This window comes from Tasmannia lanceolata, unplaced genomic scaffold, assembly GCF_043159265.1.
Source record: "Tasmannia lanceolata isolate RefF3 unplaced genomic scaffold, GAP_Taslan_0.1 ptg000012l, whole genome shotgun sequence".
In the NCBI taxonomy this organism is placed as follows: Eukaryota; Viridiplantae; Streptophyta; class Magnoliopsida; order Canellales; family Winteraceae; genus Tasmannia; species Tasmannia lanceolata.
Window position 1 is genome coordinate 32,828,901 of NW_027518689.1, and position 71,874 is coordinate 32,900,774.

A 71,874-nucleotide genomic window follows, 5' to 3' on the forward strand; every position below is an offset into this window, starting at 1 on the left:
CTGATACGCCGGACACTGGTACAGTATATCGAACATGGATTCGCGCTAAGGGGACTCTTGGCCTTACCCCTAGATTAACCCACACATGCATGCAGTATACGAACACATGTGCACCACATGTGTGAACCTAGTTTAGGATATCCTACCCATTTGTGTCTAGATTAGGCCGTAGTCCATCTTCCAATGGCTACGATCGGTCCTTAGATACACAAACAAAGTCATGAGTCGAGATCCTCTCTCCACTCCGCTAGATTAGGAGTAAGGTTGATGCCTTCAGGTAACACTGATAAAATGTGTGAAGATTAAAAATTTTCCCTTTGGGGTTAGGATATAAATCCCATCATTTTCAAAGATCTCATAGGATTAGTCATTCATGATCTATCTGTTGAAAGCAATCTTATACTATCTCATCTAATCTCTTGATCGTGCGTCTTTCATTCTCCTGTCATACGATTCGATCGTATCTTCATGCCATCCCCTAACTGGCAGGAGCAGAATCTCACAATCTTTCGATTATGCAATCTCATGATCTGATCATGCCTGGTCCAGATGATCCAATCTTGCTTGTACCTTTGGTCCTTTCTTACTCTAAGGGCAACCTTTTTCAAGAATATTTTGCTAAGTCCTTCAGAGTTCACTATCATAATCCTTGAACTAGGGGCATTCCCCTATGCGAATCAGTCATCATGGTCAGTACAATTGTTGAGTCCGGTCTTACATTTCAAGGTCAATGCCTAGTCCAGGCAACTCATCTCTCTTTTTTATTTAGAGTTGTGAATCCTGAGCATGTTCAGGATAGGTCGTGTCCAATAATTCACTTGTGTCTGTTTCTTAAGTTTGCTTCTGATCTTAAAGTAAGACTCCCTCCTCAAATGAGGACAAAATTAACGAAACTCCACTTGAGTCACAGCAATTACTTGAATAAGAGGAGGAGCGCCAATCCCAGCTTTTCAAAGATGAAATTGAAGTGGTAAACACTGGCACTGAAACTTTGATTCAGTGAATGCCGATTGAAAATACATTACCCTCTAAAGAGTGAAGAATTGATAAAATTATTTCAAGAATAAGAAGATTGTCTAGAAAAGCTACAACCGATACCAGGGGCAAGATATAGATGGAAAGCTCAAAGAAAATGAAGAAAGTGAGAAAATATATGCTATACAAGGGGCATAGAGTGGAAACAACTTTCATATTTCCAATCAATGACCTTGGTTCTCAAATTCATAACATAAAGCCAACAAATTCAAGATAAGAAGTTCAAGAGCAAGCATTGAAAAGTGATCATCAGATATCAAGAGTTACAAATCCATAGATGGAGGATGTCAAAGAACAAGTTTCGCTTTATGAAAGTCGAAAGTACGCATTGGAATCTTGGAAGAAGAAGATACATTATCTCTTACCTGGAAATGCCGTCAAACTCCATGAAAAAAAAAAAGAAAAATAAATAAATAATCAGTACCAGAGAAACTCTAGTAACCTAGATCGATTCTCAATCTGAACATCGGAAGGCCTCCTTTGGCCGAATAAATCCCAAAATCAGAACCCAAGGTCAAAAGAATACCGGTTTGCAAACCCTTCGAGCCTGAATAAAATTTTCTTGAAAACCCATCAAACTCGGGGCATTCGCCCCGAACTACGCGAGACCTGATCCCTACACTGGGGTACGTAGGCAGCTCGGTTAAACTGAGTTCGGTCAATTCAAAAAAGAAAAGCAATTCAATCAATCCAAAAAAAAAAAAGAAATTCAATCCTTTCAGAAAAAAAAAAGGGGACAAGTTCCTAAAGAAGAGAAGTCAATTATTCCAGAAAGAAGAAGAAAAAAAGAAAAATCAATAAACTTTCGAACAATTTATCTTCAAACTAGGGGCATTCGCCCTGAACTATACACGACCTGATTCCTACCTTGGGATATGTAGGCAACCTATTCACAGGTTCGGTCGAAATCTTTGTTGAACCTTAAGCCATTCTTTGAAAAGCCCTATCCTACCTATAAAGTCCTTCCGGTGTTCAGAACTAATGATCTAGGTCCCGAAACAAAAAAAAAATGATGATGAATAAAAAAAAATGGAGTTTGAAGATCTGCTAGACTGAAAACCTGAAAGGGCGGTTTAGGCAAAATTTAAGATCATTCCCCTGTTAAGTTGAAAACCCGAAAGGGCGGCTTAGGCAAAAGTTAAGGGGATAGCCTGCTGAATCGAAAACCTAGAAAGACGGTTCAGGCAAAAGTTAAGGCTACCACGGTCCGCCAAGTTAAAAACCCTGAAGAGGTGACTTGGTCACGGTAAGAGAATCATTATAAGAAGGCTACAGCCAGTATCAAGACTGAAGATCAACTGAAGTTCAAGCAAATTTATAAGAAGGTTACAGCCGGTATCAGGACTGAAGATCAATTGAAGTTCAAACAAATTCAAGTGACATCCTCAAAACTGGGGGCATTGGAGCTAAGCAATCCTAGGAGTTGTAATTAAATCATTGAGGCATTACTGTTTTAAGGAAAAAGTCCAGTGTTTACCAATTGAAAAAAATATTCCTTGAAAGGATAGACTTACCAAATAAAACGTTAACTAAGTCAGAAGCATTACTGTGTCTGTCAGTGTAGTTAATCAATCGTTGTTATTCTATGTTCACTCCTTTAGAGCTCCTCAATCCTTTGAGTAGTGCCTTTTATCTAAGTTTTCTATTTAAAAAGAGTCAATCGTCATCCATATGTCCAAATGATGCAACTGTCTCGGTGAAGGAGGCCCGGCCTCGTCAGCTCCCTGCGATTGTAACTGAAAAAGTTCGAGAATCTAGTCAAACAGCTATATTTCAAAGATGATCAACCCAGAAGAATTCAGAAGTAGAAACATCAGAAAGCCCAGCTTCCGTAAAAAGATCATACCCCAGGAAGGCATCTTAAGCTTGGAAGAGCCTCAGATGCAATGATGGTCGAGCCAATTTCTCAGAAAGATGAACCGTTAAAATTCAGAATTTCCTTCCAGTTAGTTAAATACTTTCCTGGTCAAGAAATGTTTATCTAAACACCTATCAAGAGGCAAGTCCCACTTTTCCATGATTATATCCAAGAGAGCCGTTGTTCTAGATTACCAATTTCAAGTGTCTTGTTCAAGGTTTCAGTCATCCAAATCCCCAAAGACAAGACCAGCAGTCTCTTTGAGAAAAATCTTGTTGAAGTTTCATAAAAGTGTTTCTAATCCATTCTTGTTAGTAATGGTTCTTCGGTTTGCCGTTTCATCATTCGTCAAAGTCCTAGTTTCCGATATCTTTGTCAGGAACGATCTATAACATCCTCGATTTCATTAAGTTCAAAAAAATCAAAAATTCATCAAATCCAATCCTATGTCAAATTCAAGTTCATGAAAAATCTCTAAATTCTTCGTTATTGAATTCATCAATCAAAGCTATCTTGTTTCTTTGAGCCCGTTTGTGAACGGTGCCTCGTTTCTCGAGTCCATTTGTGAATGGTCTCGTCTTCTCCTTAAGCCCGTTTGTGAACGGTACCTCATTTTCTGAGTCTATTTGTGAATGGTCTCATGTTTTCCTTGAGCCCGTTTGTGAACGGTGCCTCGTTTCTCGAATCCATTTGTGAATGGTCTCGTCTTCTCCTTGAGCCCGTTGGTGAACGGTACCTCATTTTCTGAGCCCATTTGTGAATGGTCTTTTTATTCTCCTTGAGCCCGTTTGTGAACGGTACCTCATTTTCTGAGTCTATTTGTGAATGGTCTCATGTTTTCCTTGAGCCCGTTTGTGAACGGTGCCTCGTTTCTCGAATCCATTTGTGAATGGTCTCGTCTTCTCCTTGAGCCCGTTGGTGAACGATACCTCATTTTCTGAGCCCATTTGTGAATGGTCTTTTATTCTCCTTGAGCCCGTTTGTGAATGGTACCTCATTTTCTGAGTCCATTTGTGAATGGTCTCATGTTCTCCTTGAGCCCGTTTGTGAACGGTGCCTCGTTTCTCGAGTCCATTTGTGAATGGTCATGTGTTCTCTTTAAGCCCGTTTGTAAACGGTACCTCATTTTCGAGTCCATTTGTGAATGGTCTCGTCTTCTCCTTGAGCCCGTTTGTGAACGGTACCTCATTTTCTGAATCCATTTGTGAATGGTCTCTTATCCTCCTTGAGCCCGCTTGTGAAAGATGTCTCATTTTCTTTTTAAAAAAAAAAAAAAAACCGCTTGAGAACGATCTTTGTTCTTTCTGTTCGGAATCCATTCGAAAGTGGTATCTCATTCTCTCGTTGCCCGTTTGTGAACGGCACCGCATCAGGATTTCTTATTATGTTCTAATTCTAGGATTTCATTTAGGGCCTTGCATTAGGTAGTAAATGTTTGCGTCTAAGTTCCGTTTGTGTAGAGTCTTTTGTCGATTAAAGCTACGCAAAATGGCTCTGTCATTTTGACTTTGGTATTCGATGACTACGTCATCTCTACCAAAGAGGGGCATCTGTAGACACCCCATTTTGCTCTACCTTAATCGATAAAGAAATTAGGGTTTGTTTTCCGTCGGTTTTCCAATGTCTTTCTTTCCCGCATCCGTTTGTTACATTTCTAAATATTTTTGGTCGTTTCCGTCGTGTTTCGTATTTTCCCGCTAAATGTTGAGAAGGATTATTCAGAAAAATCTAAACCAGAGAGAATTGGGACCCGTTTGGTGGGCCCGCATTGGGTGCTTCGATTAAATTTGGATCGAGAAAGTTGGACCCATTTGGTGGGGCCGCATGATGCATTTTGATTAAATTTGGACTCGTTTGGTGGGCCCGCATTGAACATTTGTTTAAAATCGAATCAACCGAGGGCCCACATTGTGGGGCCCGCGTTGTGGGGCCTCAGTGGGGCCTCTTGTGAGGCCTCTTATGAAGAGCAATAATGATGGACTCTCCACTAAGAAACATGATGGGCCCTCCACTAAGAGCAATAATGATGGACTCTCCACTAAGAAACATGATGGGCCCTCCACTAAGAGCAATAATGATGGACTCTCCACTAAGAAACATGATGGGCCCTCCACTAAGAGCAATAATGATGGACTCTCCACTAAGAAACATGATGGGCCCTCCACTAAGAGCAATAATGATGGACTCTCCACTAAGAAACATGATGGGCCCTCCACTAAGAACAATAATGATGGATTCTCCACTAAGAGGGACAACATGATGAGCTCTCCACCAACATATCTCTCTCTCTCTCTTTCTCTCCCTATATATATCTCCCTTCCCATCCATAAGAGGGAGGAAAAAAAAAAGAAATTTATCTTCCATTATCTCTTTCTCTTCCATTATCTCTTCTAATCACTCCCTCCAATCCCTTTCCTCAATATATTCTTCCATCCCTCTCCCTAATATTCTTCTTCCATTATCTCTTCACTCCCTCAATCACTCCCTCTAAACACTCCAGAGAAAGCGAAAGACGGCGGAGCGGATCGGCGGCGGCAGGATTTTTTATATTTTTTTGGATTGGGCGGAGATCTTCACCACAGGTAGGTGCATTGTTCTCAAAATATTTCTGTATTTTTCCGAATTTTTTTGATTTTTTCCGCAAATTGTGTTTTAAAAATGGAAAACTCTTCAAAAAACATCTTTTGACGAAGAAAAATTAAATTATATACCAAACAGATTCTAAAATTAATGAAATTTCGTGGGAAAATAATATGTTACTGATTCATTTTACCATGAATTTGTAAAGATTTTTGGAGTTTATTTGGTATATTATTTAATATTTTCTTTGAAACTTATCAGATTTTAGGAGAATTTTTACTAACATCAGATCATCATTAAAATTCATAAAATTTTTACAGTAGTCTTATCTTCCATATTACTTGTTACTGTAAAAGTTTCGTGTGATTTGGATCTGTTTTAATATGGGATGTAGTGTTAATTTATAATCTGGTCTGGAAATTGTAAAATCCGAAATTGGTAGTAAATAATTTCTAAAATTCATGAAAATCTCACTGCATGCTATTTTGATTCATATAGTATTTCTGTAGAAATTTCATAGAATTTAGAGTTATATTTCTACTAGTTTATGTGTTAATTGTGCAATCTGGACATTTAATGGTTTAATCAAGATTAAATGTGAATTTAATGTAAAAATATGCAAAACTCATCCTGTAAGCTACATACATTTTCATCTTGCTGCTGTAGAAATTTCAAATCATTTCGAATTTATTTGCAACAATTTCACTTGTAAAACCGCTCATATGCTTAAAATTGATAAAATCCATGGAAAATTCGAAATTAATTGAAAATCATATAAAAATTCCTAAAGAACTTTAAAATTCTGTCACATGTTCACTCCTTAATTCATTGAAACAGAAATTTTAGGATCTTTAGATTTTCCTGGAAAAATGGCCCGTGCATCCATAATCGTATCCCAATTGCAACTTGATCTTTGACAATTTGAATATTTAAGTTATAGCATGTTGTTGGCTCCGAGGTTGGTGTCCACGGAAATCCTGAGATTCTGCCAGGCAATAAGATGCTATAACCTAAGTATTAAATTGCACAAGGAAAGAGCGCACGATTCCCTCCTTTGGATGCCATTCAAGGCCGAAATTGGTGAACCCTAGAACCATTGGTAATCCTTAAATGTCTAGAAACTGAAAATCTTCGAAATCTGAAACTCATTAACCTCGAGAACTTAAATCGATTTATCTTGTGTCTTTCGGAACCATTGGATTATGGTTTCCAATCTAAGAACCATTAGAGCCCAATTTAGGAACACTGGTGTCGTGCCGTGTCCTAGGTTTTAGGGAGTCCTAGAGTTAGGATTCCAGCCTCATCACGGACGCTTGCTATGAATAGCAACCGTACCATAGGTCTAGTTACACTAGTCACCCGATCTTTCCCTAGGACAAGCCTAGTAAACTAGGATGTAGGCAAAACCTGCATTAGTCTAAGGGACAACTTGCATTCAGATAAGAATCATATAGCATCTTAGATGAAATCCTAAGATAATAAAATCCTCAACTTGAATTAAATAATTCCTCTTAAAACTGTTGAAACAGTCAAATCCGTCTAAGTCGGTGTCCTAGTTGAGTTAGGCATATGTAGCTTAGCTTAGGTGCACCGAACTACGTCGACTCTGATCCCAGTGAGGCTTGGGTACGTAGGCAGCTTGGATGTCTGATGGCATACCACCCGCGAGTCGGCACCACAACAAATTGTGGTGTTTTGTATATTAATTTTCTTGTAAATACTTAATCAAATCAGTTAGGGTTTTCCATGAAATTAGAATTCTAGGAGAACTTTCACTTAGAATGAATCCAGACAAATTAATAAATCAAGATACACATCTAGGATTCACATTGAAATTAGATTCTAGGATGCATGTCACTTAGTTCGCACATTAACATAGAGTTGAATGAGCCATTTAAAATAAATTTAAAAGAGTTAGCTTTTGGAATCGAAGACCGATTATCGGGCAGGAATGGTGCATGTGGTGGATAACTCCCCATACCTTCCATTCTTGTAACCAGGTAGCGAGTCTAGATTTCTGGTTAATTACGGGTCCTAGATCCCACATCTAGGTGGCGACTCTGTCAGTCTCTTTCGTGTGGAATTCGGATTGCCTTAGTGATCCCAAGTTTACAGGAAAGACAAAATTCAAATCAATAATTAAAATGCACACGCCAATCGCGTGGGTACGAGAGACCAAGAGAGAGCGCGCGGCGGCTCGCGCCCCACGCCCCTCTCGCGGGATCTGGCTCCCACACCTGCTCTTCATTATGTCCATGATTTTCGCCCTCCTCTCTCCCAGTGCCAGCCCCAATTGTGTACCTACGGCATTCGAAGGGACGATTCCATTCAAAATAGACCGCGCCCTAGACTGAGAAAGTAGAATTCTATAAGTATAATGAAAGGATCCAACAGATAAAGGCGGAATATTTTTCCTAGGATTTTTTTTTTCTTTCCATGTTTTAGAGGAATATGATATGATTATTGTTAATTTAGAGGAATATTATCATTAATTGAAGATACTTCTAAGTAAAAATTGAACAGGGTTAGTTCAACCTATCTTTTTTCTTGTGTAAAAAAGAAAGAAATTTAAGAAATATTTTTCCTTTCCAAACTTTTTCACAAAATTACTACAATCGAAACAGAGCATATGGCTTATGTGACATTAGACAGACCATCTGCGAAATGCCTTTTAATTGGCTACTGAGATTGGCACTACCTTGTTTTGATAATTGCAAAAACTCATCTTGTCTTTTATTATTTAAACGGTGGTCAAAGGTTATTACAGTTCCCAAAAAGCTCTCCGAAGCCGATCAAATAATAAAAGATAATATGAGTTCGTGCAATTATCAAAATATGGTAGTGCCAATATCTCCTTATGTTTTGTCCTTACCCAGGGCAACCGATTCCATTTCTACAGTATACCAATATGGATTAGATACGAGATTAATAGTAGATATTAGAGCAACTCGCCTTATGCCGATCATTATCTGTGCACGATAAATATGACGAACACTATCATGGACATGGATAATCACAAGTGAAACATATTTTTTCGAAGATTTTCTCAAGAGCACTGTCAATCTTGAGGTGCTTGCTTGCAGATGTAGGATGATGGGGGCTATTTGGTATGTGGGTAATGAAGTTCATTCGCAGCTTCTCTGCTCATCCGTTGTTTGGTTGTGCTGGGAAAGTGAAATTGTTTATATACCGCCCTTATAGTCACAAATATCTCTGATATTTAAAAAAATACTTTAAAAAAAAGGGCAGCCCAGTGCACGAGGATCCCGCCATTGCGGGGTCTGGAGAGGGCTAGATGTACAGAGAGGCTATTTCCCTGATTCGAACCCTTGACCACGGGGTTACAATGGAGCAACCTTACCGTTGCACCAAGATTTTGCAATTTTTTTTTAATAAAGCGATAAAATCCCAAAAAATCATCAATTGGGGAAATGATTTCAACACAACTATGTTTTGATACCTGAGCCCATGTATCTTGTCTTTTAGCATTTAATTGTCACGTAAGTGCTTTTTGGGGACTGTAAAAACCCTTTTACAGCTCTTTACATATAAAAGACAAGAAACAAGTGCCTCATGTATCAAAATATGTGTGTTAAAATCATTTCCCTTTATATTTTACTGTAAAAATATCACGATATTACTTGTTGTCCTAATTTTGTTCTTAAATTCTATATTTTAAATATTTTATTTTTCCAATTTTTTCCTAGCATAGGCTTGAAAATGAATCTACTATAATAAGCTGGAGGAAAAGCCCAGGCTTTTTTGAATTTTCTCAAAATTCTGTCGAATTTACATCTAAGCCAAAATACAGAAATGCCTCACATTCCCACCCCTCTAAGTTTCAAATACCCCCTCTACCCTCAAATCCTAATCATCTTTACACGTCACATTACTCTTTTACCATTAACCCCTTTGCTGCTTTATAACATCTATATCTGTGAGAAATTATTTGAAGGTAAATTCGTCAATTGCTTTGTCATTTAATACGAAAAGTACCAACAAAGGGTGCCTGTATATGACAATTACGGAACAAACTACCAAGAAGAGGCATAGACATATGACAATGGCGAAAAAGCTACATCATATTACGCATGCTGGACAACTTGCAAAATATTGACGGATTCAGAGCACCTGAAGAGGAACAACAATTATGGAAACCTCTATCGATTGGAGGGCTAGGATCAGCCTATGGAAATGATTTTACTGGCACAACCGATAGATGTTGTGTTCCATCACATGAACGGTTTGGATCAACCTATAATGTGGTCCGTACAGTTCTTTGTCGGCCTATGCATTGATTGGAGGGCTAGGATCAGCCTATGTAAATGATTTCACGGGCACAACCGATTGATATTGTGTTCCATCACTTCGACGGTTTGGATCAACCTATACTGTGGTCCGTACAGTTCTTTATCGGCCTAGAAAACTGTTTCTTTTGCATTTTTTTCATTACTTGATAAGTGGTTATGCATACATTTTTGCTTATTGTTTCTACACATTTTTAACTATTTTTTTTGTATCATATTCCTTTTTTTTGCCGTGTCGAGAATCGCACGTCAGGTCTTACTAGTAAGTATATATGTCACAAGATACAATCTTCCGAAGAAATATATCAGAAGATACAATCTTCCCAAGAAATTCCCAATACAAATATTTGTGACTATGCCGCTCACCCCAGTTTTCCTTAGACTAAAACATTCCCAATTCAGGGGGTTGAACGGTGAGGGGAATGACTCATTACCAATCTTATACACATGCGAAACAGGCCCCGCATTGTTTTGTCAGTATCCACAAATTGGTGTACGACATCCAAGGCAAGCCTACAATACAATGGCCAAGAGCAAAATGGTTTTGCTGGGCTCCACGTTTGTTTTGGACATCTTACTGGGGGTTTAGTACTTGCTATTCTAAGTAGTGAGAGAGGAACCAAGGAAAGGAAAATGCCGAAGTGGGGCGATGGCCATCCAACAAGACCAACTCAATTGGCCACTTAGGCAATAACAGCGAGTTAGTGAGAACAATGCAAGCTCGACCATTGCTGGTAGAGGAATGATAGAATGAAGGGAGCCCTTGAAGGTTGATTTTTTGCAAGGGTGCCCTTCATTTATCATTCCTCTTGCTGGTAATATAGTAGCAAATAGTCTTATGAGCTGTTCAGAATTGAAAACAGCCTGGGACATGCATGAACTGACTAATGATATGAACAACGAAAATGTCTCCTTACGGTCGAGAAGAGAAAGCTAGAAACTAGCTATACAAGTTAACTGGAATGAGCAGAATATTTCACATTTAGTTAAAATGAGCAATCCCATATTATGGGTTAAATTCTAGATTTCATCATAAGTCTTCTAAAATTCTTTCATGCATGCAGAATTATTTTTAAAATCTTCAAGGATGAAAAGAAGGGAAAGAAACAATCAAGGACGGTCGAACTAAGAAAACTCTAAAAATTTAAAATGATTCCATAGTAGACAAACAGAAACCACAATACATGGAGAAGGTCGATTCTCCCATTTCAACATAGTCAAAATTGAATGTTCTGCAAATTTGGAGAGGAATACAAATAAAAAAAACAAGGGGGTGAACAGGTTTCTCCTCACCTAATTGAGCCAACGGGAAACTCCATCTTCTTCACCCACAGCTGCTAGAATCTCAATGTGTACATCCAACACAGCCTGCATTTCAGTGAAACCAGGATAAAAATCAGAAATCCAGAGCACAGTTTCCCCAAACTTTTGGGCATGCCACGTAAATGAAAATGAACAAATGTGCGCTATTAAGTAGCATGAAGCAGAAGGTGCAACATATTTTATCTGGGGATTTGCTAGGGACCATTACAGAAGGCATTTCGCGGAATGTCTGTTGCATGAAAGAGCAGCCACATAGGATGAATTAAATGAATAAGACAAAAAGTGAGCCCACATGGCTGCTCTCTCATGCAACAGCCGGTCCGCAAAATGCCTTCTGCAATGGTCCGTAGCAAATCCCTTTAGCTGTTAATGCATACGATGGTCAAATGGAGTACCTACCATTGACATCAAGATTCGTAGACTCAAACAGCAATACGAGCAATGTTGGTCCGATACCCAATAACAAGTACGATAACATGAAGATATACAATGCTTTCAAGCCATCTTAGGGACAATGTTTTTAAGCCTACTTACGGCATTCCGGACCAGTGCATAGACAAAAGGTTATATTTCAAAACAGACTTGAGAAGGTGGCAGCCTAAACAATCATTGACCAACAGGTCTGTTCTAAAGATCACTTTCATTTGAGAAAGTTAATCCTTGGCTGAAATTGTCGCAAAAATGCAGTACTAGCTTTCATGGGGCTCTTCCTGGACACGAGTCAAGATTACCTTGACGGAAGATCATAAATGGAATTTTTCACTTAGGGCATGCTGAATATGTAGTCGTTAGGAGATCGGCCCTTCCTAATCACCTCAAGTTTAACCTTGATGACAGCTTCTTCGGATAATTGGAGCCCACGGATAACGGAGGTTGCCCTTCCTAATTACCTCAAGTTTAACCTTGATGACAGCTCCTTCGGATACTTGGAGCCCATGGATACTGGAGGTTCTAATGAAGTAAAGCCCGGGCTCGCCTAACTGGTCTCCAAATCTTATGAGAAATCTTGAGAAAAAGCTGTGTGAGACAATTCTTCCAATGAAACTGCCTGGGCTACATCATGCAGCTCTGAGCTTTAGAGAACTTCACTCATTGTGGATGAGATTCTAGATTTTTTAAGTAGCATAATTGATGTTTCCTTTGTAAATATTCACGGAGAAACTGATGAGTTGACAGACAAATATAGCCATACAAGGTGTTTCTAGAGTGGAGCTAGTTATTGGGCAAGCTTTGCCCCTCATATATCTTCTGTTTTTACATCAATATAAGTTATCCTTTATCCTTTTTTTTCCTGAGAGAGAGAGAGAGAGAGAGAGAGAGAGAGAGAGAGAGAGAGAGGGGAGGAGGAGGAGGAGGAGGAGGAGGAGTATCTGTTTCATGTAGCATGCGCACAAATGTCAACCCGTGACTCGACTCGTGATTCGATTTCTTAATATTATGACTCGTGAGAGTTTTTGACAAGAACAGAAATTTAGTTGAAAAACAATATAATTAAATATCAAAAGATGAAGCATGTAAAAAATAGCACTTAGATAAAGCACTAAGCCAAAAATATAAATAATTATATGCTTGTAACTACCATTCAAATATATATATATATATATATATATATATGAGGAAACTGCTGGTGAGCTTAAGCGCACCAAACCTATGGTGCGCTTAAGCTCCCCAATCACATGGCTCCCCAATCACATGTGGTGATCCAAACCATTCATTTGCAAGGCCTTATGATAGATAGAGGGTGTACCAAAAATCAGCTCCATAGGATCATCCTAACCCCTCCATTTGTGGAGGACAAAAAATGGGCAGATTTGTGTCTGTCCATTTTTGTCCTCCACAAATGGAGGGGTTAGGATGATCCTATGGAGCTGATTTTTGGTACACCCCCTATCTATGTAAGGGACTTTAAAATGAATGCTTTGGATTATCCTAACAAAGTGGGCCCCCATGTGATTGGGCGCTTAAGCTCACCAACAGTTTGGTGAGCTTAAGCGCACCAACAGTTTCCTCTCTCTCTCTCTCTCTCTCTCTCTCTCTCTCTCTCTCTCTCTCTCTCTCTCTCTCTATATATATATATATATATATATATATATATATATATATATGAGGAAAGTTTTTCTAGTCGGCCGTCCAGAGAAGCTTCTCTAGTCCGCCGACCAAAAAACACAGTGTGCCCACATTATTTGGATAATCCAAAACATTCATTTGATAGGCCCCGGCATAGATCGGGTGTGCCCAAAAAATCAGCTACATAGGATCATCATAAACCTTTGATTTTTGGAGGTAAAAAATGGACAGATTTGTGGAGTTTATACGCATCCATTTTAACCTCCATAAATCGAAGGGTTAGGATGATCCTATGGAGACGATTTTTTAGGCACATCCTATCTATGTCAGGCCCATCAAATGAATGCTTTGGATCATCAAAACAACGTGGGGTCACTGTGTTTTTAACCTCCTCTGTCCATTTTTAACCTCCACAAATCGAAGGGCTAGGATGATCCTATGTAGCTGATTTTTTGGGCACACCTTATCTATGATAGGGCCCATCAAATGAATGATTTGGATCATCCAAACAACATGGGCCCACTTTGTTTTTGGTCGGCGGACTAGAGAAGCTTCTCTAGACGGCCGACTAGAAAAACTTTCCTCATATATATATATATATATATATATATATATAGAGGAAACTGTTGGTGCGCTTAAGCTCACCAAACTTATGGTGAGCTTAAGCGCCCAATCACATGGGGGCCCACTTTGTTAGGATAATCCAAAGCATTCATTTTAAAGTCCCTTACATAGATAGGGGGTGTACCAAAAATCAGCTCCATAGGATCATCCTAACCCTCCTTTTGTGGAGGACAAAAAATGGACAGACACAAATCTGCCCATTTTTTGTCCTCCACAAATGGAGGGGTTAGGATGATCCTATGGAGCTGATTTTTGGTACACCCTCTATCTATCATAAGGCCTTGCAAATGAATGGTTTGGATCACCACATGTGATTGGGGAGCCATGTGATTGGGGAGCTTAAGCGCACCATAGGTTTGGTGCGCTTAAGCTCACCAGCAGTTTCCTCATATATATATATATATATATATATATATATGTGAACCAATCGGTGGCTTTTTAAGCCACTTCTGCTTAGGGAGCTCCCTAAGCACGTGCTTAGAAACACTTTTCTCTATATGTGTGTGTGTGTGTGTGTGTGTGTGTGAGATATATATTCTAGTAACTTGCATGCACAAAAATAATTAAGTTCTAAGTTCCAACTTCCCAGTTTTCAACAATCAAAACAAGAAAGCCCAGGCCAGTTACGCAACGCGATGCGACTCGACTCATAAGAGTCTTATTTTTCGACTCGACTCCCAGCGACTCATTCAAGTCAACAGACGACTCGGACGAGTCTTCAACAGAGTCGAGTCACCCATGCAACTCACCTCAAAAGCCCAGCGACTCGACTCAACTTGACTCGGGAGTTGACTCGTACGAGTCGTAAGAATTTGACAACTATGAGCATGCATAGGTCAGGTTCAAGAATTGGCAGCTTAGAGGCATGCAAAGCTACTAGACCAGAACTAGCTGTCACGACTTGTCCAGAGGTTGGGTAGCATATCAGACATTTCCAGCTGCAAATAGAAACATATTTTGCATGGGTACGAGTAAGAGTCTTGGAATCTGACATGGGTACCGAGTGTTGAATTTGGAAAATCACAAGAAAAAGGATTGGTGGATTCAGCAATATTTTTTTAAAAAGATGACGAATATTTTACGGCAAAACAAGATTACATGGGGGACAAGAGGTCCACAAAGATAGGGCCGTATAGGACCGCAAAATATGCATACAAAACAGAGAAAAACAGAAGTAAAAGCTCAATGGGTTATCCGACCCGAGTATCAGCCGCGATTGCGTACTCATTGACAGAGATAGAGTCCCGCAATATAAATATGTTTCAATCAATCCTAAAAATCAAATATTTTTAAATAATAATTAGGTTATCAAAGGTAATATATTGCAGCTTTTGATATATGTTATGTGTTCTTTCCATATAAAAGCTTTTGTACAAAACTCAGAGCCTGTGATAAATGTACAAGTGTTAGTAATATTCAGAAAATATTAAAAAGAACTAAATGTATCCCACTGAATCCATTAAGTGTTGGAATCCGACATATGTCTCACACGAGTACTTCACCCACTTGAAAGAACCATGTAACATCAACAGGAACCCATCAAGGGTAGTCGTCAATTTATCATATTTTATCCCTAAGAACACTGCAGCTCAGTTGAAATTCTGCTGTTAAATTATACAATTTTGTATAGCCATTTTAGATGTACAAAGGTCTGTGGCTAATTTCCTCCCACATAATAAATGGTTCGTCGATCTTCAAATATCACTGCTTGTTTATTATCACTGTTTGTGGCTAATTTCCTCCCACATATCACTGTTTGTTGATCGCCCAATGGTAATGTTACTTCTACCAACACTCGAGATCCAGGATGTTTGTGAATCATGTACACCCTGGAAAGTATGATTGTGCCCACGGTTACAGTTAAACTGAATGGACCAAATTATTTAAAAGTCAGCAGAATCGTTCAACTCAACTGAACAAAGCCTTTGTCCCAAACTAGTTGGGTCGGCTAAATGAATCCTTTAGAAAGATTTCATGAAGAAGGTGAAAGGAATCTACCCGGCTCTAATCCTAGCTCTAGTTGGGTTCATCTACGTGAATCATTTTCTTCCATTCTATCCTATCCAAGGTCATGTTCTCTGTTATGTTCCTAGCTGTTGGATATATGTAATAAGCCTGAGGGCATAGTTGTAATTGTGCATATTTCTCCTTTAATAAATATATTAGTGAGGGGGAGTTTTCTCTCTAACTCACTTATCTTTTTCTCTTTATTCTCTCTCACAACTTGGTATCAGAGCCAAAGGTCTCGAGTTCAAACCTCTCGGATAGCAAAAATCCACATGCGATGGTCGGCCCAAAGTGGGACCACATGTGCCACGTGTTTGCCAAGTGGGCCACACGTGCGGGGGAGTGGTATCAGAGGAATATGCCATCTCTATCATCATTACAGGTAGCAACTCAGGGGGAATTCAGAGATTGAAGAGTTTCTTACAGGCAGAGTTTGCTACAAAAGATTTGGGTTGGCTCAGATACTTTCTTGGGATAGAGGTGGCATATTTCTCTCAAGGGATATCTCTATCGCAGAGAAAGTATGTGTTGGACTTACTAGAGGAAACGGGAAACCTTGGTGTAAAACTTGTATCTGCGCCTATGGATCCCAATGTGAAGCTTATTCCAGAGGAAGGAAATTTGTTGGAAGACCCTGGCAGGTATAGGAGACTCGTTGGTAACCTCATATATCTCATGGTTACTCGCCCAGATATCTCCTATACAGTTGGAGTAGTTAGCCAGTTTATGAGTGATCTTCGTACCTCTCACTGGGCAGCAGTAGTTCAGATCCTCCGCTATTTGAAAGAGGCACCATGAACAGGACTACTATTCAAGAAAAATGGACATGTCAGGGTGAAAGGCTACTGTGGTGCAGGTTGGGCAGGATCTCCAGCAGATAGAAGATCAACTACGGGCTACTGCACCTTTGTTGGTGGCAATCTAGTGTCATGGAAAACTAAGAAACAAGAAGTTGTTTCGAAGTCTAGTGCCGAGGCAGAATACAGAGCTATGTCCCATACTAGTGGAGAGTTTCTTTAATTACGTTCCCTCATGACAAAGATTGGTTTTCCTCCTCCTTCAGCTCAGCTTTATTGTGATAATAAAGCTGCAATTCACATAGCCACTAATCTTGTCTTCCATGAAAGAACCAAGCATATAGAAGTTGATTGCCATTTTATTCGTCAGATGATTCATAAGGGCGAGATACATGTTTCTTTTACTCGGTCTGTAGACCAGTTAGCAAATATTTTCACAAAACCCTTGCCTAAGTCAAAATTGAATGATATTTGTAGCAAGCTAGGAATGTGTTATATCTACATTCCAGCTTGAGGGGGAGTGTTGGATATATGTATTAAGCCTGAGGGCATAGTTGTAATTGTGCATATTTCTCCTTTAATTAGTGAGGGGGAGTTTTCTCTCTAACTCACTTATCTTTTTCTCTTTATTCTCTCTCACAACACTAGCTATCAAGTCTTTCCTCACTGTGTCTACCCAAGCTGTTTTCGGTCTGCACCTACCTCCTTTTACTCCATCAACTTGGAACGAGTCACCTCTTCTCACTGGAGCATCCAAAGGCCTACGTTGGATGTGTCCAAACCATCTTAAGCGGTGCTCTGTCATCTTCTCCTCAATTGGTGCCACCCCCACTTTTTTACGAATGTCTTCATTTTTAATTCTATCTAGCACATCCATCTAAGCATTCGCATCTCCACTAGACTCATCTTATGCACATGCTACTTCTTGGTGGCCCAACATTCTGACCCGTACAGCATGGCTGGCCAGCAGAGTCGTTTGACTAATGCACAATATTATGACCCTCATATACAGAAGTTGGCTCTTGCTTCTACCAATAGTTTCCAAAAGGGTGATAAAGGAAGTGATACGAAATTCTCCAAGGATCGGGATAAATAGAATACGATTTTCTATGGAACGACAAGTCAAATCATGATAAGAGACGTTGTTGGGATCTTTTTTTTTTAATAGGTAAGCTGGGGTTAGGCAGGACCCCTACCGGTGTACTAAGGTAGAAAGATATTACAATTGATAGTACAAAGCACCAATCCTATCCCAAGATATAATCAAGGTTTTAAATTTCGTCCGAAATTTCAGATTTCGGTCAAGACCGAAACCGAAACATTCGAAATCCGAGATTGGCAAAACGTACCAAATTTTAGCCGAAATTTCGTAAATTTCGGCAATTTCAGAGAATTTATTTAAAAAATATTAATTTTTTATTCATTTCCAAAATTTCCGCCTTAATTACCGAAAAATTTCGGGCCAAAAATTCGAAATTTCAGGCGTCTTTAACGAATTTTGGCCGAAATTTCGGGATTTCGGCTAGGTTCGAAATTACCCCCGAAACCGAAATCTAAAACCTTGGATATAATATCTAAAAGATAAGGGGAATACAAGGGTATCAGATGATTCAACAATAACTAATAGATAGGGGGAAACAATGGGTTCCGAATGATCCAAATTCTCCAACTCTTGGTCTGGAAGAATTTAGCCTTGCTGTGGAGGTAACTCAACACTTATTTGATGAGTGCTGATTTACATAAAGGGCTTGCTTGTCTGCAAATTGGGATCTTAGGTAGCGTCTTCAGTAGGGAGCGCAAGGATATTTCTTCTTTGGAACCCCCCGCCATGGATCACCTTCGGAGTTGTGATCCGTCAACAATTTGTCTTCTGAGGCATCTTGGGCTTTGGTGGACTAGTCCTGGTCTCGTTTTTCATTTTATTAACAACCTTGTCGGGTTGTATAATTTCTTCTTTAGCCTCAGAATGTGGGATTCAATCGACCTCCGGTTCCAGGATTGGGTACCAAATATTATTCTCCTTGCTTGATGTATTACCTTTCGGATGTCCCTTTAATATGTTGCAAATTCTTGCCCTTTTGGTGCCTCGTAGTTTTTTGTCTTGTTGTCTAGTATAGTACAATTGACTTTCCTTGTTGCTGCTCCATCTTTGGAGGCTTTACATGGGCTGGGGGAGCATGTAGGCAGTTCCCAGTGGCATGGATATAGTCCTTGCAAACACTACCGAACTTGGATTTCTAGTCATATTCCACCATTTGCATTTGGAGCCCTAGTGGTGTGCATACTTGAATGCTGTCTAGCAAAGCTTTCCCCATAGTGATTCCAACACGGACTCTAACATGGCTTAATCATGAGGAATTCGATATTTGGGAGTCCATGTAAAGGGGCTTCCCTATGATGTTGGCAAGCTTGCTTAGGCCGTGGGTGGTCCAGTACTTCAAGTGAAGTGAGTCCTAGGAATCGTCCACCATAATTGTGATTTGAGGATTCAAGCGCTTGGATATAGTCACCTGGATTCGTAAACTTGAATAGAAAAAACACGTTCTCCAGGCCAAATAAGTGGTCTCCTAGCAGCTTCCATTTTCTTGAAAGATGACACCTCAGATATCTTCATCTTCGCTTGGTGGGGCAATATACTTGATCTTTGAGCATGTCGGGAGGGCTGTGTGTTTTACAAAGAAATGGCTCCACTTTCTTTGGTTTTCTCGTGAATGGATGGATTGTCTGCCTTCTTTGAGGGAATCTGCTTCTCTTTGTCATCGCCTGCAACGAGCTCTTTTCTTGCGCTCTTTATTCAAGAATCCTGTCTTTCTGTTTCAGATATTTTTCCTTGTTTTTTTTTTGGTTTTGCTTTCCCCCCAGCTCTGAATTCCTTTCTGCCTATGTCAAATGTCCCTTTTGGCGGTCAGTTCAATTTCCGCTTGTTTTTTCAAATTTTCCTGCTTTTGCAGGACAATGGTTGCTTGCAATCCAATTTCTAGGGGGCTAGGATTGATTTGTAATCCTTAGATTCCTACCAAAGCACAGCTAGCTAATGTCCTTACAAAACCTGTTACTACAAATCCATTATCTCAGATAGTAGGCAAGTTGGGCATGAGTGATATCTTTGCACCAACTTGAGGGTGAGTGTTGAGATACAAGGGTACATACTTATGGAGAAATTATATGGTGGCCAACCGTCAAAATCACAAGGACAGAGTGTCAGAACTCTGCCCCTTGATTTTTGATCTGGTCAAACCCCCTTTTTTGACTTCCCACTTAGATAAAAAATCAAGGGGCAAAGTTTTGACACTCTGCCCTTGCGATTTTCACGGTCGGCCACCATATAAATACTCCATACTTATGAATGGCAAGACGATGATTATTGATGTAGAATAATATAAGAGAGATTGAGAAGTCGACACAATTTCTCTCCCTTCCCACTATTCCCTCCTTCTCTTTCCTTACTTTCTCTCTTGCACTTCTCCTCTCCTGTCCCTTTCCAGAGATTAGATCTACATTTTCCACTCTGGGAAGTTTAAAATTTTTTGTCTTCAACATACCACATGTATTCAAACATGCAATCAGTGTCCAGCAAAATGCCTCCACTTGGCCCAACAACTCATCTCAAACTATAGGAAGAGAAGATGGAGCCAGAGAATCGACTAATGAGGCAGAAAGGACTTGAAAAATATGCATTTTGTGGATCTCGAAGAAAAATTGCGGATTCATAAACTAAAATTTATAATTCCTCTAAATAGAGTAGCACTCCATCTTTTTAATGAGAAACAATTCCCCGGTCAACTTGCCAAGTTGTTAGTCTAATTCTAAAGCACAAATATGTTCATGGTTTTTATCACCCATCATTTGTTGTTTTACTTCTGTGACAGTCCAATTTATTGCACGCCTTATGAAAGAATGGGATCATCGTTAAATCGACATTACTACTAATCCGGTGAAAAGAAAGCATGCTCCAAGTGAAATGGATCAAATCCATGAGAGATGAAGTCTAGCTAAATACAGATGGCACCTCTAAGGGTAAACCCGATATTTCTGGCAGTCATTAGACCACAGAGGTGACTTAATATTTGCTTTTGCCCATTAATATAAGGTTGGCACCAACTTGCAGGCAGAGACTAGAAGTAACACACAACTAGTAAAGAATAATGGCAAGAACTTCACTCTCTTATTTCAGAGCTAATGTCGAGATTGTCTCACCAATTTAGAGAGGCTAACCATGTAGCCGATTCTCTTGCTAATTTTGACCGCAAAGAAAGAGATATCCGTGCATACTGACAGCGGAAAGATCTAAACTAGAATGATTAGGGGTGCTACAAGATGTGATTTTTTTGGGTTTTCCAAGCATACGTTGTAAATAACTGCATTGTTTCATTGGGTTTTGAGGTAAGGTGGCATTTCCACTTCTTGTAATTCCTTTTCCTGTTAACAAAATTCCAGGTCTAACCAATTTTTGCTTTTTAGTAGATGAAAGGACTTAATGCATTGGGAATTGGAGGGAAAAAAAAGAAAGAGAAAAGAAGCAGATGCATATCATATTCACTCAAACTTTACATGATCACATTATGTTCGTTCTCACTACCATTTCTTTTAGAAAGGAATCATTACATCCAGTTCATGGCAAGAAATTTCACTAGTAGGGAACCGCATACCAAAAGAATAAGGTCAAACGCATGTTCATAAATAAATAAACAAAGATGTGAGATGGCAACATTTTTAGAATGATAAAACTTCTATAATAACACTCCACCATAAAAATATTATAAGACTAGCAAATTAATTGTGTGATCTTCTATTTTGAAGAAATTTGTGCACCAAATAAACTTACCAAGGGATTTCTACAGTTGACAAGCCTACATTCCTCTAGCAAAGAACCTTCCAACATCCAGCTCTCCCAAACATCAAAGCTATAACTTGCAAATACAAATTCCATTCTTCTATTTATCTGGAACAAAAAAAAAAGCTTGATTCATACATAAAGCATGAAAAGGAATCCATTCAAAGTCAAAAAAAAATTAACGTGGGCCATATAATATAATTTTTTTATATCAAATGTTCTTTTATTCTTTGCATCTTTGAATAAATGCAGTTTTCATTATATATATATAGAACATTTCCTACACACTTGTGTAGGTAAGTTACCTACACACTAGCTTAAAATACAGTGGGGGCCCACATTGTTTGGGTGATCCAAACAATTCATTTGAATGGTCCTCACATAGATAGGGTGTCCACAAAAAATCAGATCCATAGGATCATCCCAACCCTACGATTTGTGGAGGTAAAATGGACGTGTATAAACCTTCACAAATTAGTCCATTTTTTGCCTCCATAGTTTGAATGGTTAGGATAATCCTATGGATTTGATTTTTTGTGGACACCCTATCTATGTGAGGATCATTCAAATGAATGGTTTAGATCACCCAAACAATGTGTCCCCCACTCTATATATATATATATATATATGAGAAAACGGTTCCTACACATGTGTAGAGAGTTCTCTACACACTAGCTTAAAATACAGTGGGGGCCCACATTGTTTGGGTGATCCAAGCCATCCATTTTAAAGGCCCTCACATAGATAGGGTGTCTACAAAAAATCAGATCCATAGGATCATCCCAACACTACGATTTGTGGAGGTAAAATGGATGTCTTTAAACCTTCACAAATTAGTCCATTTTTTGCCTCCACAGTTCGAATGGTTAGGATGATCCAATGGATTTGATTTTTTGTGGACACCCTATCTATGTGAGGGCCTTAAAAATGAATGGTTTGGATCACCCAAATAATGTGCCCCCCACTCTATTTTAAGCTAGTGTGTAGATAACTTGTCTAAACATGTGTGTAGGAACCGTTTTCTCATATATATATATATATATATATATATATATATATATAATAGAGTTAAGTGAAGCTACACGTATGTGTAGCTAACTTAGCTACACCGACGGCTTAAAATACAGTGGGCCCACATTATTTGGGTGATCCAAACCATTCATTTGATAGGACCTCACATTGATAGGGTGTGCCCAAAAACTCAGCTCCATTGGATGATCTCAACCCTTCAAACTGTGGAGGCAAAAATGGACAGATTTGTGAAGGTTTTTACACGTCCATTTTTGCCTCCACAAATCGTAGGGTTGGGATGATCCTATGGAGCTGATTTTTTGGGCACACCCTATCTATGTGAGGGCCCATCAAATGAATGGTTTGCATCACCCAAACAATGTGGGGCCCACTGTATTTTAAGCCGTCGGTGTAGCTAAGTTAGCTACACGTATGTGTAGCTACACTTTTCTCATATATATATTATTAGTTGTATTGTGCTATATTGAGGATATGCGGGTCATTTCACCAATATACCCTAATCATGTACTCATACATTTGTGTGCTATATTGATGGTGTCGCTGGATTTGACCTCGAGGGTTATGGCCTTTCCCGTTAGGGTTTTCATGAAGATCTGCATCTTCTTCCGATACTTCCTAGCCAACGCCATCAGAGAGGGATCAATAATCCCACCACAAAGACTCAGAACAAGATGCAGGGTCGATTCCTTCTAGACAGAGGGTAGTCGGCGAGAATACGAACGTCTTCAAGCTGTTTGCCGGTGAAGATCAGGAGCTGCTGATCCGAAGGAATTCCTAGCTTGGCCTGAATCTTGGCTTTTATAATTATCGATGGTGTCGCTAGATTCGACCCCGAGGGTTATAGTCTTTCCCGTTAGGGTTTTCATGAAGATCTGCATCTTCTTCTACCTCTCTCCTGCTCTTTCCCCTCCCTCTATCTTATTTTCTGATATATTCGATATAAAAATAATTATTTTACCTATTTTGAAGGAGTTTCTAGAAAAATAATTAAACTAATTAATTTTTATTTTAAAAAAATAGATTCCATCCAGCAATAAATCAGGAAAGAATAATTCCCATGTAATAAAATAAAAAATAACATGCATGTTTGATTAGTTTATTTCTAGAAATATAATTTTTCTATTTTTAAAGAATTTTTAACAAAAATAAATAATTTTTTTGATAGGTAAAAAATAATAAAAATAAAAATAAATAATTTTGACATGAAAAATAAATATTGTCAATCACTAGATCGGGCAACAATAGCTAACACATAATAAAATTAGACGCTAACATGCATGTTTGATTAGCTTTATTTTGAAAACATATTTTCCTTATTTTGAAAATAAAAACACAATGATATCAACGTTGATTTGATGCATTTCCATGTTAATGGTAACTGTTAAATAACAAAAGAAGCAAAAAAAAAAAAACCCAAAAATCGCGTAGGGGGGAAATTGGTGCACTTTGATCAAAATGTCAACATTTCAACTAAAGTTCTAGGACTTTTATACATGGATTTGTAGTGTTTCAGTGGACAGACCGAAATACTACCGACATGATCCTCGACATCCTGTAACAATGTTTGTCCTGGGAAATTTTGTGTCAGTGGAGACTGACACAGACATACATCAGCTGAAACCGACATTTGTCGATCAAAATTCAAAACTATGCATTTTTGTTATGGTTGCAACAACAGGTCATGAACCATAACTGTGGCATTATGGCATTATCTACTCTAAAACTCAATTAACTTTTATAAATAGGCATTTAGATAAAAAAACTTTTTTAACCAATTATTTGCAGGCGGTTAGAATTGTCCAATCAAAGTTTTGCACCAAGCCCATCTATAGTTACACCGAGTAATCACTTCATATCAACAAAAGGAGACATATATGAAAGGAATCGACACTGTATTCCTTTAACGAAACACAGTTAATGCTCGAAAATAAAGTTTGGCCTGCAATATCAAATAAGATTTAATAGTCCAGTCTAAACCACTTTTAGCTTGAAATGAATATCAGTATATCATGCAGAAACTGCATAAAATAACTTAAAAATTAATTAAAAGAAAAGAATGATAGTGTCTATTAGTCACACACCCCTAATCTAAAACCATAGCCAAATACTAAGTCAACCAAGTCAAGAAACCGAAATTACCTGCAATAATTTCCCACCAGCAGCAAACGATCGCAATCCAATTGTGTCCTGGAGAAATCAATTCAAATGCCATATCAGTTATACATCACAATTATTACTTTATTGCTAGTCTGAACTGAACAGATAGTAGAGACTTGATCCATAATGAACAAAAATGGAGAAGAGTTCCCGACAATACACCTTGTTTCTAAAAACAACAAGGAACTGTGCAGCGGGATCTCTTTTTGTCACATTAGATGTGGTATCCAGGAACCACCCACCACCAGGGACTCTTTGTCTGGACACGTGAAACCCAGGTCGATCTCTTGCACGTAAAGCTATAACATACCCATCTTTCAGAAGTTCCCCACATTTTCTGCTGAGCCCCATGCTTAATTCCGCCTGCTTTTCAGATTTTCTACCATCCTCTGGGGAAGCAAACCGAGAACTGGAGCTTGCCACTTGATCTCTGCTGCTTATAGCTGTATCCTCTTCTCTCTGTGAGATAAAATTGCTGTCTCTTTCTAATGCAGACCGGTCATTTTTCTGTTGGGATTTACGGCGAGCGGGCCTCTTTTTACCCTTCTTACCCGATCGGCTAGCCCTTTCCTCGGATCGTGTAGGAGTATTTTGAGACAAAGCTGAACCTTGAGACTGAACAGGGGACTCCAATTTATAGATACCTTGTTTCTGGCTGTATTCTGGACTTAACTGACTTTCATCTGTCAGCTGCTCACCGTCACAAACTGGCAAAGCAGGTTGTTTCTCCAACAACTCATCCTCAAACCCAATTTCACTTTTTTCATCATCCTCATCTGAAATAGCATTATTTGGAAAAACCCCATCAAAGAAAAATGTTTGCAACATACTAACAGCTTTCTCCCTTATTTCCATCCATACTTCTTCACTATAATCTGCACTGCGAGGGAGTATCAATACATTTGGCATCTCCCTTACCTGACTTGACAAATGGAGATATCAGTGCCCTCCACCAATAAAACAAATGGAAGTATTGTTGCAAGACAGCTAAAATCCGTGCATCTTTAATGAAATACGTGTCAAATGTGACGTGCAAATATACAATAGATATGGTAAGAAAAAAAAAATAATGCATTTGAAAAAAGATCAAAATCAGTGCAGGCAACTGACATGCGACTAATGCGGTAGGCCATACTGTTTGTGCATTTGAAATTATGAATATAATTGTTTACATAAAAAAAGAAGGGAAAAAAACTCTTTTCCCAGTGCCTGAACAGAAAGAGTAGAACAATGCCAAGAACCTTAAACAACTGCAAGTATATCAATTACATGTACCAATTATGCTGTGTCTTGTTCTACTTGAGAGTTTGGCACGAGTTGCCTATCTTGTAGTCTTTTCTCTTTTGTTTCTTTCTTCTTTTCTCTCTCACTTTTTTTTTTTTTGCCTCCTCTTCTATTTAATGAATATATGAGGAAAGTTTTTCTAGTCGGCCGACTAGAGAAGCTTCTCTAGTCCGCCGACCAAAAACAAAGTGGCCCATGTTGTTTGGATGATCCAAATCATTCATTTGATGGGCCCTATCATAGATAGGGTGTGCCCAAAAAATCAGCTACATAGGATCATCCCAGCCCTTCGATTTGTGGATATTATACGCGTCCATTTTAACCTCCATAAATCGAAGGTTTGGATGATCCTATGGAGATGATTTTTTAGGCACATCAAATGAATGCTTTGGATCATCCAAACAACATGGGCCCACTGTGTTTTTGGTCAGCGGACTAGAGAAGCTTCTCATGGATTGGATGTCGGAAGAGCGAATGGATGTGGATGGGCCTGTAATGACTTGGGCACCCTCCTCTTAATGGCTAGCCTTTAAGGGTGAGTTCTACTTGTGTCCCAACAACTAAAATGAAAACTCAACAGAATCAGTTAATTAAGATGTTTCTTAATTATTTTTCTTTTAATTCATTATCTTTGAACTCTCACCAAGTTGTAAATCAAGAGCACGCTATCTGCTATGACAGATGTAATGAAACAGTTTTTTTTATTTTTTTATTCTTTTGTTTGTTTTGTAGGGATTTCCAGACCAACACACAAACTATGAGATTTCGAGGTTAGTTTTGGTGTTGCTTTCAAGTGTCAAGTGTACTTGCTTTGCATCGGGAAAAAAAAACTCAAAAATCAAGCTTTCTTGTGGAAAACCCAATTTTCATGGATTGGAGTTTATGGATTGGAACTCCTTGAAGACAAGCTCTGTTTTGGGGATCACACTCCCAACATAGTGATTAATGCATAGAGATAAAAAAAATTAACCCAGAATTTATCTTGACACCTATGGTGTGACCTGAAATTTTGTCAATCAACAAGGGAAAATACAAGAGGGGATATACCCCACGTTACCTATAAAGACAAACAGCTAAATTGATGTGCACTTTTGGATTAAACTCTAAGATTAAAGAACTAAGCTCTTGACCGTAGTATATGATGGACCAAGGAAAAAGAAGATCTTTTTCTTCTCAATGAGGATGTCAATCGACGCTTAACTATCTTATTCAAGCTAACTAATAGATTAACCCATATACTTTGAGTACCTTAGGCCATCTAATATGCTTCTTGCCTCCGTCTGCAAGTTAGCACCAGTGCCATAATAATGAGGAAAGGCAAATAAAATCTCACCTCTATGGTTTCTTATGACTCCACCCGATATACATGGATTTCCTTTAAGAGCGCCAACCGTATTCAATTTAAGTTTATTCCTCTTTAGCTTTATCCATTTAATTTGGATCTCTTTTGACATCTTCGTATGCATGAGACATACAACTATCAACAAGGGCCCTACTCTTCCCAGCAAGCAATCGCACGTCTGAATAAGTGATCTAGAGAGATACTTAACCTAAGTCACAATCGTTCTTATGAATTATGATAAGGTTTATTGGTTTGGCATTACCGTCCATCTGACAAGAGCAAAATTTCCTTCCACATATTTCCTACGTGATGAGGGAGGGAATAATTTTTAATGCATAAGCAAAAGATATCTTGATTTTCCTCGGGCTTAAATCAAATCATTGAATAAGCATGGCACTTATGGGTTGATTCTCAATCAAAGGCACCTATAGATAGATGGCAAAGTAGCCTCATATGGCTCTTGCGCCGAGCCGAGCCAGGCTCGAGCTTGGTTGTGTTTGAGGTGGGTTCTTTTAGTAAACACATCAAATAAATACCATTATGTAATATAATATAATATTATATTATATATATATATATATATATATATATATATATATATATATATAGAGAGAGAGAGAGAGGAAAGTTTTTCTAGTCGGCCGACTAGAGAAGCTTGTCTAGTCCGCCGACCAAAAACACAGTGGGCCCATGTTGTTTGGATGATCCAAAGCATTCACTTGATGGGCCCTATCATAGATAGGGTGTGCCCAAAAAATCAGCTCCATAGGATCATCCTAGCCCTTCGATTTGTGGAGGTTAAAAATGGAAGTGTATCAATTAAAACAACGTGCAAGTGTATCAATTAAATGTACCAATTACAGCCGGTACTTAACATCGTTCATCATTATAGGATCTAGCTGCAATTGCTGGATATTAATCAACTAGGTCTCTTCAGCTGATTATCTTTCTGAAGTTTTTCATCCAAATGTTGTAGGAGTTGTATCAATAGCCTTGCCCTTCGGGTAACTTTATAAGATTTTCATCATCTGAAGCAGACAGAAGATGGAGGAGAGAATAAGTCATTTTAGGTTGGCAGCACCTAATAGTAATCTTGGTATTAAATTTCAGCCGAAATCTGTGAATTTCGGATTTCGGGTTTGATTTTGTCTGAAATGACCTGAATTTAAAAAAAAAAAAAAAAAAAAAAAAACGGTTTGAGTGAAGTTTAAAACCTTGCTAGTAATTGTAAGATCAAAAGGTGGAACACTACCATAAGTAGTAGATTCCAAAAAGCATGATCGTAATGATTGATCTAAAAACTTGGTATCCAGGTTTGGATAATCAACTGAATATATGACAACAGCTAAACTTGTGATCAAGGAGTCAGCTTTGGGAATGTTTATGAGAGTATAGTGGGAGCTTCAACAGTAACACCTGTCACATCGATGTTTAAAGGGCAAAAAGGCTTTTGATAGGAATGCAGCAGTGCCTAGTATGGTCATAACATCTTTAGTCGTGTTTGGTGGCATACTCGTTTATTTCAGGTTAGCTGTATGTTAGTATAAAAAGATAAATAACGCCTTTCTCCAACAGCTTAAGCTTTTGGAGAAGTTGGTAAGTCAACATGGTATCAAAGCCAAAGGTCTCGAGTTCAAACCTCCCGAATAGCAAAATCCACATGCGATGGTCGGCCCAAAGTGGGACCACATATGCCACGTGTTTGCCAAGTGGGACACACGTGCGGGGGAGTGTTAGTATTAAAAGATAAATAACGCCTTTCTCCAACAGCTTAAGCTTTTGGAGAAGTTGGTAAGTTAACACTGTACAACAAATAGCATTTGTGTTTTTTTGGAGCTATTTGAAATGTTCATTTCATGTTAGCTGTACAACAAATGGCATTTATGGTATTTTGGAGCTTTTTGAAACTTTCCATTTTTTATTTTGCAAATAATGATTTTATGAATGCGGAACAATGGAATAGTTTCAAGAGGGAGATTGCTCTACACATAACTCCAATGGCCCCACCTAAGAAAATCATCCTACCAAGGGTTTCAGCGACCTCATTAGCTTCATGTAATGCATGCCTAAAAAGAATATATTGCCTCTAACCAAAACCCAAATCTCATCAATGATATCATTCACCAATGGCAGGGAAGCCCCAGAGACAGAATTAATCAAATTCCCCTCTCCACCAACTTTCTGCTAAAGTCCTCAAAAGATACAAAGCCCTTCTGGAAGTGCTTTAGCCGTGGCTACAACGAAGTCTTTTATTTCTTGGAAAAGCTATCTAATATTGTGTCTCGTTTCTAATAATGCTCCCATAGAAGTTGGCCCCAATCACCGATCGGAGCCCCCTCAAAATTGAGATTGATAGTGTTTTTTCAGTGGAGCAACCCATCCGGCCACTATCCCATGAACCTTTCATCCACCAACAACCATCTACTTACAGATACAATTAAGAATTTCGATCCCAGTGTCCACATATTATTCTTCCATATTGCCCATTAGATTATCATAATTTTGATGAGCCTCACCATTTTCCACTATCTCTACTTCATCTCCAAAAATACGATAATTTCTCTCTGCCTGGATTTTATGTCCAGCCGTTTTGCCATTGTAAGGATATTACAGGGATTATTTCATAAGTTGTTAGCTCATTTTTTGTCCCTTCAATTACATTATATAACATAACGCCATTTCAGCAATAAATTTGCATATGCTACTGCAAAATGAAACAGCCTCTCTGCAAAGCAGGGGTAAGGCTGCGTACATCTAGCCCTCCCCAGACCCCGCAATGGCGGGAGCCTCATGCACTGGGCCGCCCTTTTTTACTGCAAACTGAAAAGTGATGTCTTATTTGTCCCTAAAACTCTCTTCTCTTAATCAGGACTCATGACATGGAGCCATAACTAGATGGCCAACAGCTTTGTGTTATCAAAGGTTCTTTGAATCCGAAATCAAGTTCAAAGGTTTTCTATACATAAATCAAGTGTACTATATCTTGTATAATTAACACTTACAACTGCAAAGAAGGAACCCAAATCGGAATCTCTTCTTTGTGATGATAGTACCAAAATATCAAGTTGGCCCGTCCATCTTTATGTTGATCGTTACAGGCATCTTGAATCTTCTCTTCCCTTATTTTATTTATTTGTTATTTGCTTTCTTGTTTTTGTTTGTGCATAATGCAGACTTACTGTTGTTTTTTTAGATAGGAATCTGGAAAGTTTTGACATACGCAAGAGGTATTTGCAGATCTTCCATACGGAGAGCTCATAAGTAAACATGGTAGTAACAAAACCCCGCTTTAAATTTGCCCAAGATTGTTGGAATTCATTTATTTTTCACAGGGGTGGGGTTGCTTTGGGTTTGACGTATTTCATGTAACAGGCTTGTATGGTCCTTAGAATACCGGTGTTGATCCCTATGTCTAGCTGGAAAAGTACAAATATTGCAAAGCCCATTTGCCTTGTTTTCTTCATATTTGGTTAAACCTTTGAGATTATCTAAAAACTTAGCTTCAATGTTAGAACTCGCCAATCAGTCAACTGTTCTTTACCTCTTTTTTGGGTTGGTCTCAGGTAAACAATGTCTGTTTCATTATATGGTTAGGGTTTCTTGATTGATCAATTTTTAACTGATCAAATCAAGTTTGATAGGAATAGTTTTTGTCCTTTTTTATTTTATTTTATTGGAATACTAGAATTCATTTATTTCTTTGAATCATAGAAATCCTACAAATTTGTATGAATCATATTCCAAGTTTAAAACTGTTTTGCATTGATGCAGGAGATATTTAATAGTGGGGAGGTGGACCTTCTAGCGAATATGGAACCATATTAGCATTCAAGAAAGGAAATAAAAGAACCAGATGTAACAATATTGAGTAACTGCAACTCATATAACAGAATTTAACCCTATGAACTCATATCTTAAAGAATACAATCATACCCTAAGGCTAATGCTCATACCCATGCTTCCATCCATTGTGGCCCTTCAGCACCATCTAAAGCACAACCAGCAATAGTTCCATCGATAAGAAGCTGTTTCAGAGCGCAATCATCTAATAACTGACTGCTACCTGTATTCACAAGAAATGCCCCTGCAGACAAATATATTCATCCTTCTTTAGATGCAAAAAGAAGGGATAATCATGTATACAAGCGGTCAAATAATCGGATTTAAAGATCATAACGAATTCAGAACATCGATTCATAACAGTAACTTTAAAAGTACAATACCAGAATCACAAGGAAAATCAATAAATCGCCTGAAAATTACCAGGTTTTATATGTTGCAAGCATTCACCATTGATAATCTGAACTGTTTCATTTGACAGGGTACAATGGAGTGAAATAAGATCACTTGTTGCAAGTAAATCATTAAGTGTATCCATTCTTCGTGCGGCTGGAGGAAATGTAATAGAAGGTCGTCCTGATTTTCCTTTTCCCTGTACAAAATTGTGTTAATCACCGTAAAGTAAAGAGAGAATTCAAGATACAATTAGATATGCAACAGCAATAGAACCTAACACTAGTATATTAGAAAAATGTGCGCAGGACAGTATCATCAAGTTTGTATGAGATCAATAGAACTAGAAATATTCTGCCACAGTCAAGTACTAGGGAGAGAGTTCAAGATACAATTACATATGCACATGGATTTTAATTTCGATTTTGGTTTCAGTCCCTACCGAAACAGATTTTTTTTTCAAATTTCAGCCGAAATCCGAAATTTTCATATCCGAAGGCCGAAATTTAAAACAATGGATATGCAACAGCTATAGAACCTAGCACTAGCATACTAGAATATTGTGCACCACATGCTCTACTTAAATGCATAGGACAGTAACACCAAGTTTGGAAGAGGTCAATAGAACTTCTGCTTAAGAGCTCCAATCGAACTAGATATTGAGAGCAGCATGTTCCGGCAACCACTAATTACACGCACAATAAAGTCATTGAATTTATTGTAAGCCAATTCTGATTATATGCCTGCATCAAGAGGTCTTATAATGCATAATAGATTTAGCAGGTTAGAAATAACATGGCATTATAAAGACAGAGATGAATGCGGGCATGGGGCACAGACAATGACAATGTTTATGATGGTTAAAATTATTCAAGTTGGTTCTGTCCCAAGTCATGCATTATCAGTAGTAGTTGTGTTAAATTTCATACGATACTGGTCAAGGACATCTTCGCCTTTCTCATTTTCAATGTTTTAGTCTAATGCTATGTTGAGGGGACACTGACAAGGTGTTGGAGGGGCATTGAAATCTAGATGAATTTATGGAGGAGTTATTCTAACACCTTAAACTCAATCTTCCTTTAACTTTTAGTCCAGAAAAAGCTACATCTCGAAATGGAGTGAAGAGGAATGTAGAACTAACAATCTTCCTTCCTACTTGGATTTGAGCCTAGCTAAGTGGTGAAGAATTTGAGCTTCTTTTCAAGAATGATGGGATATATTTCTTATAATTGGAAAGCGAGGAGTGGAATTGAATATTTACTATTGGGTGGCGAAATAAAACTTGAAGGGAATTCATTATTGATGATTCCTTAGTTATACTTTGTCGATGCAACCTTGAGAAATTGGCAACATCATTGCTTAAGCTTTTCTTAAGGCAATAACCATGAATCGAGGACCAAACCATGGAAGAATAAACCTAGAATCAAAGGTCTGTGGTTTTTAAAAGAGGACTTGAGGAAGTGGGACTGCTATAAGTTATTTAAATCCTAAAACCGAAGAAAAATTGTCCACCCATATGTAATTCCTGACAAATGTCCAACTCATGCAAATTTGTAGGATGGGCAAATGTTCCAACCCCAGCAAATATGCCTACTCATGCAACATCTGCTGGGTAGTTCTGCTATAAGCAAAATGTACCAACCCATACAAATCTCCAAGTGCTGACACCATCTGGGCCGCCTCCTAAAAGGGCTATTTTCGCCGTTCTATCCCATTCTGCTTATGAGCTGATGTGAAAACATCCATCAGCCCCATTCTATAGGGTTTGAGGCTGCATCAACACTCAACAGTAATCTATACCCTTGTTCTCTCTATTAGCTGATATTCTCTCTGGGTAAGCTATTGTTTTGTTTTGGTTTTGGATTGCTAGTTCATGAGGTTGTAAATTTCCTACTAGATGCTACACAAATCTTATTCAATGTGGTTGCTGTACTTAATAGTTGTGGTGTCATTCTGTTTGGTATCTGTTGTTAATTGCACAAGCCTGATTGATCTTCATATGCAAGTTATAATTGTTACCCTGTTTCAAAAAAGGGGGGGCAAGAAGAAAGGGCATCTTTGCCAAATCAGCTTCGAGTATTCACGTCCAAATCATCTTTTCGAGTATTCAAGTACGAACTCTGTTTTTATGCTTTATTAATGTAACAAGTGCTGCTCACTATTGTGTTTAAGCTCGTTCATCAAGGTGATATGGGCTTTTGTGGGACCCAAGGGGAGGCGGATGCTACGGAGGCTGAGGTGCGTGCAGTTCATCAAGGTTTAAAGCTGATGGTAAGAGATCGAATGGATAATGTGGTGGTAGAAGGGGACTCCCTAAATGTAATTCGGTGGCTCCAAGGTTTGCAGAATCACTCTTGGAGATTGATAGGTTCTTCGATGAGATGTTAGATTGGGTGGGATCTTCTTCTGTTGTGTTTAAGCACGTTTGCCATTATGACAATAAGGTGGCGAATAGTCTAGCTAGAGAAGGAGTTTCTAAAGAAGCTTTTGCTCTGTTTGACTCTCTTCCGCCCTGCCTACTTTTTGTTGTACTAGATATTAGCTTTTCTCTCATATGTTCCTGACTTTTATGTATTTTGACCATCTTGGCTCCCATTGTTTGCAATAAAATTGGCAATCATTCAAAAAAAAAAGGTGCTGCTCAAAATTATAAGCCATATGCAAGAACGACAACAGGCTCGAGACGGAGAACAACGGGTTCGCAATGAAAAGTTTCAAACTCATATCAACACCCTTACTGAGCAAGTCAAGACGATGAATGATAGATTAGACCGGCATGTTGAAGAACATGGTTTGAAAGAGGCATTATCTTCAACCTTCATTGAAGATCCGCAGATGCCAGAAGAAGTTATTAGGATTTTAGCTGTGCAACCTAGATACCGTCGTGCCGGCCTTTTGCATGTGAGCCACTTAATTCCTCCCATATTAGCAATAGCATTAAAACGAACAATGTTGAAGAAGAAATTTTCCCTATACAAGTGCCACAGCCTAAGAGATGCATTGACAATTCAAGTTTGGAGGAAAATACTAGGAATTGTAAGACCACTGGACTAGAGGCAGATAGTGATAAACATAGCGTAGCACTAGACCCATAATGCAACGTGTGTAACGGCTATTGCCGATATTATTGCATTTCAGTACATTGGATTGCAACTGCTGGTCATAAAACCAGCAACAGCAACAATTACCGAACAGAATACCACTAGATCCGGAGGATTAAAACCCTCTGCCATTGTAGCCCCATTTAGATTTCTTATTGGAAGAAATCAGAGCCTTGCCTCACCTCAATCCCATTTTTTTGCAACAGTCACCATTTCTGTTTGGTTTTTCACATCAAATAGTGAGTAACAAGACCACCCACATACTTCACAATTAAGTATCCAAAGTGCAATTGCACCATATGTTCATCCATCAGCATTTGAAAACAGACCCATTTGAAACACCCAAGATTTACAACTAAAATCAATACTCATAAACTACATTCACTTCAATTAGACAGATGTGGCTGGAGACTAATTTAAAAACAGATGGGAAACAGGTAATTTTCCAAATCAACACAAAGTGATGTGAAACTATATAGGTCATTTGGATACAAGAATTTTATAATAGAGGATTGTAAAATCCTGGATTTTAAAATCCTCTCTTATAAAATCCATGTATCCAAACGGCCCCATGGAGGGTTTAGGTTCAGATAATGAATAAATCACACAGTTATAAGTTACCTCATGAACATCAAAATACAGCACACTAATCTTGAAAGCCAAGCTCTTAGTAGCCAGAGACCGCGCAGAAGCCGATCTCCCAACAATCCCGAGCACGAGCCCTCTACACCGGCGCATCCCTCTACATAACGGCTGAAGCGAGCCGAGCCAACCAGAAGCCGAGAAGGCGTGGCGAGAGAGAAGATGAGTCCGGCGGATCAAGCCAAGGAACAGCGCCATGACAGTGTCAGCCACCTCCTCGGCTCTGCTGGTGTCTACGTGGACGAGCCGGAGGCCGAGATCTGAAGCTAGGGCTGAGTCCACGGCTCGGTCCGGGGAGCCGAGGCAGAAGATGAGCTGCCATGGCTGGAGCCGGCGTTGGGCGGCTCTCGGGAGGAAGGAAAGAGAGTGGATTATGACGGCGCCGGCTGCTTCGATCCTGCCGTCGGCGATCCGGCTAAGGCTGATGTGTTCAACGGTGGCTACTCCGGCTAGGGTTTCTTGTTCGAGGGTGCAGTCTTCGAGGCAGTTTAGGGAGACTACGAGGGGGAGAATACGAGGTGTTTTGGTTGATTTTCCGGTGCCGGAGAGGGTTGATTTGGGGTGGTGATCGTGAGGGTGAGTCATTGCCCTTTTGTGACTCGAACTGGATTCACTCATCTTTGGTTCTCTGCTTCTTCTGCTTTACCTCCCATTTGGGGCTTCTCTGTGTTGTAACTTGTAAATCTCTTTTTATGTGTCGTTGTTTTGAATGAATTTTTGGGGAAATGATTTCAGCACAACCGTATTTTAATATTTGGACAGACTCGGCTTGTCCTTTCATTTTTTATTTTTTTTAATGGGCTTGGGACGGCTTTTTGGGAGCTGTAATAAACTTTAGCCGCTCTTTAAAAGACAAGAAGGAATGAAGAAATGATATAAGCACAACCATGTTTTGATTCTTGCACTAATTCTTCATTCCTTCTTGTCTTTTATATAAGCACAAACATGGCAGTGCCAATATTAGTAGACACAGCCAAAGAATAAAAGACAAGAAGGAATGAAGAATTAGTGGAAGAATCAAAACATGGTTTTGCTTATATCATTTCCCATTTCCGAGCCCCACCAAATAATTTGGCTGTGTCTACTAATATTGGCACTGCCATGTTTTGATAACTGCCCAAACCACAAACTCATCTTGTCTTTTGTTTTTTGTTTTTTGAACAGCTGTATTACATTTCCAAATTCCAAAAGCTCTTAGTAGCCTAATAAACAGGAAAGGACAAGCTAAGTTCGTGCAATTATCAAAACATGGTAGTGCCAATATCTGTAGCCAATAATTTTGGCCTATACAAATGAGATTCACAAAATCCCTTGCTTTGATGATGGTACTTTTCTTTTTGCTTTTTTAGGTGGACGTTATAAAGATGAGATCCAACGGCTCAGGATCATCCCACAATCCCAGTCCACTAACTGCAATCAGGTATGTTCCCTGCCTTTTTTTCTCATCCAAATGGAAGAATTATAGCTAAATCTATTAAAATATACATTTCTCCTTCTCTTGGAGGGAAACTCTCTTGGAAGGTGTGAAAATAGTCCGTCTAGCCTGATTTCTCTGTGGCTGTATGTTTAGTCGAATCTCTACGGTACACGTGTGCATGTGTGCCAATCAAGTGTTCAGAATCTATCATCACAGTGCCTCCACGTTGGACGTCCATGGTGCAATCTAAGCCGTCTAATCAGTCGCATGCAGATCCTATGTGCTTCTCCTTATCCTAAAACACCAGCATATGCCTCACGAATCTTGAATCAAAAGTCCAGGCATTGTTTGGATTGCAAGAATAGTTTGGAAAATTTTGGGAAGGAAAAATATTTCTGAATTTTCTCACTTTTTTTAGGGAAATGATTCCAGCACAATTATATTTTGATATATGCGCACATGTATCTTGTCTTTTAGTATTTAAAAAGGGTTTACGGTTCCCAGAAAGCACCTAAGAGACAATTAAATACTAAAAGACAAGAAACATGAGCGCATGTTATCAAAACATGTTTGTGCTGAAATCATTTCCCTTTGTTTATATACTCCTGTAATATGATAACTTCAACCAAACCTATTCAAATTTTCCTTGGGAGGACCTTTAGTTTGTGATAATATCGTTTTCCCCACTAAATCTTAGAGAGAGAATTTTCTCAAGAAAATTTTTCCCATCAAAATTGTTTTTCTTGCAAACCAAAAACTCAGCGAGTGAAATCTTGGGCCTTGATGACATGTTTTCCCTACAATTGGCTACACATTGAACTTAGCGAGTGAGGTCAGGGATCGTGGTTAGTACTTAGACCTGCTAAATGTACTTCCATGCTATTAGTAAAAGACACGTACAATCCATGTCTACTTTATGGTGGGTCCTGCTTATGTATTGATCCTAACCATTAATCTGCTCCAAAAACTTTTGTCATTAAACTCACTATTTAGTAGGGATTTTCAAACTCTATTCCCTATTTTTAAACTATTTATTAACAAGTGACGATTGGGTGACATCATCGCATAGGTGGGCTCCACCTATACATTTGTATGTCCATTTCCTTATTTTAGGTAGATAAGCTGAGATTGGGTTTTCATTCCCTGGACCCTTCACCAACCTCTTACAGTTCCTTGACGAAGAGAGGAAGGGGGGAGAAAAATAGTCATTTGAGCATGGTTTGGGGGCTTAATAATGGACGTAAATTCTTTTTTAGGTCGAAAGAAACGGAGCCTGAGGGTAAAAATAAGATGAGAAATATCTTTTTGTTGGAGACCTTGGGGTTATGTTCGGTGTAAAATGGGCGAAACAATTCACATTTTCACATGAATAAAACATTTTTAAAGCTCTGTTTCTTTTTTACAGCGTGAAACGAATTCATACATCCATTTCTGCACTTAAAAATGTTGTAATTAAAGTCTGTTTTATGTTTTTTAACGTCCAAAAAAACAGAGCGTAAAAGTAAATTTTTTTTTTGGGGTTAATCAGGGTTCTTACACTGACGGCCATAAGTGACTTAAGGCCTTTACAGGACCAAAAAAAATTTTAGCCTAAAATATCTGGTTGCTTGGGGGCTATAAGTGACTTGTCACCTTTCAAGAGTAAAAGTTTTTGGCCATAAAACACCTGGTTAACATTTTACCCCGTATAAATTTAAACGTTTTTGTTTTAGGTTGGAACAAATGGGACCTTGACAGTTGGGAGTGTACTTCCCAAATATTTAGGTGAGATCATGTTTCCATACATCAAGCCGGGCACACCCTCCCAAGTACTGGTTTCATTTTCCCTTTACTTTTCATAACTAATTTTTTCCGACAATCTCACCCTTTGAACCTTCGCTATCATTTTGTTGGAGAGTGTAAGGGCAGTTTAGTCATTACATGTGTGAGGGATATTATAGTCTTTGTACTTATGTTGCCCTAGATGGGCCTACATATACATCGTTTTCATGGGAGCTCCTTATTGGAGACTCTCCATTCCTCTTCTTCTTCCTCTCTCTATCTAAACTCCAACTTCTAACATGGTATCAGAGCCAAAGGGCTGAGAAAGAAGAAGAAGAGTCTATCCACCATTAGTGGAAATGATAGAAAGAATGTTGGAAACTTGGAAGAGAAATCTTATTTCTAAGGGGGGGAGACTCATCCTGGTTAAAGCAGTGTTAGCTAATATACTAGCGTATTACTTATCTTTGTTCAATTGCCCGGTTAGTGTAGTGTTGAGAATAGAACAGATTCAAAGAAGATTTTTTTTGGGAGGTGCCGATAGTAAGTGTGGCATACCCTTAGTGAAGTGGGAAAACGTTTGTATGCCGATAAAGAATGGTGGTCCGGGGATAAGAAAGTTGAGAGAGTTCAACCGTGCATTGTTGGGAAAGTAGCTTTCGCATTTTGGTATGGAACAGTCTCCCTTGTGGGTAGAGGTGATTGGTAGAAAATATGGCTTCTTAAATGGGAATTGGTGCTCGGACGATTCATAAAGTAAAAAAGGCGGGACTGTTTGGCGAAACATTTTGAGGTTCAAGCAAAGATTTGAGGGGGGTATTCAGTTTAAAGTTTACAAAGGGGATCGTATAAAATTTTGGGTGGATGCTTGGTGCTCTGAGGCACCCCTGAAGACTCTTTTTTCCGGATTTGTTCTCTGCGGCTTTGAAGAAAGATGTGTTGGTGTGGTGTGATTGTTTTGAGATGGTGGATACCAAGGTGGTTTGGAAGCCTAGCTTCAGAAGGAATTTTTTTGACAGGGAGTTAAATTCCGTTTCTCGGTTACTTCATTTGATTGAGAATTGCTATATAAAAAAAAGTGGGGTGGATAAAAGAATTTGGATCTGGGATCCATCCGGCTTCTTCTCTGTGAAGTCATTTTACTCTTGGTTGGTGCATACTTCAGGTTCCCCTCTCGCAGCTGACGTTTGGAAATTCCTTGGGCCTCCATCAGTATCCTTTTTTGGGTGGGCAGTCTGCTGGGGGATGATTCAGACCATTGAATTTCTTAGAAGAAAGGGAATGTGGCTGGTAGATTTATTGTTCGCTTTGTATGGAAGATGGTGAATCTATTGATCATCTGTTTATTCATTGCAAGGTTGCAAGGGAGATTTGGGGTCTCATTTTGGATAGGTTTGGTCTCTGCTGGATTTTTCCAAACTCTATACCAGAACTAGTGTTAAGTTAGGATTTTGTGCCTTGGAAGAAGAAAGGAAAATTGCTTTGGAAGCTGTGTTTGATAGCTTTGTGGTGGATTATTTGGAAAGAAAGAAATTCGCGAGTTTTTAAGGGAGTGGCTAAGTCATCTTACTGGTTATTTATGAAAATTATTGCCTTGGTGATTTTTTGGGCAAAGAGTCTTCCGCAGTTTTAATTTGTTTCAGCTTTTGATCTGTGGGAAGGTTGGAGAATTGTGTGTTGGGAAGGGGTGAGGAGAGGGAAGATAGTTCAAAGATGGGAGGCTCCTCCTGAAGGGTATTTGAAAATAAACTTTGATGGGTCTAGTTTGGGTAATCCAGGTCCGGTAGGTATTGGTGGTCTTGCTAGGAATTCTGCAGGGGTGGTGTCTTAGGCTTTTGCTGGCCCAATTAGTAGAAGCGACTCATATGAAGCGGAAGTTAAAGTGGCTTTCCGAGGAATAAAACGTCTGAGTAGGGATATGTTCGATAAGGTGATTGTGGAAGATGATTCTTCTAACGTAATCAGTTGCCTATCTGGGAAGAGTGTACCTCCGTGACGCTTTCTTAGCTTCTTTGAGGAGATCACTGACCTTGTTTCAGGTTCATCCATAGTGTTTAAATTTGTTAGAAGAACAGCCAATGGTGAAGCTGATTCCCTTACGAGATCGGGTGTCCATAAAGAGGGTTTGGAATGGTTTGATCATCTCCCTCCGTGAAATGTATTTTTAGTCTGTTTTTTATGTAATTTTTCTTTTCTTTGTATTTTTGTGGACCATCCCGGTTCCATTCTTTCAATATATTGCCATTTCAACAAAAAAAGAGAGAGTCTATCCACCATTCTACGTATCCTCTTTCTCTCGTCTGTGTGTTTCTGCAACCCTTTTCTTATCTGTGTTGTTATCCTTCCTCGGTTTATTAATCGCAAGCATACCACCCCACATTGTGATTATTTCCCATTCTCATGTTTCTCTCTCTCCCTTAATCGCAAGCTTCAGTTGAAACATATCCTGCGATTACCTAAGTTATCCTCATGCAATTATTAATCGCATAACCCACCTCCTACTTGCAATTATTTCTTTGGGTTTCCTTTACATGACAACATCAAGGTTGTTCTTTGCCTTTGTGTTGTTCTGTGTGCTATTACTCTTTGGGTTTCCCCATCGATGGTTTCCCCATGTTGTCTTCTCTCTGTTGTCTTTCTTGGCTTCCATGCCTTTGTGTTGTTCTTCAAGGCGCAACCAAGTGTTCGATGAAATGTCTGAGAGAGGTGTGGAGCCTTGATAGTCATATTTTCTTTGCAAGTTGAAGGCATTTTGCCTTCAACTCAAGGGGGAGTGTTTTCATGTAGTTCTTCTGGTCTTGGAGTGTTCTCTTTATTGTCTTCTCTTAAGGTGGAGTGTTGTTTAGTTGTTGTCTTGATGTTGTTGTTGCCTTGTTGGTCTTGTTGTTGGTGGTTGTCATGTTCCCTGTCGTTGGTTTTGTTGTTGTTGGTGGTTCCACATGGAGTTCCTTGGTAGTCTTTTGTTGGTTGGTTGGCCGTTGCCTTCTTGTCTCCTCTGTAGTTCCATGGATCGAGTATGGTCTCTTGTGGTTGTCTTCTTGTCATCTCTTTCTTTCCATTGTGTTGATGTCAAAGGCGCCCACCAAGTGTTTGGTAAAATGTCTATGAAGGATGTTGTGCCTTGAAGTTCTTCTTTTAGTTGGAAGTTGATAGCCTTCAGCATCAACTTGAGGGGGAGTGTTGTTGTCATGTAGTTCCAAGTATGGAGTGTTGTCTTGTTGTTGTCTTCTTGTGGTATTTGTAAGTAGTCTTTTAGTTGGTTATTTGCTTGTTGGTTTGTTGGTGGACTAGGGTTGGTTGGTGTCTTTTAGTTGGTTGTTGGTTTGTGTTCCTTGTTGGCTAGGTTGGTTGCGGTGGTGGTTGATTGTTAGTGGGTTGTTCGTTGGTTGGTTCTTTGGTTTGTTTGTTGGCCTGGTTGGTTTGTTGTTGGTGGACTCTCTTTGTGAGTCGTGTTGTTGGACTCACTTTGTGAGTCATGTTGTTGATGCTTCTACATGGTGAGTGTAGTTGCCTAGCGTAGTTTTACGCTCTTGTTGTGGTTGTAGTGGTTTGTGTTGCAATTCACTTTGTTAGGACTATATGTCCGGTCGTTAGCATTGCTTTCAGCCTTGTCATTGTTGGGGCTATATGTCTGGTCGTTAGCATTGCTTTCGGCCTTGTCGTTGTTGGTGACTATATATCTGGTCGTTGGCGTTGCTCTCAACCTTGTTGATGACCAGGCGACGTGATTGTGGGAGCAAGTTTTTTCCCACGCGCGCCGGGGTGGCGGGGGATCACCACATCGGGCACTCAGGGAGTGTTTGTTTATCTGCGTTTCTTGCGGACTCGGAACGGTTATCTGGACTCCGCAAGAAAGAGAAATTCAGAGTCGCCACCTAGGTTAGGACCTAGGACCTGTGCTTGTTCTTCCGATGAAAAGGGGATATGTATCCGAATTTCATTAGAAGATCAGTAACCAAAGGAGTTCTTTTGCTCTGGGCCTAGACCTGTTAATTTGCTCTATTTGTTAAGGCATGGTCCTTACAGATATCTGGGTAAGGGTTATGGTTTCAATCGGGGAAGGTGTTAGGCACCCCTCTTGCCCGGATGAATCCGGTCTCTTGACTTGATTTTGCATTTTTGAAAATTTTAATCATGATAACTTATCCTTTTATCCTTTATTTGGATTATGCTTAATTCCAGAATGTAAATAAAATGAATTTACAAAAGAACAAAAATAAGCGATAGTTATCCTGATTGAGATCGTATGCTGTGGTATGAGTCCCAAAAGATCTCGCAGCCGACCACAATCAGGTTAACTAAAATCAAACCGAAAAGACAGTACAAAAAGGGAAAGAAACTCTGGGTTTATGATTCCCTCCGTTTGTCCAACACCATGGAGCGTCAGGGCTCTCGTCTCTGTCTCATTTGTCTATGGTAGAACCAGAGACAGTGGTGGGATAAGGAGAGGGAACGTAGCCCTATTTACAGAGAGGAGAGGGATTTATGTTACATGATTTAGTACAAAAGGAGCCCTAAACCCCATAACTATCCTGCACCGATTTTTTAATAGAAGTGCAGAAAGCTGGGAAATAAATGTAAATTTACCAAAGGAGAGTGAGAGCTTGTCGAGAAACTGGCAGCGTAACGGCACTGATTAGACGAAAGGACTTTAAATTTGTCGAGATTTCAACAGAACAACAACGCTTCTTTGATGAGGGAGCTTCGGGTTTGCCAAGATTTCGGCAGAACAATGGCGCTATTTAGATAATAGGGCTAGGGCTAGGGCTGCAAATGAACCAAGCCGGATCATAAACATGTTTGGGTTCGGCTCATTAAAAGCTCGGCTCGGGCTTGTTCGTTTACTAAACGAGCCAAACCCGAGCCCAAAAATTAGGCTCCTCAAATAAACGAGCCGAACTCGAGCTTTGTATAGTTCGGCTTGGACAAGCTCGTGAACTTTTTAGGCTCGATTCATAAAGCCGAGCTTTAAAGCTTAGATTATGTTCGTTATATATATATATATATATATATATATATATATATATATATATATATATATAACGAGCATTTTTTGCCTCCATAGTTTGAATGGTTAGGATGATCCTATGGATCTGATTTTTTGTGGACACCCTATCTATGTGAGGACCATTCAAATGAATTGTTTGGATCACCCAAACAATGTGGGCCCCCACTGTATTTTAAGGTAGTGTGTAGGTAACTTACCTATACAAGTGTGTAGGAAATGTTCTCTCATATATATATATATATATATATTATATTAATGGTATTTATTTGTTTTGTTTACTAAACAAGTTGAACCTGAACCCAACCAAGCTCGAACGTGGCTTGGTTCGGCTCATTAAAAGCTTGGCTCGGGCCCCTTCGTTTACTAAACGAGCCGAGCCGAGCTCGAGCTTTGTTGAATTTTGGCGAGCCGAACACGAGCCTATAGAATAAAGCTCGTCACGAACACGAGTCGAACCTCAAACTAAGTGAGCCGAACACGAACATCCCAATGTTTGGTTCGTTTGAAGCCCTAAATAGGGTCCTGCGTTCCCCGAAATTCAGCAGCACAACGATGTTATTTGGACGAATGGACTTCGAGATTGCCCAGATTTTGGCAGAACAACGGCGCTATTATAGAAAAATAGCTCGTAGTTCTGTGAAATTCGACAGAATAACGGCGTTATGTGAAGGATTTCACCCCGAGTCTTTAGAAATTCGGCAGAATGCCGACGCCCAGTGTGAGCAACCTATGAATTTCTCTACTTTCTTCTGAAGCAAATAAACTAGGGTTTTCTGATATTCAGAAGGATTTTTGAACTGAAAAACTAAAAAAGGGTGAAAAATCAGAGGTTTTAAAACTATAAACCATAGAGAAGTTAAAAAACTAAAATCTTAAAATCTTTAATCTGATTTTTACTCTTACCCCCCTCCCCCTAAACTATTTACAGGGGGACGGATCCAAATTCGCAGAGTGCGAAATTTTCGCATTGCGGTTCCATCTGTTTATTTGTACAAGGGTTTGGAATCTCTCTCCCACTCTCTGGCAAAGGACAAGATAATGTCCATTTCAACACCCAATCCCTCCGCTCTTCTTCTTTTCTCCCCGTCCTCGCATCCTCTCAGCAAAGCCAAAACCTTCTCTTCCCACATCCATGGCCTCTCTTTCACTCCCCTTCTCAAAACAGGCAAGAAAATAGCCGTGAAATCTGCTACTCGTTTCTGCAATGCTCAACTCGCAGAGCTCGCCCCTGCAACATCAGCAGTCTACGGTACCCTGCTCCTCGGCGGTGGCCTCTATGCCTGTAAGCTTATTCTTTCCCAAACAAACCCTAATTAGGTATCGCCTTGCATCATTCACTTTGAGATTTCATTCTACTGCAGTTACGAGATCTGGAAGCAACGGATCGCTACTCGGAGGAGTATCAGGAGCCGTTCTGATGGCAACCGTAAGGAGGATCTGTTCTCTTGTTTATCCTTTTTTGCATTCCTGTTGAGTAATTGTCACTATATTAGCTTCTTGATTAAAATTTTCTCATCCTTTTCGGTGTCAGAGTTATTTCTTCGCAAATTCAAAATTCAAATTCTAAACTTGCACACATAGGGAACAGAAGATTGTATAGACAGAATAGAAACTGAATGAAATTTACAGATGGATCTATGTGGAAATTAGGGCTTGAGACTATATTGGCGCTTATTATAGACTTATGTTTTGAATGAATGTTAGGATATGAAGATCTTTACTGGAATACGATGATGGCAAACCTTTCTGATTAGTTTTCGAGTTTTCCATTACTCTTAATTTCTTGTCATTTCGTAGGTTTAATGCATAAACTTTTGAATTACAGTACCATCAATTCATCAATGTAAAACCCTCTTACATCAAAACCAAGAGTTGGAAAAGTTATTTTCTTGGAATCTTTAGTTTAATTAAACAAACCAGAGCCACATGATCGATTTCACCCAAGGTTTTCAAAAACAACTCAGATGTTTCGGCTCTTTTTAGCAACCTGAGAGTCTGTATTTTTGCAAGTTACTTTGATTGTTTAATGCATGCAACCCAGCCATGTATCTAAGCCAGAGCTCTGAACATTTCAATTGAGATTAGAGGGAGAGCGGTGTGGAAAGCTTGTCTTGGCTAGCATTTAAAAAAAAAAACACCAATTGGAATCAAAGTTTATGAATATTTTGACATTCTCAGTGATGTCAACTTCCACAGGCCATTTCGCTGCTCGAAACCTGTATCCTTGCCCTCTTACATTGAGCTCCTAACAACACCCCTGCATCAGGGGGTGAACCCATTCTCTTCATTAATAAAATCTCCCACCATTTAAAAAAAAAAATCATACATTGTTCCCTTGGTCAAGAGCAAAACCCAATCCAGTTCTTATTACATTCCAGCTTGTTTTATGAGTAGGTTACGATTTCTTAGCCTTGTAACCGTGGTTTTCAGTTGCTCCATTTAGGCTGTAACTTCAAATATGTTAAGCTTTAAACCATCATGAATAAATGCCCATATTGTAAAAGTACACACATAACTAACACATATATGTTCATACTTGGCACTGGGACATGTGCGATTATGAGTTAAGCACAATGCTCCCAAATCCAGCCAATGTGCTAATGTAAAGTGTCTACAACATCATTGTCATGACCCATGTATGCTATCCACAATATATATATATATATATATATATATATATTGACCAGTCAAGCCAAAGCCTATAACCATTCCATGGGCAATGCCGATATTTCAATGCCCTCACGGGTATACATTAGTGCCCTGGTCTAGACTTCACTTTGATGTCATGCAGTAATTCTACGCCATGAAGGCCCTGAGAACCGATTGTGAGTCATTTGAGTAGCTTGATCCTTGGTAAGCGACATCTTTGCTCACTTCATTTGATTTGTCATTCACTACTCTCACGGTCTCACCTAGTAACCTTCCATTAGCTTCCTCATTTTCATTCTATTCTTGTTTGTCAAACATTGCAAAAAATGTCTGCTTTTTTAAGGACGAAGTCAGATTCGTATTATCTAACCAGTTGTTTTTTATTGCTGCAATTAGTGTTTTTTATGCTCTGATGATGGTGATACTGTACTGATAGCCAGAAGTAGTTCTTTGTTCCAAGTTGTAACACATGTTTTTACACAGAACCAGCTTTTCTACTTATTTCAGTAATTTGTTTAAGATTGTTTTGCGACAAATTTCATTATTCTGATGGAACGGTCTTTGTGCTTCATATAGGCGTATTTTCTCATGCAAGTGCCAGAGACAAAAAATGCTGGTGATGCTCTTGGATTTGGATCTGCCTTTATCTTCTGTTCTGTATTTGGTATGTGTACTTAATTAAGATTAACTTTTCTTGACACAAATTAAACCCAGACTTAGCTCATTTCTTTCTTTTCCAGGTATACGGTTGGCTGCCACTCGTAAACTCATACCGTCTGGCCCTTTACTTGGCCTTTCTTTAGGTGCTTTGGCGGTGTTTATCTCAGCCTACCTGCAAGATAGCATCTGATCCAATCTCCTTTCGAGGACCAGGAAATCACCAATGTTTCCCTTGTTAAAATTAACAAGAGGATAGTTGTATGGACTTCTGATCTGATGGCTCTACCTTATGTTGATTAGGAAGCTGAGTAATTTAATTTAGAACTTTGCATTCTACAAACACTTCTTAGATGTGGTGGATTTTTACTATAGATGCATCGGAGTTTGCTGATTTTTGATGTTTATCTGGGAATGCAAAGGTTCAATTGCATCTAATGTCACATGAGTGGCATTTACTGACACAAATTTTTTTTTTTTTCTGGTTTTTAGAGTGAAAAAATTTCATCCTGCAGTCCTCTTAATTACATAAATCAATCAATATTGAATCATAAGATCAATCTTTATTCAGTATTGCTAGAGCTACAGACACATTATTTGTAAAGAACGATCGTAGCTGGGCAAGAATGTACCAATTACAAAAAGGAAAACAGATAAAAAAAATCACTCAATAAATCCCAAATGTAGAAGAACACAAACAAATCAAATACTCATGCCATGATACTGCTTGATGCCCAAGAAACTTGAATGATCACTGATAACACAGCAGCCAGCAATCCGTTCACCAAAGAAAACCTGCTCGCAGAATTTGGCACCGTGGATTGTGTCGTGGGAGAGCCAGTGGGCGTGCCAGTGGGAGTGCCGGTGGGATTGCCTGCACAAGAATATACAAGTACCATCATTTATGTTCCATCATCATATTACCAACAGTACTGCATATCAATCTTGAACTCCTGATTGTTTTCAACAAATATAGTTATTTAAGTCCTAGATTCAGCTATGAACACTTGTAAGCTTAAAAGTTAGATACCATTCCAAGAAAAAAAGCTTAAAGTTAGAGATAAAAAATATACAAGATTGATTAAACCTCACACCATGAGCTCTAAACCCTAAACCACAACTAGAAACCATGCCATTGGTGGTTGTTCTGTTGCGATGGGGCCTCGTTTTCACGGCCAGCAAGAGTTCTGGTTTTGTTTTACTTGACTAGTAGCACCCAAGATTTTGGTACCCTTTGTCCAGCTAGAAAAGAAAAGAAAAGATGACATGAAAATGAGATGCTTACTTGTACTGCAGGAGGCTGCGTTAACGTTTGCTCCACACTTAGAAGGTAACTGCAGAGCCTGAGTTGCATTAATGCCAGTCTGCCCACTTGCAGTATTGCTGCTCAGCAAGTTGCAAAGGCATTGTGGATTTGAACTGAGAACTGATTTCAGAGGGTCACAACAGCTGCTCGGTGGGGTCGATGTCGAATTGAGGTAGTTCAAGCAAGGGAGAAGCTGGGTTAGGCATGATGTATCTTGAGCGTGAGACTCAGGGGCTAAGACTGCTAAGGCGAGCAAGAAACACAGGGCCAAAACCTTTTCCATGGCCTCACAGATGAGCTTCAAAGTATATGCAATCTAAAAGTTTTGTTCTACTGAGTTATATATGCTCGAGCGACTGTTGTTTCTGTTTTCTTGGGATCCTGCAATATTTATAGATTGTTTCTAAGGTTTGACTGGTTATATGTTTGTGTTATTTTCCTATGTTTTCTTGTTATTGGGTAGGATTGGAGGTAGGTTGGTTATCTAACTCGTCGTGTTGACTTTCTTTGTGCTTTCTTTGTTATTTTGTAGGACTTGAGATGGGACGGTGGTTTGAGGTGGATTTGGTTGAGCAACTTCTTAGTTATGGGATTTGTACAGCTCTTCTATTTTTGGAGAATCTGGCACCACTCCAAGCACTGGTTCAAGGGCTCCGATTGGTTGAAACTTTCGGATACACACGGCAAGGAGATGGGTCCCATAATTTCGACCAATGAGAGCATGGGATCCACACGGCAAGGAGGTGGGTCCCATCATTTCGACCAATGAGAGCATGCCATTGTATGGTGATTGGAATTGGTCGAGATCTGAGATCTACTGTGGATGGGACACATGCCAAAAAGAACATCCATTGGATCATACTTGGGACACATCCCAAGAATCAACGCCCCTTTGTTTTAATCATCCTGTTTGGAGGCCACAATTTAACGGTTAGGATCATATGATCAGTGTGATTTCTGGTCCATATCTTACCTATAGTAGGGCCCACTTATAGACTAATTGGAAAGCTGTACATACACAGTGAGTGATTTGAGATCCTCAATTTGAGGTCCTATGAACCCCTAAACGAGTCCACTTAGGCACTGTTTGTTTTGGATTTTGAGGATGGGTTTTGGGTCCAAAACTGGTTATTTGACTCAAAATTTCATTTAATTCCGAGTCCAAAACTGATTACTGGACTCAAAATTTCCAATAATCAGTTTGGACTCGACAATCGGTTCTTAAAAACAAACAGGTCAAAACAAGTAGGGCCTCAGTGGTGGGATATTTTGTTCCTATATGATTATATTAAGGCTGATGACAAATTCACCCCATGATTTACACTACAATGCTACATAGATAATGGGAAAACTTGTGCCTCCCTGACGTTATTTAATACCTTACAAAAGCAAAGTCTCCTTAACTATTAAATGACTTATAAATGAATTTCTTTACAGCTATTATTTTAAGTCGTGATTAGACATTTAATATTTCAGTACGTATATGTATGTATATTTTTTTTGGGAGATGATTTTTTCGCCCGGCCGGTAACGTGAATTGTGGGCAAACTTTAACGCTTGTTGACTTCAAATCACCTTAAAAGGGCAGCGCATAATCCTACTAGGGGGTGTGTTGGAAAATTTTGCCAGGTCTTTAAAGTATAGAGGGAAAAATTCAAAATTTGCTTTCCCTCTTGTTTCAAAAGCTAGTGACTTTTGAGTACTTTTTTGGGGACTTAGAACCTAAAACCTTGGAGTGTGTACTTGTTGTGTTCTTTACATGGTTTTAAATTTCGACCGAAACGGAATTTTCACATACCCGAAACATGTTATTATTTCGGTCGAAAATTTGAAAATTCGAGGGGAATTTTGGGGATTTTGACCAATTTTTTTGATTTTTGATTTATATTATAATTATCCCGAAATTTCAATCGAAATGATCGAAATTACTGAAATTTCGACCGAAAATTCAAGAATTTCGAAATTTCAGGGATAACCATTAAAAAGTTCTTTTTTATTAGTCGTTGATTTCGAGTGAAATTTCGAAATTTCAATTTTAGTGGGGTCCGAAACCGATATCGAAACCGAAATTTAAAACCTTTCGTTCTCTAAACCAAAGACAAATTAATAGTCCCACATTGCTCTGTAGAAATCTGATCCGTCCATTTTATTCAACAATCTTAAGAACTATAATATTTGAGCTACTTAAGATATGGATTTTTTTCCCAACAGGGTGAAAAAATAATCGCCCATTTTTTGTTAATGATTTATGTATATGTATATTAGGTCGTCCTTTTTTGGAGTCTTGCAAAAAGAATCCCATATTTTTCAGTTATATCTCCTTCCGTAAGCAAGCGTTCAAGTTTAGTTAAATAGGATGTGGGTCCGCCCGTCAATTAGAATCAGTGAAAGAAATGTCACTTTACATGATGTGGGTTCCAGGCATTCATGATTAGGATGTGAATGAGCAGAATTGCTTTTCTCTCTGCCTATTCGTTTAGGGCCTGTTCAGTTAAGCATGGGATTTGGAAACGGAAAAGAAAAGGAGCCCATTTTCCGTGGATTCACTCAAAAAGCGACGTTTTGTTGGGCGGATTCGGAAAGCGCACGGAGAATATACGCATTACGTGGAATCCGTAATATCTACATGTCTAAGCCCTTTCCGAGAAAAAAAATCAGACCAAAACACACGGATTCGAGGCATTTTCCGCGACTAACGCATCCCCTTTTTTTTTCAAACGAAAAAAAGAGAAAAGGAAGCCCTAGAAGCTCGTATCAGCTGGTTCTCTCCCCTCTTCTTCGTCTCTGCTGGTTCTCTCCCCTCTCGCTCGTCGCCGGCAGCCGTCCCTCGCCGGTACTCTCTCCTCCCGCCTCCTCTCTTGGTCTCTCTACTCTCTTGCTCTCTCTCCCTCTTGCCATGTTTTCTTTTCTATTTTTTCAAAAACCCCCAATCTGTTTGTCTTCCATTGTTTTGCTTTTTTTTGTTTAGATTGGGGTTAGAGTTTCTGGTTGATGATGATTTGAGGATGGTGGAGAATGAAGTAACGAAATAATAAATCATTGGATGTTCCCTGCCTCAGGGATGGAAATCAAACATGATGCTTTATGGGGGATTCATTTGCAATATGAAGCATCTTGGCTAAGAGAAAACAGTTGTTGCTTACTATGATCTGCATCGTCCCATCTTTCTAATGCAGCATATATAGTGGATAAAAGCACCTATGGTGCTGAGTTTTGTGGGTCCAGGGTTGTAAAATAACATGGCATGGTGTATAGACTATGTCAGTTATATGGTTCAGCACAGCATCAGACGAGTTTCAAATATTGTGGAGATGTTGAAGTTTTGTCCTTGATATCCACCGTGTAAAGAATGATAGTATTTTATATGGAACTTTTTTTTTTATGTAGGAGCTTGTGTAGAAACATGTAGTAGGCATTTGGCTTTGTATAGGTTCTTCTCTGTCAGCAGTGGCCTTGTATAAGTTCATACAGATAAGATATGCTCCAGGGTTATGATATAGTTACACATTGTAAGGAGGGTTCTCCTCTTCATTTGTAATTGGAGGTGATAAGATCAATGAAAAGTACTGTTGTTATTGGGGTTTGTATTTGTTTTGATTGTATTGTCCTTTGATGTATCTTTGTTCTTAATGTTGATGGCGCTGCTATCTTTCACATTATATGTACATTTTTAAGCCATGTAATAGTGTTGAGGTGCATGTCCTTGTTGGTTTCTTTTTGGGTTTTCTGGATCTCTCTTATTATATGTTCTGAGGGTATTATGATCTGCTTTTGTTGTGCAATGGTTGCCTTCTTGAATGCATATGCATAGCCTTGTAGATAAATTTCAGCACTGTTTTGGTATTTTCCTGAATAAAATAGATATCATTGTCTAATATGTTGTACAGTGAGGGCATTGTCTAATATGTTGTACAGGTTTCCACACTTTAATGATCCTCGCATCATCTCGATCCCTACTCATACTTCTATCAGGCAACTAATGGAGGAAGGGTTATGGGAGGAAAGTACTAATAGTTCAGAGGTGGAAGCAATCAATCAGTTGATATCATCTGCCCTGATTGACACAGATGGCAACTTTCCAATGTGGAAACCTGAATCTCATGGCAAGCTTACTCTGAAATCTGCTTGGAATTCCATCCGGACTCAGAGACCAAAAGTGATCTGGACTTCTTCTATTTGGTTTAAAGGCCATATCCCTAAGCATAGTTTTACAGTTTGGCAGGCCATTCAAAATCGCCTTCCTACCAGAGATAGACTCATCTTTCTCGGGGCTTCAAGAGAGACCAGCTGTGCTTTATGTAATTCGGAGAGAGAAGATGTGCACCATTTATTCTTTAGGTGTTCCTTTTCGGCATGGATTTGGAGATCGATATTATGGCGTTTCAACTATAGAAGGCGTCCAAAGAAGCTGATTCTTGAAGAGGAGGAATGGATCAGATCGCATTTTCGAGGGAAGGGGCAGTGTGCTACTGCAATGAGAGTGGCCTTTGGGGCGGCAATATACTATATCTGGGGTGAACGTAATGGCTGCATTCATGGAGAACCTCACAACCACAAGCAATCAATTCTTAGGCGGATTCTTGCTCATATCAGAGACAGAGTTCGGTTTTTGAAGCTTCCGGATGAACTCTCCATTCGAAATTTGAGGTTTGCAAATTTATTTAAATGCTCTCTGTTTGATGTAGATAAGGTGCAGCAGGTGTGTTATTGGGAAAAACCAGAGGAGAATGTTACCAAATTAAACTCGGATGCCTCTATTGCTGATGGAAGTGCTGGTATTGGAGGAATTCTTCGTGATGATGGTGGAAAGCCGATTGGTTTATTTTCGCTAAGGGGGGAGATTAAACCAATTCACATGCTCGAAATGGAGGCCATTTTGCAGGGGTTAATGCTGGCTCTATCTAAAAGGATAAGTAATATTTGGGTTGAAGCAGATTCTCAAGTGGCGGTGGAGATTCTTAATGGTGGTTATGAATGTCCGTGGCGGGTTAAACCTCTAAGAAACAGAATTCTATCGTCTCTTGGGAGATTTGAAAATTGGAAAGTTACTCATGTTTGGAGGGAAGCGAACCAACCGGCAGATTTTTTATCTAAAGCTGATTGCCCATGTAAGGGGGTGGACATAGAGTCTATGGCCATCCCCCAAGATCTCATCATGTTGATCGAGCAGGATTCCGTTGGAACCTGTTATCATAGATTGTAAATTATTTTCCTTTTAATATATTCTGGTCGGGGTCCGCCTTAACCCCAGCTTGCCTATCAAAAAAAAAAAAAAAGTGAGGGCATTGTGGTTAAATGTTTACAGAAGATATAGTTTTCCTTATCATTGGATTGATCACTGCATGTGTCTTTGTATATGAATCAATGGACTTCCTTTTTGTAATTTATTGTTGTTCTTTCCTTCTTTAGATATGGGATGGGCTTGGTAAGAGATTCTAAGATATCATACTACCATTTGATTTTCTGATGTGGATGGTTTTATGATTCATATTTGTGATGAATTGTATACTATCTTCATAACAACACATTATCGTATTTAATTCCTTGAAGCTAATGAGATTGTTTAGGCCTTGTTTGTTTTGGATTTTTAGAACCGATTTTGAGTCCAAAACTAATTATTGGGCTCAAAATTAAGGTCATATTTGGCAACTGTGAAATTTATTTTCATGGAATTTTAGCCTACTGAGTGTTGAGAGAGGGGTAGGGAGGGTGGGAGAGGGAGAGAATTGAGAGGGCATGAATAATGCAAAGTCTCAGGACAGTTCTCTTCATCTCCTACCCTCCCAGCCCCTCTCCAACCACTTTATAAACCAATATTCCTTGGAAAAAACTTTTGGCTGCCAAACACGGCATTTGCATCGAGGATGAAACTGGACATCTTTTCAATGTCAATATTTAAGGCATGGGTATAGTAAATTACTTGTTCCTTTAGTCGCGCATGAATCATTATTCTGCAGAATCAATACTTAAAAATGATTAGCAGTTACTTTTATAGGCTGTGTTGGGGTTTTCTTGAGGTTAAATTTTGGTTTATCTTTGAGCAATTGTGTGATTACACATTACCACCTCTTATTAGTTTTAAGAACTGATAGGGCTTGGAGGAATAATGATAATGAATTTTCATAGAAAATAATGGCTTATCCTTTCTACATGTGTTCCCAATTTTGATAATACCTGATACAGCTTTGATATTGTGTTTTGGTTTAAAGGTATGCCTATTTTAACAGTGATAACCCATTATTTACTCATCTTGTCCGCCGTCTCGTTTCACCCTTTTTTCTTCTTTTTTTTTACATTTTTCTACCTTTGTCATGTTTCTTTTCCGTTTCCCTGGCAACTGAATGCACATTCTTGTTGTTTCTTTACTATTTCTTTTCCGTTTCCTGGCAACTGAATGCGCACTCTTACTGCTTTCTTAGCAGTTTCTTTTCCTTTCCGTTTCCTTCTGCTACGTCATTTCCTTTTCCTTTCCGTTTCCTGCACGCAACTGAACATGCCCTTACTATTTCTCCATAGATTGTGAAAGATGTTTCACTAGAACTATTTTTGTTATTGCTTAGACTCATGGTTTTAAATTTTGGCCGAAATATGAAATTTCGGATTTTGGTGGAGACCGAAACCGAAATTTTGAATTTCGCGAAATACCAAATTTTAGCCGAAATGTCGGAATTTCGGCCGAAATTATGAGAAAATGCATTTTTTTTTTTTAAAAAAAGAAAGATTCCAAAATTTCGGAATGAATTAAATAATCTTTTTTTATTTATACCAAATTTCGGCCGGGTTCGAAATCAGTACCGAAACCGAAATTTAAAACCTTACTTAGGCTTCTATTCTCAAAAAAGTGGATCTTGCTCTAAGATCTCTGCATTAGTTGGGGAAGAATTGGCGGGCCTCACCTAATTAAAACATGTATTGTAAAATGAAGGGTCCTACCCTATGCATGATGTGTAAAAAAAATTCCACAATAGAAAAAATAAAAAAATTTCCATGAAAAACTTTTTAATAAAAGAGATGACAATGGAAAGAAACACATTTAGTATGTAGAGAATTTATATGATGGGTGGCCGTGAAAACAAGTGAAGTCTGAAAAAAGTAGGTACGGCCCACTTTTTTCGATGATCCGAACCGTTCATCTATTTGGGCACAGCGTAGATAGGTTGTGCCCCAAAAATCATTTCCATAGGATGATCCTAACCCTACGATCTGTAGAAGATCCTATAAATGATTTTTGGAAATCTCCATTTTCAGATCAGTTCAGATCGAAGGGTTAGGATCATCCAATGGAAATGATCTTTGGGGCACAACCTATCTACGTTGTGCCCAAATAGATGAACGGTTTGGATCATCAGAAAAAGTGGGCCGTACGTACTTTTTTCAGACTCCACGTGTTTTCACGGCCACCCATCATATAAATTCTCTAGTATGTATTATAGGAGAATTTATATGATGGGTGGCCGTGAAAACACGTGAAGTCTTGGAAAACAGGTATGGCCCACTTTGTTTTTATGATCCAAACCGTTCATCTGTTTGGGCATAACGTAGATAGGTTGTGCCCCAAAAAACATTTCCATAGGATGATCCTACCCCTCCGATCTGTAGAAGATTCCATAAATGGTTTTTGGAAATCTCCATATTCAGATCAGTTCAGATTGGAGGGTTAAAATCATCCAATGGAAATGATTTTTGGGGCACAACCTATCTATGTTGTGCCCAAACAGATGAACGGTTTGGATCATCAAAAAAAGTGGGCCATACCTGTTTTCCAAGACTTCACGTGTTTTCACGGCCACCCATCATATAAATTCTCGTATTATAGATAGATAGATAGATAGGTAGACAGACAGACAACAGAGGCCACTGATATTGGCACTACCCTATTTAATAACTGCACAAACTCAGCATGTCTATATCTGCCCCTTTTGATCACTTGGGACACCCAGCGTCAGGGTATCAATGACTGAAGGGGGGCTGATGTGAGTTCAGACTTTTTTAGAAAGTTATTGAAAAGGAAATTGATTTGGTTAGTTAATGTGTGATTGGCAAGGATCGTTTGTTTTTTTAGTCAAGGTAGAGAATGTATTGTCAAAATTCTTTCTGGTTAAAGAATTTCTTTTTGGCTGCTCTACAAAAATTTGGATATTAACGATATGAATTACGGGTTCGTGCCTCCATCAGCACAGCAACATGTTATTGGGAAATTACTTAACTTTTTTTTTTTTTTTTCATTCTTTTGAGTTGTTCAATCAGATTGATTGTTAAATATCTTTGGTCTCTACTTGGACCCATAAAACATTTGGATTACTAAAGGATTTGTTTAGGATGATTCTGATCTAGTTCACAGCCTATCAAGTTCACAGCCTATCAGAAGGTGTAGTCTATCTCTGCCTCATTAAAAAGTTAATCATAGAAGTATTTGATAGCATTAGCTGTAAAGAAAATTTACTCGTGCAATACATTGAGTAGTTATAGAGAGAGTCCAATTAATTCTAGTTGGGTGCTGGCCAATCTTGGATGGCTGAAGCTGAATGTTGATGCGTTTAGTATGGGTAAGGGCCAACTGGGGTGGAAGGTTTGCTCAGAGACGAGTGTGAAATCAAATGGGCATTCTCGGGGCCCACAGGGGTTAAGGATTCCAATGAAGCAGAAGTTAAAACAGTGCTCTAGGCCATGAGGATCATTGACGATAACTTGTTGGACAGATTCACAGTTGAGGGAGGCTCATGTCCGTTGGTCGGCTAATAGCGAGGCATATTTGTGGATTTTAATTTGGCACCGTGTGGATGGACACACTATTCGTTTTCATCATGTCCGTTGATAGGCTAATAGCGAGGCATATCGTTTAGCTAGTGATGGGGTGTAAAAACAGCAGCCTATTAGCTGCCGACACGTGGCTAGAGGAGGGTGTAGACACCCCATTTTGACCGGACCGTTTTCCCCAAAATCAAATAAATCCCTGAAATCGAAAAAATTCTCGAATGAAATTTCGAAGCCGAATCCCAGAATTCCTGAAGGAGGTGGGCCCTAAGTACAGAGAAAACTCAAAATGGTACCCACCTACTGCAGTGCAAAATCCCTAAGAGGCTACTAATATCCCTAGGAGTGCATTTATCAAAGCGTGCGTATGTTAAATCACTTTCCCATGTTAAGCAGGAGGGGAGTGAATTAGCCAGTTTGGGGTTGCTTGGAGAAGAGAGAGGGAATAATATACCATTCCCTTTTAGAGAAGAAAAGCCAAATAGGGTATAGTGGCAAGAGGGTAAAATTGCCTTCTCCTTGGGGTATTTAGTAAAATGGGCATTTCTTCCTTTGCAAGCAACAGGCATGGGCCATTGGATTAAGGAGATGAGGTGTAGGGCTTAGATCAACTAGACACTCTAGGTTTCTAGGGTTTATAGGATAGAATTAGGGCAAGAGGGATAAGGAATCAAGGGCCATAGGATCAAGAAAGGAAGAAAATGAATGGCTGAGATTAGAGGAGGGTGGCAACCCTAACTATAAAAATGGCAAATCTCGTAGGAACAAAGGAGGGAGATTTTTCTAAAAAACAAAAAAGAGGAGAGAAACAGAGGAGGGAGAGAGGCCAAACGAACTCCACCACCACCATCTCCATCTTGCGACCACCTCCATCTACCCCATCCACCACCAATCTCCACCATCAAAACCCACCTCACCTTCAAACCCATTTGTTTTATTTTTTTCCATTTGCAGCAACCACCATCCCCATTGATTCCGGCGAGCTTGCCGGAATCCCACCACCCAAACCTCCGTTGGAATCTCCTACCACCAACCCTCCTTTGAGCTCCACCACCACATCCCACCGGAGCCGTCCATTTTTATTTTTATTTTTTTCCCATCACTACCTCCATCACCATTACCCGCCACCTTCACCTTGCTCTGCAACCCCGACAACCACCACCACCACCGCCTCTATTCACCATCCTTCTCAACCCTTTTGCAGATTTTCAAAACCCTCTTCCCTCAGCCGCCACCTCTTCTCCGGCCACTCCTCCACCTTTGCCGAGCCACCATCTCCAGCCAAGCAATCTACCTTATTCCCAACACCAAAACCCACCACCTTCAACCTGTAATCTGACCATTCCCATTGGAATCCGACCACCGGAATCCGGCACCACCACCTCCACCTCCATTGAAATCCCGCACCATTTTCCTACCCCAAAACCCATCACCCATACCCACCTTGTTCAACGCCATCACCATTTCCACCCAAACCCCCTTCACTTCCGATCATCTCCAACCTCTAGCCACCACCAGCCGCCACCGACCACCCCAACCCATTTCGAAAACCCTCTTCCACCCTCATCTTCTCCAACCCCCACCTCCAAAACCGCAACCCATTTCCACCCCAAACCCACTTCGAAAACCCAAATCCATAACCCTTAAATCCCTTCTCCTTTTCATCTAAAAAAAAAGAAAGAAAAAGAGACTGAGAGAGAGATATATATATATATATATATATATATATATATATATATATATATATATATATATATAGAGAGAGAGAGAGAGAGAGAGAGAGAGAGAGAGAGAGAGAGAGAGAGAGAGAGAGAGAGAGAGAGGTTGGGGGTTGTCTTCTTCGGCCTCGTTCTTGCCAGCCATTTGCTCCGGCCACCGACCCTACCACCATTTTCTTTTACCCTTCAAACCCACTTGGGTTTTCTTCCATTTGCAGCCATGATCCCACTCTCCGTTGATCTACGCCCCAAATTCCATTCGTCATCATCTCTGGCAATTTCGCCCCGATCCGCCGTCTTTGCCCAATTCAGAAGAAGAAGAAGAAAGGAGGAGCAAAAGCTTGAACTTACAAGGCTCCAATTTCAAGTAATTCTCCCAATCTCTTCCTTCATTTCATTCTTGGTACTCTCTATTTCTCTTTCTGTTTCTTTCATTTCTGATGGTCTTAATTCCACGTTATTTTGTTTTGGTCTTGGAAAACAACAAATGATTGGTGTGTGCTTTATGTATGTCCATAATCTGTTTGATTAAAAGCCTCTAAGTGTCGAACATTTATTTGAGTTTTCTTGGGCCATCTTAGATGTGTCGATTGTGATTTGAGGCTCTATTCTTTGAAGTCATAATACTTTTGTCTTTAAATTGTTAAGATGAGAAAACCATCTATACTACCATGTACCTGTCTCTTTTTGGATGTGTGTTCTCATGCCTACTCTAATTTGCTAACTTTTGCCATCATGTACATGTCCTCCGGTTCTATGTCTAGTAGTATTGGAAGCTATTATCTGTGTTCGGGGTCTTCTTCGGTTCTTCAGGATTTCTATCGCCTTTTCGGAAACTCCTTCTCGGGATAGGGCGATGACGGAATGTTTCTTGAGCCACCCCGTTGCCCTTCATGTCTCTTTGCTTATCTCTTCATTTCTCATGGGCTTAGGGATTTTCCCTTCTTGGAGGCCATCCTTTCTTACAGGGCTTAAGGATTCCTTCCTCTCCGAGATGATCATTTTCTACAGGGTTAGGGATTAATTTCTTTCTTTCTTCGGGTTCATCTTTTCACACGTTCCTTGGGATTCTCCTCGCATTTCGGGATCCCCATCGATTTTGGGAATACTCGTCGGGTTTAGGCGATGACGGACGGCAACCTCTTGAGCCAAAACCCCCTTTCAATCAAAAGGGATAAAAACAACAAAAACAACAAAAATTCTAAAAGCACTCAAAGCGTTTTTCGAAAAGCTGTTCCGAACTACGTTGACTTGATCCCTTTCTACAGGGTATGTAGGCAGCTTGGAATCTTCATCCCAAGTTCAGTCAAACTTTTCAATAAAATCATTTAAACCCTTCAAAAAAATCATTTCAGCATCTAAAAATATCTTTCAAGCTTTTCCCAAAAATACAAAAACCAAAATGGGCAAGGATGGTGATTGCCAGGTCACTCGGAGCCTTCTTTTCATTTCATTTCATTTCCAATTTTGATCGTGGTTTGCCGGTTTTATCGGTTTTTCGACGTTTTATCGGGTTTTGGGATGGGCGACGACGTAGCGTGGCCCCTTCACAGAGGTTGTCCTCGCTGAGCCCAACGATAGGCTATGACGATCGCGAGACTTGTCTGATCTTTAGCGGATCAGGATCACTGAGCTCGATTCCTTTAGAATCGCTCCCTGAGTCTATCGTATGTTCCCTTTTCTTTTCCCTGGTATTCTCGGTCCTCATGTACCGTTGATTTTCTGATTCATTTCTTTCCCTGTATCTTTTAGCTCATTGTGTGTTTATCTTTGACTTCTTATGTGCTATTGTTAGCTTGCTTACTCTCTTAGCATGAGATTGATTATTATTTTCTTAGCATTATCTCTTACATAGGCTCGCATGCTAGTGTGTTTATTTTGGTAGTTTACTGCTGTGCTTATCTGTCCTCTCACCTGCTTAGTTGTAACATTTATTCATCTTATCTTGATTATCTGCTTAGCTGTAGCTATGCATGCGGATGTTATTGCTTTCCTAGATGTGATGGGTTAGGAGTAGATGCGGTGAGTTAGGATTTGGATGTTTATTTTCTTTTGCCCATCCCCGAGTCATGCATGCTTAGATAGACGTTTCTTCGGGGGTGCTCGTTCCCATTTCACATGATTTTAGCCCAAAACTCTTCAAAATTAATTAAAAATGGCATAAGAGACTAGGTGCTTGCACTTGGGCGAATTGGGGGTGCTTAATACCTTCCCCATTCATCATCAGGCACGAACTTTTGTATCTCTGGTTATCCGTTGCAACAGAGTATTTCATGGGATCCAGGGCCTACTTCCTTGGATGGCGACTCTTCTTTGTTATAGGTACATCTTGGTTCCGGGCTGGTCCTTGAATCGAGAGGTATCTCATTTATATCGCCACCCATGCTGTGAGTGGCATCATTTCGAGAGTTCCTTGGTAGAGCTCTCATTCACATTGTGGAGATCTTAGAGGATCGGCGTGGGATCTCGTGTCCCTCGCACATTTGTCCTCGGGATCGGGGTCCACAGGCTGGCGACTCTGCTGGGGAATGCTTGGAACATTGCCTAACTCTGTAAAATGCCATTTTTACTAATTTTGGTAGAAAATTGGAGTAAAATCATTTTAAATGGGAACCTTTTCCGTTAGAATGCCAGGGGCACCAAATATATACAAAATAAAACAAGGACTCACACATTCACTTTCATCCCTTGCATATATTATCTGTTTTGTGGTTACTTTTCTGTTGTGGATATACTATCAGGTTACTCTCAGAGAGATACTATAAGTAGGAGCCGTGAGGGCTATACCCGCCTTCTAGTGCCACCGCACCAGTAGTATCTCAACACCTGGACACCTTGTGTGTAAAACGGACATAGTTCGTATGCTGGGCGATAGTCACAGCATACAAGCAACTATACACCCGGCCAGGTGGACCTCGCGACATTACTCTCTCTCTCTCTATATATTGCATGGTCTTTTTGTTTGCATTTATGGACGAACACATGTGTTGCTTACACATGTGGAGCCTAGAGTTAGGAGCCTTGACCCATTTATAGACTAGGGTAGTTCACCTCGTGTGGCTACAAATGCGGTCCTAGTACACTCATCAGTCTGTCGTGAGTTAAGACTTCCTTGACTCTGCTAGATTAGACTAGGGTTGGTGCCCCTGGTTAGGATGTATATATATGTACATATATTTATTACTAGATTAGGGTTTGCTTCATAGTTAGATTTTCTTTCATAATCTAATTTTTTTCCCATCCATCCGTCTTTTGGATTATGATCAGATCATTGGTTTTACATCATTATCTTTATAGCCATGATCTATCTTCCCTGAGCTTGATCCTTTGATCGATCTTGATCAGATCGCTCCGCGTGCCAATTGTGAGTCTACTTTGCCATTATCACTGCCGGAGTGTGTGTGTTCTTGCTGAGAGCCCTGTTTCATTTTGACATTGTCGGCATATTCTTTATGCTTGGTTGCCTAGACCCTCCTTGTACAGTTGTTATGCTGCCGGATTTTCTCCAAAAACCTTAAGCGTAACCATTATCCTTTAGGAGTATTGATAAACCATGTGCTTACTGTACCATATCTCCTAGTACAGCTGTTATGCTGCCGAATTTTCTCTAAATGTCATGAGTGTGGTCATCATCTTTTTAGGCTTGTTGCTAAACCATGTACCTACCTTACCACATCTCTTTGTACAGTCGTTATGCTGCCGGATTTTACCCGGAATATAATGAGTGTGACCGCTATTGTTTAGGGTTAGTGATAAACCATGAGTTTACCATGCGGATGTTATTGCTTTCCTAGATGTGATGGGTTAGGAGTAGATGCGGTGAGTTAGGATTTGGATGTTTATTTTCTTTTGCCCATCCCCGAGTCATGCATGCTTAGATAGACGTTTCTTTGGGGGTGCTCGTTCCTATTTCACATGATTTTAGCCCAAAACTCTTCAAAATTAATTAAAAATGGCATAAGAGACTAGGTGCTTGCACTTGGGCGAATTGGGGGTGCTTAATACCTTCCCCATTCGTCATCAGGCACGGACTTTTGTATCTCTGGTTATCCGTTGCAACAGAGTATTTCATGGGATCCAGGGCCTACTTCCTTGGATGGCGACTCTTCTTTGTTATAGGTACATCTTGGTTCCGGGTTGGTCCTTGAATCGAGAGGTATCTCATTTATATCGCCACCCATGCTGTGAGTGGCATCATTTCGAGAGTTCCTTGGTAGAGCTCTCATTCACATTGTGGAGATCTTAGAGGATCGGTGTGGGATCTCGTGTCCCTCGCCCATTTGTCCTCGGGATCGGGGTCCACAGAGGGCCCCCTGCAGACCAGCCTATTAGCTGTCAACACGTGTCTTGAGGGGGGCCCACCGCAGACCCCGCGTCAGCAGGGGTAGTTTGGTAATTACCACAGTGTAGGTGAACTTGGACCTATAGCTGGTCGACACCTGTCTTGGAGCATTAACTCCCCAACTACCCCAATTTTTCTCTATAAAAGGGCTTCCAAAGCTCATAAACAAAAATAACTTCTTCACCCACCACTCTAAAACTAGCTCTGCACTCTTGCTCATACTGACTTGAGTGTCGAAGGGCCTGTCCGGAGTAACACTCCGGTTGGTCATTCTGACCTCGTTTGCTTCTGTGCAGAACGTAGCAGAACTCAGTTCCACAAGACTCATTTCCTTCACTTCGGCTCCTTGAGTCCTCCAGCTCAGCTCTTACGTCACTGCCATATCTGTTACCGATTTTAGGCCTAACAATTGGCGCCATCCGTGGGACCCCGAACTAAAGGCTGTTCCAATCACTTTACAAAAATGACAGGGCGCAGGAGTGCCCGGGTGCCAACCGCACGGACTACCAGAGCCGTGCTGCCCCGCAGGACTCGGAGTGAGCGAATCGCCTCGCTGGTGGTGGCAGCTTCTGCTACGGCCGAACAGAGCCTACCTCGATCGGAACACCTCAACCCCATGCCCACTCCGGAGCAAGTTCAAGCTCTCTTTTAGCAAATGACAACTCTCGTTGGTCAGTACCAGCATCTACTCCAGACGCCTCCCCAACCTCCTCCTGAAGCTCCACGACCTGTCCAAGAAAGGCCAGATATCCACAGGGGAGAGTCATCGCGCCACGGTGAGGACCGAACTCATCACTCCACCAGACAAGTCCGTCACCCCACAGCCAGGCATGCACAGACAGAGCCTCACCGCCGTTGGAGGTCGCGGTCTCGCTCTGCCCAAAGGCGCCAAGCTCACGAAGAGCGTGCACCAGAAGCCAAATCCCGGTCCCGTCGTAGGAGTCCGGAAAGCCACTCCAGCTCCGCGACCAGCTAATCGGTGGAAAGAAACAGGTCACCAGACCGTAGAGCTGACCCGATGCTGCGGAGAATAGAAGGGATGGACCACAGAATTGAAGAGCTGGCTAAGGATCAAAGCCGGCCTGTTTCTAGAGCGTTCTCAAGCAGAACGCCGTTCACCGACGATGTGATGGGTGCCCCAGCACCCAGGGGATTTAAAATGCCAACTATCCCGTAGTATGATGGGACCACTGACCCTGTGGACCACTTGGAGACGTTCCGAACAATGATGCTCCTCCACGGCGCGTCAGACGGTTTCCGTTGTAGAGCATTCCCGACGACCCTGACCGGTGTGGCAAGGGACTGGTACTCAAGGATCAGACCGAACTCCATCAGCAACTTCGATGACTTCGGGGAAGACTTGGTCCGCCACTTCATGAGCAGCCGCAGGCCAAGGAAAACAACAGCATCCTTAATGGCCTTGCGGCAGGAGGATAATGAACCTCTCAAAACCTTCGTCAGCCGATTCAACAGGGAGGCACTTCAAGTGCCAAATCTAGACCCCTCAGCCGCTACGATCGCGCTTCTCACAGGTGCTAGATCTAATGATTTCCGCCGAGCACTGGCTCGCTGGAGTCCGCATTCCCTAGCAGATCTAATGGCTGGGGCGGAGGAATATATATCGGTAGAAGAGACCCTGGCTGCCCTGGACTCAAATCGGAGGAGAACCTCTGAAGACAAGAACCCTGCTAAACAGCGTAGGGATGACAAGGTTGTTAGAAGAGACAAGTCCCCCCAAAGAAGGGAGGAGAACTTCACCCCTCTCAACACCCCCCGAAGACATATACTGGCCGCTATCAGCGGAGAAGAGTTCATAAAGTGACCAACCCCAATGATCTCTAAGGGAAACAGGAGAGACAAGTCGAAGTACTGCAGGTTCCACAGGGACCACGGCCACGACACGGACGACTGTTGGCAGCTGAAGGAGGAGATCGAGCAGTTGATCAGCAGGGGCTATTTGAAAAAATATGTTCGAAGTGACACCCACAGAAGTGAGCCCAAGGAGAAAGGTCCCGGGGCCGGAGCCCTCGGCGATCTCAACCGCCCACAGCCCGGAGACAATCTCCTCCGCCGCCTAGTCCACAACCAGAGGCACACCGCTCCCAACCAAGGGGAGTCATTGGCACAATTATGGGTGGTCCGGCAGCTGGAGGCACCTCGTCTGCTGCTCGAAAAGCATATGCGCGCCGAGTCAATGCCGTGCACACATGCAGTAAGAAGACGAAGACGGAGAATGAGATCTCCTTCTCAAATGCGGACCTCGACAACCTGATATTACCGCACGACGACGCCTTGGTTCTAACCATGCTCGTCGCAAACTGGGAGTTGAAGAAAATCCTGGTAGACAATGGGAGCTCAGCCGACATTTTGTACTATCACGCCTTCGAAAGAATGATGATAGGTGACGACCGCCTAAGGCCGGCGAACTCAGATCTTTTTGGCTTCTCGAGAGAGGTCGTCAAGGTTGAGGGACAAATCGAACTTCCTGTCCTCGTCGGAGAGTCACCCTGCCAAGCTTTCGCCATGGTCAACTTCCTAGTAGTGAGGGCCACTTCGGTCTATAACGCTATTTTAGGACGGCCTGGCCAGAACCTGATCCGCGCCATCGCGTCTGCTTATCACCAGAAGATGAAGTTTATTACGCCAAACGGCGTTGGAGAAGTAAGGGGGGACCAGCCGCAATCTAGGGAGTGTTATGCAATGGCACTCAAGGGCAAAAATGCGATGGAGTCATTGCCGATTGAGCTACTCGACCTGAGGGATGAAGTCCAGGGAACTCAGCCCGCGGAAGACCTTATCTCCATCCCCCTGTGCGAGAATAATGTTGAGAAGGTCGTTCAGATCGGCTCCTCTCTAGACAACGGCACCCGGCGCAGCCTCACCCAATTTCTTCAGGACAACACAGATGTCTTTGCATGGGCCCCCGCAGACATGCCCGGTATTAACTCGGAGGTCAGTACGCACAGACTAGGTGTTGACCCAACCTTCAGGCTGGTAAAGCAGAAAAGAAGACACTTCGCCATTGAAAGGCGACAGGTGATCAAAGAAGAAGTGGAGAGGCTCCTGAAAGCCGACTTCATTCGAGAAATCCAATACCCGGACTGGTTGGCAAACGTAGTCCTGGTGAAAAGGGCAAATGGGAAATGGAGAACCTGTGTTGACTTCACTGATCTGAATAAAGCTTGCCCCAAGGACAGCTACCCGCTCCCAAAGATCGATCAGCTCATCGACGCCACCGCAGGTCACGAGTTATTGAGCTTCATGGACGCCTTCTCCGGATATAAGCAGATCAGAATGTATGAGTCCGATATACCAAAGACCTCCTTTGTAACAGACCAGGGAACCTACTGCTATCGTGTCATGCCCTTCGGCCTGAAAAACGCCGGGGCCACATATCAGAGGCTGGTAAACAAGTTCTTCCGGAATCAGATCGGCCGCAACATGGAAGTCTATGTCGACGACATGCTGGTCAAAAGCTGAAGCGCGCAAGATCATGTCTCCGACTTGAAAGAAACATTTCAAATCCTGAGAAACCATAAGATGAAGCTCAATCCCACCAAGTGCACCTTTGGTGTCAGCTCGGGAAAATTCCTAGGGTTTATGGTTAGCCAAAGAGGGATAGAGGCCAATCCAGAAAAAATCAGGTCGTGGTGGAGCTCATTCCGCCAAAAACATTCAGAGAAGTGCAGCGACTGACCGGGATGGTAGCCGCACTTGGGCGCTTCATCTCAAAATCTGTAGAGAGGTGTCTCCCCTTCTTCAACGCAGTCAAAGGACTCAAGACCGCGCCCTGGACAGAGGAGTGCCAGGACACATTCGAGGAGTTAAAGCAATATTTGTCCTCTCCACCACTATTGAGGAAGCCGGAGCCTGGTGAGGAGCTACTCTTATACATGTCTATAAGCCCCCTGGCTCTGGCAGCAGTCTTAGTTCGTGAAGAGCGCAGCCAACAACAACCAGTCTACTATGTTAGCAAAGTCCTGCACGATGCCGAAGTCAGATACCAGCGGGTCGAGAAGTTGACTTACGCCCTGATTATGGCAGCTAGGAAGTTGAGACCGTACTTTCAAGCTCACACGATAAAGGTCCTGACTGACCAGCCGCTCAGGCAAGTTCTCCACAAGCCGGACACCTCAGGACGACTCGTGAAATGGGCCGTGGAACTGAGTGAGTTTGACATCCGGTATATGCCAAGGCCCGCGATCAAGGCTCAAGTATTAGCTGATTTCATCGCTGAATGCACCATCCCCCAGCAGATCACCGATCCTGAGGTCGCCCAAGCCCCAGCGGCGGAAAAGGCAATTGCAGCTGAGGAGCTAGCAGGAGATGGAGCCGGAACAGAAATCATCCCCGTACCACCAGCGGAACAGGGCCCTTCAACCGTCGAACCGCTCTGGGAAGTGCACGTGGACGGATCTTCGAACAAGGTTGGCTGCGGAGCCGGTCTGGTTCTAACCGGGCCGGACAGCTTCACTCTAGACTACGCCTTGAGGTTCGGATTCCGCGCATCCAACAATGAGGCTGAATATGAAGCCCTCCTCGCCGGAATGAATCTTGCAGTCCAAACTGGCGCCCAAAGATTGAAAGCCTACTGTGATCCCAGTTGGTTGCAAACCAGATCCAAGGAGCATACGAAGCCCGCGACGAGCGTATGTTCAAGTACCTCTCCCAGGTCCGACAGTTATCCACCAAGTTCAAAAGTTTCGAGGTCGTCAGAATCCCCAGAACAGAGAATACAAAAGCAGATGTATTGTCTAAGCTGGCCGCATCCGGATACACGACTCTCGGAAATATATGTATGGAGTTTCTACAGAGCTCTAGTATCGAAAGAAAGGCCGCTGAAGTCATGCAGGTAGAGCACGAGTCCTGCTGGATGGACGAGATCGTCGACTACCTGCGTAGTGGAAAACTACCCGAGGCCAATAAAGAAGCCCGCAAGGTGATCTAAAGGGCAGTCCGGTTTTCACTCGACGGTGAGAACCTGTACAAAAGGTCCTACACCCTCCCGTACTTGAAGTGTCTCCGGCCCAGCGATGCCACGTACGCCCTGCAAGAGACACACGAAGGTATTTGTGGGGAACATCTGGGGGGCAAGGCCCTGACGATCAAAGTTTTGCTGAGAGGTCTGTCTGGACGACATTGAGACAAGACGCACTGGCTCTGGTCAAGAAGTGTGGAACATGCCAAAAGTTTTCGCCCACCATTCATCAGCCCGCTGTATCTATGGCTCCAATCATCAGCCCGCTACCCTTCGCAATGTGGGGAATGGACATCTTGGGCCCCTTTCCGCCGGCCTCCGGAAGGCGCCTTCGTAGTAGTGGCCATCGATTATTTTACTAAATGGGTGGAGGCCGAACCTCTAGCCCAGATCACCGAGCAGAACGTGCAGAATTTCTTTTGGAAGTCAGTGGTCTGCAGATTCAGGATCCCTCGCCCCTTGATAACAGACAACGGTAAACAGTTCGACTGCCGGAATTTTCGGAAGTTTTGCTCCGACTTGAAGATTGAGCAGAGGTTCACCTCAGTAGCGCACCCACAGACCAATGGGCAGACAGAAGTGACAAACCGAATTCTACTGCAAGTGATAAAGAAAAGGCTGGACGAAAAAGCTGGCCGATGGGCAGATGAGCTTTATCACGTCCTATGGGCATATCGTACCACCCCGCGTACACCAACGGGTGAATCACCATCAACCTGTCCTTTGGAACAGAGGCAGTAATACCGGTCGATGTAGGCACCCCTTCTCCCAGAGTCAACAACTTCAATGAATAGCTCAATGGTGACGGACTCCGCGCAAATCTCGACTTATTGGAGAAGGCCAGAGAAGAATCCTGAATAAGAGTCGCCGCCTACAAGCAGAAAGTGTCCCGCTATCATGACTCCAAAGTACGCCCCAGAGAATTCCGAGTAGGGGATCTGGTCTTAAGGAAAGCTGCTATCTCCCAACCCAAGAAGGTCGGAAAACTCTCCCCAACCTGGGAGAGGCCTTACCGAGTAAAAGAGGTGGTGCGTCCGGGAAGTTATAAATTGGAAACACTCGAGGAACAGCTATTACCCCATGCTTGGAACTCAAAGAACCTTCGCAAATACCATCAGTAGCGGGCTACCCGGCGCAAAAATGACTTTGGAAATATATACTGAATGTGAATGAAAGAAGCTCGTTCGCAAATCTCTTCGTACTCATCAAATTGGAAACCCGGTTCACTAAAACTAGGGTACTCGACGCTTGGTTCGCCACGGCTCGTCTCCGCAAAGACCGGGAGCCCACTCCTGGTCGGGAACCAGCCCGGATGCAAAAACCAAAGCTCCTTGGAAACCCAGTTCACTAAAACTAGGGTACTCGACGCTTGGTTCGCCACGGCTCGTCTCCGCAAAGACCAGGAGCCCACTCCTGGTCTAGAACCAGCCCGGATGCAAAAACCAAAGCTCCTTGGAAACCCAGTTCACTAAAACTAGAGTACTTGACGGTTGGTTCGCCACAGCTCGTCTCCGCAAAGACCGGGAGCCCACTCCTGGTCCGGAACCAGCCCGGATGCAAAAACCAAAGCTCCTTGGAAACCCAGTTCACTAAAACTGGGGTACTTGACGCTTGGTCCGCCACGGCTCGCCTCCGCAAAGACCAGGAGCCCACTCCTGGTCCGGAACCAGCCCGGACGCAAAAACCAAAGCTCCTGAGAAACCTAGCCCACTAGGATCAACCCAAGCCCAGGACGCCCGTCTGGAGCAAAATCAACACAGTATACGGTTAAACAGTATAAACCAGAGACAGACAAGTGGAAAAGGGGTGGACAATAAGAGTTTACTTTTCATTCACGAGTTAAGGCCTCTAAGGACCATTACAAGGATAATGCCTCAAAAGGCTGTTACAAAAGTTGGGCCTCTAAGGGGCCATTACAAAAAGAAATCAAGAAATCGCCAAAAAGAGAGAAGGGGAGATCAAGGCGCCTCCTTGCTACCCTCCATCGCTAAATCTGTCCCTAGAGCAGAGGGTGCGGCCATGGTGGCCGGCTCATCACCACCAATCGTCGGTAGGTCAGGGAGAACCATTCCCGTCAGGTCAACGCCCGGATTTGATTCCTTAACCTGCTCAAGGCAGTCATAGAACCCAATTTTGTACGCCTCACTAGATAGGGCGACGAGTTTGTCCTCCTTTCTTTGAACGGCCACTTCTTGCCTCTCTCGGGCTCTCTCCCTCTGGACGTTGAGGGCTTCCACCGCTTTCTCCTTCTGCGCAGTCAGCTGAGCGGCGAAATCTTCTTGAAGCCGCTTGTTTTCCTCAGCCAATTTTTCAATAGTCCTCTGAAGCTCTTTTGCCTCTTGGAGCAGCTTGCCGTTCTCCTCCTCGGATTTCGTTATCGCCTCCGCAAACTTTTGACTCTTCTGATTGAGGTCATTATAGTACAACAAAATCTGCAGGCAGATCGACCAGCGTTAGCACAGAAAAGTGAGGGATAGAGCAAAAATAAATAAACACTTGAAAGCCATTTCACCTGGTAAGCTGACGAAAAAATGGCCTCTTCAGCCGCGGCAGGAGGTTCGTTGAGAACCTGGAGCTTGTCACTACTAAGGAGGACTTTACTAAGGAGCTCCTTAGCCACCCGGGTCTCACCCAGGCCGGTGTCGTTCTTCTGGACGGCCCAGTTGAGCCGAAAAACATTGTCTCCAGTCCTCACCGCGGGAGGACGGGCTCCAGCTGATGCCCCTCCCGACTTGGAAGATTCCACGCCACGGCTATGGGTGCCCACCAACTTAACCACTGTCTTGGCCTTAGCAAGCGGTGCCGTGGCCTGGGATGGCGCCGGACTCGCCATCTCTACGGTCTTCCTTTTCTGGCCCTGTTGAGTCTTCCCAAACGCCCCCTTCCTCATTTTGTCTATCAAAGACTGTTGCTGCATCTCTGAAAATCGACACACAAGCGAAACCAGTCAAAAGCAAGGAAAAAGAGGAAAGATAAGTTTTAAATAAGACTAGCCACGTACGTGCCCGGGTCGCAGTACTAAGGCCCAACCCGACCAGAACCTCTTCCTCTTGGAAGTCCGAATAATCAGTAGGTCCCTCACGGTCCAGCACCTCCCGAAGCAAAGCAAGCGTCCTTGCATCTTCACCCTCAAGAAACAGCTTGCGACTCATCGCGACTGTATCCGGGGTGCCCCATTTCAAATGAACCGGCCAGGGCTCGCTGGACTCCCTGTCCTCGACATAAAAGAACTTGTTTCTCCACAAGTGTATCGAGGAAGGAATACCGGTGATCATTTTCACCTCCGGGCGCTGGCTAATGTAGATCCAACCCCCGCCCTTGTGCTTCTTCAATTGCGCACACACGCGGAACAACGGCACTGACAAGTTCCTCTGAAGCCGGCCCTGAACCAGGTATACGAACCATGTCAGTAGCCTCCATGAGTTCGGCGCTACCTGAGCCGGAGCCAGCCCGTAGTATTGAAGCACCGAGGCGAAGAATGGGTGCATAGGAAATCTGAGTCCGGTCCTCAACGACTCATCGTATATGCAAACGTCAGAGCTTTCGTTACAAGCCCTATCTCCCTCCGTCGCCTCCCTCAGCCCAAACCTGGATGGAATACAGTATTTATCCCTAATCACCACCATCATGGATTCATCCAGGTGATTCTCCTCGTTGAGAGCCTGTATGTTGTATTTGGGATTGGCATCCATCCGGGCCCTCGCCACGACCTCAACGGCCTGGCCAGGGATAAACGTTGTGGACACCTCGCCGGCATCACTACCAACACTCCCCTCCAGTGGGACGTAACTATCTGTCAGAAGCGGAATGGCGTTCAAGTCCAAAATCACTTCGTCATCCACTTCCTCATCACTACATATGATATCCACACTGACATTGGGACTTGCCATTTTTGGGGCTGGTGACCAGGTAGGCATATCCTGGGTCCTAATCGACGATCTAGACCCTGAACTACTAAAGGACGACTCCCCCGAACCGGACTCAGAACTAGAGCTACTAGACATAAAAGCAGGAAAAGAAACGAATGAGACGCGCTCAAGAAAATTACCGGTCCGAACTGA

At 41.2% G+C, this 71,874-nt stretch overlaps 3 protein-coding genes and 1 long non-coding RNA gene across 4 annotated transcripts; 2 read left to right on the forward strand and 2 right to left on the reverse strand.

Annotated features, from left to right (window-relative positions):
• Positions 1-10,906: 10,906 nt before the first annotated feature.
• LOC143887893 (C-terminal binding protein AN-like) lies at positions 10,907-35,908 on the reverse strand. The gene is made up of 7 exons (XM_077392134.1): positions 35,203-35,908; positions 31,511-31,679; positions 31,201-31,331; positions 24,784-25,539; positions 24,604-24,651; positions 21,424-21,540; positions 10,907-11,148 (listed from the first exon to the last, which is right to left on the reverse strand). The coding sequence occupies exons 1-7, from the start codon at positions 35,839-35,841 to the stop codon at positions 11,074-11,076; spliced, it is 1,935 nt and encodes a 644-aa protein (XP_077248249.1). The 5' UTR covers positions 35,842-35,908; the 3' UTR covers positions 10,907-11,073.
• Positions 35,909-44,344: 8,436 nt separating this feature from the next.
• On the forward strand, positions 44,345-47,109 carry LOC143887895 (Transmembrane proteins 14C). Its single transcript, XM_077392135.1, has 4 exons — positions 44,345-44,691; positions 44,771-44,835; positions 46,635-46,722; positions 46,799-47,109. The coding sequence occupies exons 1-4, from the start codon at positions 44,448-44,450 to the stop codon at positions 46,906-46,908; spliced, it is 507 nt and encodes a 168-aa protein (XP_077248250.1). The 5' UTR covers positions 44,345-44,447; the 3' UTR covers positions 46,909-47,109.
• Positions 47,110-47,254: 145 nt separating this feature from the next.
• On the reverse strand, positions 47,255-48,407 carry LOC143887896 (non-specific lipid transfer protein GPI-anchored 30-like). The gene is made up of 2 exons (XM_077392136.1): positions 48,001-48,407; positions 47,255-47,589 (listed from the first exon to the last, which is right to left on the reverse strand). Exons 1-2 carry the CDS (start codon positions 48,302-48,304, stop codon positions 47,426-47,428), a joined length of 468 nt encoding a protein of 155 aa, XP_077248251.1. The 5' UTR covers positions 48,305-48,407; the 3' UTR covers positions 47,255-47,425.
• Positions 48,408-50,480: 2,073 nt separating this feature from the next.
• On the forward strand, positions 50,481-51,608 carry LOC143887211 (uncharacterized). Its single transcript, XR_013254095.1, has 2 exons — positions 50,481-50,854; positions 50,990-51,608. It is a non-coding gene; the product is annotated as an uncharacterized LOC143887211 (long non-coding RNA).
• The last annotated feature ends 20,266 nt before the right edge of the window (positions 51,609-71,874 follow it).

What these genes read in the sequence shown, in the direction of transcription:
- LOC143887893 (XM_077392134.1), bottom strand. Translation starts at nt 35,841, where the DNA reads ATGAGTGAATCCAGTTCGAGTCACAAAAGGGCAATGACTCACCCTCAC. An exon ending in CTTGCAACATATAAAACCTG is followed by an intron (nt 31,332 to 31,510) that starts GTAATTTTCAGG and finishes ATTTGTCTGCAG; the next exon opens with GGGCATTTCTTGTGAATACA. An exon ending in CTGGTGGGAAATTATTGCAG is followed by an intron (nt 21,541 to 24,603) that starts GTAATTTCGGTT and finishes TTTTTGTTCCAG; the next exon opens with ATAAATAGAAGAATGGAATT.
- LOC143887895 (XM_077392135.1), top strand. Translation starts at nt 44,448, where the DNA reads ATGTCCATTTCAACACCCAATCCCTCCGCTCTTCTTCTTTTCTCCCCG. An exon ending in GAGCCGTTCTGATGGCAACC is followed by an intron (nt 44,836 to 46,634) that starts GTAAGGAGGATC and finishes TGCTTCATATAG; the next exon opens with GCGTATTTTCTCATGCAAGT. An exon ending in TATCTTCTGTTCTGTATTTG is followed by an intron (nt 46,723 to 46,798) that starts GTATGTGTACTT and finishes TTTCTTTTCCAG; the next exon opens with GTATACGGTTGGCTGCCACT.
- LOC143887896 (XM_077392136.1), bottom strand. Translation starts at nt 48,304, where the DNA reads ATGGAAAAGGTTTTGGCCCTGTGTTTCTTGCTCGCCTTAGCAGTCTTA. An exon ending in CGCAGCCTCCTGCAGTACAA is followed by an intron (nt 47,590 to 48,000) that starts GTAAGCATCTCA and finishes ATTCTTGTGCAG; the next exon opens with GCAATCCCACCGGCACTCCC.